The 72,089-nt window shown below is 42.2% G+C and overlaps 1 long non-coding RNA gene and 1 pseudogene across 2 annotated transcripts; one reads left to right on the top strand and one right to left on the bottom strand.

The window, feature by feature from the left end:
- The first annotated feature begins 565 nt into the window (after positions 1-565).
- LOC307167137 (mycocerosic acid synthase-like polyketide synthase) lies at positions 566-57,345 on the top strand (annotated as a pseudogene). The gene is made up of 8 exons: positions 566-623; positions 714-867; positions 1,124-1,284; positions 1,461-1,667; positions 44,706-44,887; positions 44,991-46,101; positions 46,572-48,050; positions 54,350-57,345. The product of its transcript is annotated as a mycocerosic acid synthase-like polyketide synthase (transcript).
- LOC307167138 lies at positions 49,136-50,853 on the bottom strand. Its single transcript, XR_013822740.1, has 3 exons — positions 50,791-50,853; positions 50,167-50,276; positions 49,136-49,392 (listed from the first exon to the last, which is right to left on the bottom strand). It is a non-coding gene; the product is annotated as an uncharacterized lncRNA (long non-coding RNA).
- Positions 57,346-72,089: the final 14,744 nt, after the last annotated feature.

Below are 72,089 nucleotides of genomic sequence, written 5' to 3' on the forward strand. Positions count from 1 at the left end.
CGACCTCAGGGGGTTAACTAAGTAATCAAAGTCAAAACTACAATAGCCTATTTACAGATGAAACTGACCTGCACTTGAAATACTGAACAGGTCAGTAGTTTAGCCTCTCTGCTCCACCTGGGCACTTCTACTCCATTCTCAAGTCTCTGATCAAAACCTTTTGGTGGAGCGCGAGAGGCCATCGCATTGCCAAGTCAAGACTAACCCATTCATGATTTATTAGAGATTTATTTTGGAATTGCGAGCTGGAACAGAGAACACAGAGAGTTCATAGACAACCTCTGTGATCGTGTCAGAGTCAATAAAGATCACAGGTGATTTATAATCGGCCTCGTTGGCCGTATCAGAGCAGGCAGAAGGTTCAGGAGTGGTTGCCCTCATCTCAAGAGGATCAGTAGCAGTTGCGCCTCTTCGAGAGGAGCTGCAGACGCCATAAGATGACGGACGGAGATTTAAGTGTGTAGCTCTGTTTATTTTTTATATGGTTTCCTCAATGCCTAAATGTTTGCTTTTGCTGTCTACAGGTCATAAAATCAAATGTATCTGCAGACACGGCACGTGAAACATGATGGATGATGATGCTGAAATCGCTGTTGTTGGCATTGGATGCCACTTTCCTGGAGGTAACTGATAACTATTTACCATTTATTATTTCTTCATGTCATGATTTTGGCTTAAACTATATTTGGATTGTATGTTCTCATCTATTTTAGGAGAGGGACTTGAAAACTTCTGGCGAGTCCTTCTTCATGGAGAGAACTGTGCAATTCAGATACCAAACGACAGGTTTAATCTCTCTCAATGGTACGATCCAGATGAGAGTAAGGCAGGAAAGACATACACAACAAAGGCAGCACTTATTAATGGGTAAACCTTCAATTAATTTGCCCTCATAAAAGAAATCAAAGGGGTCATGCATTCTGTTTTTAATCATTATACTCCTTAATGTTCACTTATGTTTTTCAAGTTAAAAAATTGTGCAAATTTAAAAATACATGAAAGGCTAGTGGCTAGAATGCTCCATTTTGGGATGACACACTGAGCCCCATCTGTTTGGCCTCTCTTGGCATCAATTCACTCTCTAAAAGCAATAACCCAATTATTTACCTTTTATTATGTGCAGTTTGAATGATTTTGACAACAAGTTCTTCGGCATCACTGATTCTGAATTGACCAGTATGGACCCCCAGCACAAACTTTTGCTGCAGTGCACCTACAGGGCCCTAGAGGATGCTGGGATACCAATGGAAAAGGCCAGTGGAACGAAAACAGGAGTATTTTTGGGTAACATATGCTAAATAATTAATATATTCTTACTGTTAATGTCTAGGAGTAAATGTATGTGTGTGTTCAGTTATTAATCCCAGTGGATTTATATGTGCATCTATTTATAATTGCATGGTAAATGCCATAGGAGCAATCTGTGGTTAATGATTTGCTTGTGATTGCTTGATTTTCAGGCCTAATGAATAGGGACTTTGAGCTGGCCTCTGTGAGGATTAATCCAAAACACATCAACCACACCGCTGGCACTGGTGCCGCTATGAGCATAGCAGCCAACCGCATCTCATACATATTCAACCTCACTGGCCCCTCAGTGTCTATTGACTGTGCCTGTTCCTCATCCCTCGTCGCTCTTCACTTCGCTTGTCAAGCCATAAAACAAGGTAGTCTTCACAAACATGTACTGTGTGTAAAACTTGGGAATATATTTTCGCTCATTCTACTCTTAAGGAGATTGTTTACGTGTAATTTGTATGCACAGTACGTGCACACACTTTACATCCTCTCTGGACAAAATAAGCATCTTTTCATTTCGCAGATGCATTTATCCAAAGCAACAAATAAACCCGGAATATAACAATACTATTTGCGCTACTTGTATAATTGTTGGTTAATGTCTGCACTAGACCAGTGGCACTAACACTATTAAAATGTTATTTTATTCAAACAGTTTCTTTCTGTGTTATATTTCCATTTATAATTGCATCTATAAGATCAACCCTAACCCTTTAGTTTAAATCAATAGTGTGGGATATGAATAGCTAATATTCTACTAAAGTTTCATATGCAGCCTCACAAATGTATTCCCCGGCAAAACAGAGAGCAGCCAAAAATGTGAAATAACAGCAAAATAAATGTATGTTTGTATTTAAAGTCTGTGAGCTTAATGAAAGTTTGCCCTCAATGTCTGTGAGTTTAAAGAGTGGTTTGTTTTTGACTGGATTCAGGGCTGAGTTCATATTAATGTATAATTAATAGACACAGACCTATACCTCGTCTTGCGTTGATGGAGTTTAGTTACGAACATAATGCTGTCAAGATTTTTTATGTTAGTAGTATTCTTGTTACCATGTTTGTTTCTTGTGTCTGAGGATACGTTTACATGACAATGATGTACTAAAAAACGCTGTGTTCTGCTGCATTGGCGATGTTACTTTGTAAAGAAATGCTACACGCCTATAGACTGAACACGTAATGCGCATTTGCATGAAGTCACCGTTTCACACAAATTCGTGTTTTTGTAGTTTACACTGAAACAATAACAAAAATGTACAATTTGAAACCCGTTTTCAAAAGTTTGCGTTTTCATCCCCCCAAAACACCCTTGTCATGTAAATGAAGGGCCAAAACGCCTGACACTGTTTTCATTTAAAAACTGTTTATGTAAACGGCCTCTCAGTTCAGTTTAAGCAGAGTTCACATTGTACGATTTTCAAAGTGGTCAGATCACTGTTCTTTTCACACTGCATGACTATCTGGGGTTGCATTCTGTTGCTGCTGTGTGCACACTGCACGATGGATCGGCAACAGGGGGGTTCATATTGCATGACTTCACAATAGGAAGAATCGCAGACAACTCTGTCTCATCTGCAAACTACGTTTCACAAAAAACACGCAAGAAGGAATAAGAAGATAACACAAGAACTGAAATTGTTAATTAAATGATAGCCCGTGTGGTAGATTTTTCCCTAAAACCTAACTATCTGGGGCGTCTCCAATCGACACCCAATTGATCTTATTACCTGGGGCGTCTCCAATCGACACCCAATACCTTTTTCTGGGGTGTCTTCAGTCGACAACTGGCCGAGTCTCTTACTCTAACTTCTTTGCTTCCCTAACTTACTTGCTGCGCAGCATAAATGACAGACAAACTTCAGCAAATGTCCTTTAAATGCTTTAATCACAGCCGGGAGTTCTCGAGCAGTTCTCAGAGAATCTCAGCCACATAGAATAATGCATCAGGTTTTATAGGATAAAAGCATGAAACACATAAAAACAAAATCATCGTGCCTAACTCATGACTTTAACATTGTCACCTTCTATTAATATGATTGGTTCCATTGGTGAAGCAAGCCCTCCTTCCCGCTGCCCTGTATCTTCCTTTCTCATTGGCTGTTGTCAGGGGATCTGAACAGAGGACTCAATCACTGAGATAAAGTGAACAGAGTTTATTAGAATCGTGGGAAATACGACCTGCAAGGTTTGTGACACAAGTGCTCAAATGGTAAGGTGAAGTGAGGGATCTCCAGAGCTGTCCGTAATGCTCATTGGACACACAGGCTGAGAACACCACCTCTGAAGCAGCGCCCACCTTGGACGGGGAACGAGAGAGAGAGAGAGAACAGCCAGGAAATGATCAGCTGTCACTCCTCGTCTAAGTGTCCTGGGAACAGTGGCGAACAAGGTAAGACATAAAACTTAACCAGCACAGATCCACATGAGACAAAACCTTTAACGATCTACTGACAACCAGGGGCAGACGCAGCAGAGAATATAAAGGAAAATGGAACAAGCGACTGATACGCTTCTTTTCCCTGTCTGCATCGCTGAATCGCTGATCGATTGCTCCTGTCTGCCTCGCTGCCTGCTGTGAGTGTGTTTGTGTGCTTCGGTGCGGTAAGCTCCGTCTTAGCCTTATATTTCTTTGTTTTGAACCATCATTTTACTACTATTTCTAGTTGTTTATACTACTACATTTTACCCAACATCTCAGATTAACCTGACATCGCTAGCTTCTGTTATTAGTACTTCTAGCACAACAGGCTAGTAATTCGCTAGCCTGTTAACGCGCCACCCGTGCGCTCAGCTATTTTATTTATTTATTTTTCTCTCGCGCGTCCGCGCCTTTGAGTTCATAAAAAGCTCAGGTGAGTAAGAATCAGTCAACAAACACGGTGAGTAATGTCTTGTCCTGTTATTGTCACTTGCACTTCATGTCACATGTTTAGTATAGCCTTCTCTGTCGACAATATAGGATTTATATGTGATAAATGTAAGGAGACAGTTAGGTTGACAGAGAAGATTTCAGAATTAGAAACACGCATCCAAACTTTAATTGAGGATAGTAAGAGTGCTAGTGTTTTAGATGTTTTGGATGCGCATAGAATAGTGAACACTTTACATGGCGTGGTTCCGGCTGAAGTAGAGCCTGTGCAGCCGGGCAAATGGGTGACAGTGAGGGATCGCTCTAGTCGCGGATCTAAAAACCACTCTTCCGTTCCGATTACCATAACAAATCGATTTGCCCCGCTCAGTGAAACACCCACTGAGAATGATTGTGCCCTAATTATTGGCGATTCTATCACACGGAACGTGAAAATAGAGACACCAGCCACCATAGTCACATGTTTGCCGGGAGCCAGAGCGCCTGACATCAAAGCAAATTTAAAAGTGCTGGCTAATGCTAATCGTAAATTCTCTAAGATCATTATTCATGTCGGCACTAATGATGTTCGACTCCGCCAGTCGGAGATCACCAAAATTAATATTAAAGAGGTGTGTGAACTTGCAAGTACGATGTCAAGGACTGTAATTTGCTCTGGCCCCCTTCCTGTTCGCAGGAGTGATGAGATAGTTAGTAGATTGTGTTCGCTTAACGGTTGGCTGTCTAGGTGGTGTCCGCTTAATAATATAGAATTCATAGACAATTGGAAAAGTTTTTGGGGCAAACCTGACCTGTTGAAAAGAGATGGTATTCATCCCTCCTGGGATGGTGCTGCTCTTCTCTCTAGTAATATGGCTCATAGTCTTAGAGCTCAAACATGACAATCTGGGGCTCAGGTCAGGAAGCAGACAGACTGGCTAAACCAACCGTCTGCTAGCGGCCTCGCGTCACCAAGGTCAGATAAATCCTATCACATAGAGCCTCTTTCACCTAGCTATCATCATATAGAGACTGTGTCTGTTCCCCGAATTAGGAAATCCAAAAAACGTTTAAACCCATCTAAGGTTAAAAATTTAATTGATGTTCAACAAATAAAAAACAGCTATATTACAGATGAGCAAATGCTAAAGCTTGGGTTGCTGAATATTCGATCGCTTACTTCAAAAGCACTCGTTGTTAACGATATGATTTCAGATAATAACCTAGATGTGCTGTGTTTGACAGAAACCTGGCTAAAACCAAACGATTACATTACTTTAAATGAATCAACCCCGCAAGATTACTGTTATAAACATGAGCCTCGTCTGAAACGCAAAGGGGGTGGTGTTGCTGTAATTTATAGTAATAGTTTCAAAACCACTAAGAAATCAAGTTTTAAATATAATTCTTTTGAAGCATTGGTGCTTAATGTAAAAATATATAGTGTAAACGATAAATCACGTTTGAGATTTGTGCTGGCTACTGTATACAGGCCACCAGGGCACCATACAGATTTTATCAAAGAATTTGCGGACTTTCTATCAGAATTAATATTGACTGCAGATAAAGTACTAATTGTTGGTGATTTTAATATACACATCGATAATGAAAAAGATGCATTGGGATTGGCATTTAAAGACATTGTAAATTCAATTGGAGTTAGACAACACGTGTCAGGACCTACTCATTGTCGTAATCATACTCTAGATCTAATATTATCACACGGAATAAATGTGGATGCCGTTGAAATTCTGCAGCAGAGCGATGACATCTCAGATCATTACCTAGTCTCGTGTAATTTCCATTTAGCCAAGGCTACAAAGCCGACTCCGTGTTACAAATATGTGAGACCTATCACTTCTGCTACTAAAGATTGCTTTATTAATAATCTTCCTAATCAGTTTCATCATCTCAGCATCTCAGATAGCTTAGAAGAACTAGATATTACAACAGAAACGTTTAACTCTCTCTTTTCCAGCACTTTAGACACAGTTGCTCCGTTGCGCTTAAAGAAGATTAAAGAAAATAGTCCAACGCCGTGGTACAACGAGCACACTCGGGCCCTTAACCTGTTAAGCTGCAACCCCACTTTTGAAAAATCCCCAGAAATGACATACCCAAACTGAAACAGATACAGTTCATGAACCCTTTGTACTAAAAGCACAAGTATGATCTCATTTGAAAGCTGACACCTGGCAGTTTATTGTAAATGTAGAATTAATTATTGTCATAATGACAAAAATTGTTATAAATAGCTTCAAAGTTTTGTAAAGTTATTAGAAATTAATTTTAATGAAACATCCTCATGAAAATAAAATTGAAGTTGGCACTGGAGCAATCTAGAAATGCACTACAGCTAAAGCCACATGTCTAAACATTTTATGTTTAAAATCTGAAGATAATAAGTCCAAAACTCTGTATTTAGTTACATGTTTTTCAAGACCATGTCAAATTACTTTATTTTGATTTGACGCTAAGATGCTTCTGATGTTTATTGCCATCTTCTAACCATCTATCCAGTATATTGTCTCTATTGTTTTGTGGTGCAAACGATCCCCATTCAGTCTCAGTCTCCCCCTGCACACATTCACACCTCTCCAGCCTGGTTATGGCTCGAAATATGCATTTCTTTTGTCTGCATTATAGTTACTAACGACTGGCTATTCACATGCTATTCATAGGGTTTCAGTCCCTAATTTCTTTTCTCAAAGTTCACCTCACATTTTAAATAAAGAATAAAGAACATTCTTGAATAAAGAAACTTTCAGTAAGCATTCAAAAAATCATAAAAGTATAACTTCTAGGTTGCAGGTGCACCTAGGGCTAGCTAGCATGTTAGCTTAGCACACCATCAATACACGACAATTTATGAGATTAAAACCATGTTTGTGCTCCAAACTTACTTTAAAACGCAAGATGAGTGTTTTAAATAATCTTCTGTGATCTAATTTGGCTTCAGATAAAAAAATCAGACAGATAATATACTATTGTATACTGTTCTGCACAATGATAGTCTATATAGATTAGCATTACATTATAAATATAATCTATTATTATGAAAATACCTGGCATGTCTTGAAAAACACAGGTAACTCAAATATCATTGCAATCATGTTTATTATCTTCAAAACATCTGTATCTGCATTTTACAGCGCGAACTCTGTAGCTTTGTGTGTATCAGTGACGTCCTGGAATGTCAATGATCATGGCTCTTCTTCATGTTCTATATGGACAATTATTGTGCATATAGCGCCCTCAGGCTGTTGGTATGGATTGAAAACACAGTATCAGAGTATGCAAGCGCTCATAATGATTACATCGACGCATTTGGTATAAATTCAATAAATATTATTCCTGTCTATAGAAATATGATGTGAATCTATGAGAATATATCAATATTTCTCCAAATCTGCACATTTTTGAGCTAAAGCCCTGAGGGACGTTGTTTTGTGTATCGCTGTCATGACGACAGCACGGGAGTTTTTTATGAATGGGAGCGGCTGACGCGCATAATTCATATTAAAGGTATCGACTAATTTTTTCATTTCATAACTCCTGACACAAATTAAGAAATAACTGTCGCTATAAGTTTCTCAGAATACAATAGTGGTCAAATACTGAAACTTGAGTCTTATATCTTTTTAATGATGTATAGTTTGTCGAAGTATAACATTAAATCTGATAGTAACTTTGAGCTATATATATAAAAAAAACGCTTCAGTGCGCCGACGCACTGGTGAGGCTTAACAGGTTAAGAGAGCAGCCAGAAAAATGGAGCGCAACTGGAAGAAAACAAAACTAGAGGTATTTCGCATTTCATGGAAAGAGAGCTCAATTACTTACAGAGAGGCTTTAAAAGCTGCTAGATCTGCTTATTTTTCAACCCTATTAGAAGAAAATAAACATAATCCTAGGTATTTATTTGAAACGGTGGCTAAACTAACGAAAAATAAAGCTTCAAGCACCGAAGTTTCCAAGCAACACAGCAGTAATGACTTTATGAACTTCTTCACTTATAAGATTGATAATATCAGGGACAAAATTATAACTATGCAACCGTCTACTACAGTATCGCATCAGGCAGTGCATTGTAGCCTCCCTGAGGAAAAATTTGATTCATTTGTTGCTATAGGAGAGGAAGAATTTACTAAACTCATTAAATCATCTAAATCTACAACATGTATGTTAGACCCTATACCGACTAAGCTACTGAAAGAAATACTTCCAGAGGTCATAGATCCTCTTCTTAATATCATTAATTCGTCTTTGTCTCTAGGATACGTACCAAAAAACTTTAAGCTGGCTATGATTAAACCGCTTGTTAAAAAAACGCAACTTGATCCTTCAGAATTAGTCAATTACAGGCCGATCTCGAATCTACCTTTTCTGTCAAAGATATTAGAAAAGGCAGTATCCTCACAACTGTGTTCCTTTCTTGAAAGAAATGATATCTGCGAGGATTTCCAGTCAGGATTTAGACCGTACCATAGTACCGAAACAGCTCTCGTTAGAGTCACAAATGATTTGCTCTTACCATCCGATCGTGGTTGTATCTCGCTGTTAGTGTTACTCGATCTTAGTGCTGCATTTGACACCATCGACCACAACGTTCTTTTAAATAAATTAGAACATTATGTTGGCATTACGGGAAATGCACTAGCATGGTTTAAATCATACTTATCTGACCGTTATCAATTTGTAGCAGTAAATGATGAGATGTCTCATCGATCACAAGTTCAGTATGGCGTACCACAAGGCTCAGTACTAGGACCGCTGCTGTTCACTCTGTACATGCTACCCTTAGGAGATATCATTAGGAAACATGGCATTAGCTTTCACTGTTATGCCGATGATACTCAGCTCTATATTTCTTCAAAACCTAACGAAACTTATCAATTCACAAAATTAACGGAATGCATAGCGGATATAAAAAATTGGATGACTTGTAATTTCCTACTTCTGAATTCTGAAAAAACAGAGTTTCTAATTATTGGACAAAAAACTTCCTCACGTAATAATCTAGAATACTGTCTAACACTTGATGGCTGCTCTGTTAAAGGTCCCATGACATGCTACTTTTTGTAGGCTTTAATATAGGCCTTAGTGGTCCCTAGTACTGTATCTGAAATCTCTTTTCAAAAATTCAGCCTTGGTGCAGAATTATAGCCACTACAAGCCAGTCCCAGAATGAGCTTCCTTCAGACAGGCCGTTTCGGTGTCTGTAGCTTTAAATGCTAATGAGGAGGAGAAAGGCGGCGCAAGGTGGAGGGTGGGTGTGGCCTTGACCATCTTGCGCAACGGTACCGGTCCGTGCATGTTTACGTTGGATATAGCAATGGCACGAAGACACGCAGTCGTTCAAGCATTTCAGTTTGACCCAGAATCTGATCCGGATGGAGAAGCAACAACTCAGCGGTTCCAGCAGGACGTTTCCGAATGGTTAGTTTAAAATATTATGTCTGGATACGGTACTTTATTCGGATGGTTTACAGTTATTATCATGTAGCTAACGCTAACCTACTGTTGCCTTTTCATGAGAGATCTGTAACATATGTAATTTATCTTATTACAATTACATCATCAAGCTCTGCGATCTTGAAATGCGGATATCGCGCGCGCCGTATAACCAACAGGAAAACGGTTATCCAAATAACAAAGAAGTGTACAACACTCGCGTTACAGTGTGTGTATTCACACACATAAACTGCATAGCTGCATAGCTAATGTGACAGCCACATTCTACGTGTAACAGTCTAGGCAACCATAAACAGTAAAGCAACATATATATCATTAGTTGACTTACTTGTCCGAGGTGTGTAGCTGAGCCAAAGAGAGTGATCCAGACTTTAGTTTCAGACGTTCAGCAAGCCCAGCTCTGTATTAACCCTTCGGTGTTCATTTGTACATCCAATTATTGAGCAATTGTTATGCTTCGCTCGCTCAAAAGCCATGATATCTCTCGTGGACTAACTAAAATCGCGCGCGCGCGTTCCTACTTCCTAGCTCATTTTCTCATGGGCGGAAAATATTCTCTGGGCGGGCAAAGCAGAGACAGGGGAGGTAACATTCCTCCTTGTAACGTCACAAGGAGGAGATTCAAGATCAGCGCGATTGAGCTTCCATTTTCTCAAAGGCAGAGAAAGATAGCAAAAGCTCGATTTACACCGATTGAAATTTCTAGAAACTTGGGGACCATATACAGGCTAGGGGAACTCATATTAATGTTAAAAAACCTCAGAAAGTGAAAATTTCATGTCATGGGACCTTTAAGTCTTCGTCGTCGGTTAGGAACCTGGGTGTGCTCTTTGATACCAATCTTTCATTTGAAAGTCACGTGTCTAGTATCTGTAAAACTGCATTTTTCCATCTTAAAAATATATCTAAATTACGCCATATGCTCTCATTGACAAATGCGGAACAATTGGTTCATGCGTTCATGACCTCAAGGCTAGATTACTGTAATGCTCTACTGGGTGGTTGCCCTGCACGCTTAATAAACAAACTACAGCTGGTTCAAAACGCAGCAGCTCGAGTTCTTACCAGAACCAGGAAGTATGACCATATTAGCCCAGTTCTGTCAAAACTGCATTGGCTCCCTATTAAACATTGCATCAATTTTAAAATATTGCTGATTACTTACAAAGCACTGAATGGTTTAGCTCCGCAGTACTTGAGCGAGCTCTTAACGCATTATAGTCCGTCACATCTATTACGATCTCAAAATTCCGGCCAGTTGATAATACCTAGAATATCAAAATCGACTGCTGGCGGTAGATCCTTTTCCTATTTAGCACCAAAACTCTGGAACAGTCTTCCTACCATTGTCCGGGAAGCAGACACACTCTGTCAGTTCAAAGCCAGATTAAAGACACATCTCTTTGACCTAGCTTTCACATAATACATTATAGACTTCTATAATTTAATGTTAGGCTGCATATAGTAGGTCAGCCGGAACCGGGAACACTTCCCAAAAATCCTGATGTACTCGTTACATCATGAGAAGAATGGCATCTACGCTAATTTTAGTGTCTGTGTTTATCCCGAGGTTTTCCTGCAGCCTGCCGGATCCAGGCCGTATCCAGATCTGACGAAGGACCTTCGCCTGGACCGATGACAACGCAGTGCTGAAGTGCCAACTAGTCTCTCCCTATGGAGGATCCCACTACCACTCTACAGATAAGGCGTTGTCGGGAAAATTCGTCTCGCGGTCCTACCCCAAAGCAACAAATAAAATAAAATTCCTTATCAAAATTTATAAGGAAAGACAAGTATTTTGTTTAGGCTTGGCTTGTAGGGAATTCCAAACCTGCGTATATTCAAACGCACATAACTATAGAACCCATTCTAAATGCGCATGTGAATGCCATCAGTGTTTCTCACGGGTTCGCGTTTAAAGTCTGTGTAGAGAGAATGGTGTCGTCTTAGCGGCCCCTAATTTAATAACAAATGATCATTGCGACGGAAGCAAATCAATTAAAACTAACTTTAGATGGAAATAACTTAACTCTGCTGTAAAGCCGAAACAATCTCTGTTGCCTTAAATTATACGCTTATCTCTGTAAAGCTGCTTTGAGACAATCTACATTGTTAAAAGCGCTATATAAATGAAGATGACTTGACTTGACTTGACTTGACTGCTGTGGGAAATCCGCTTGTGATCTGTGCGCAGCTGTGCAGAATCAGCACTGATTGCCCAGGTCACAAGATGCAGAAAAAGATAGGACAAACACAGACAACTGGGGGAAGTCTATGATGCACCCTGAACCGTGACAGTACCTGGTGGATATTCTTAAACTGGGGGGTTAATTTTAGATGAACCGACACCGGACTGAGCACCTTAGTGATTGGAAATGGTCCAATAAATTTGGGTCCCAGTTTACGTGAGAGAAGTCTGAGGGGAATGTCCTGGGAAGACAACCAGACCTTCTGACGACACACATAAAGTGGGGGCTTAGTATGGTGATGGCCCGCTGCCGCCTTATTCCTGTCACCAGTCCGAGTGAAGGCTTCTCTGGCGATCCTCCATGTACGGAGGCATCTCTGAATGAACGCATGTGCAGATGGAACAATGGCGTCGGATTCCTGGGAGGGGATTAAGGGTGGCTGGTAGCCTAAACAACACTGGAAGGGAGACAAACCCATAGACAAGACCAAGAGGGAGTTATGTGCGTACTCGATCGTGGTTAATCTGGAACTCCAAAACGACAGTTTAACAGATGCCACACAGAGCAAGACCCTCTCCAGATCCTGGCTGGCACGTTCGGCCTGACCGTTAGTCTGCAGGTGATACCTAGAGGAGAGACTCGCAGTTGCCCCTAGCTGTCGACAGAACTCTGTCCAAAACTTAGACACAAATTGGGGACACCATCAGAGACCACGTTCATCGGGAGACAATGAATGCAGAAAATGTGGTCTAAGACAACAGTCGCTGTCTCCCTCATAAAGGTAATTTGGGGAGGGGAACAAAATGAGCCGCCTTTGAGAACCTTTCCACCACAGTGAGGAATACCTTGTTGCCACTAGACCGAGGTAGGCCGGTAAAGAAGTCCAAAGCTATGTGTGACCAGGGTCTCGAAGGGACAGACAGCAGCTGGTGTAGCCCTGCCGGGGATCGATTGGAGCCCTTGCCCGCAGCACAAACTGGACAGACCGACGCAAACTGACGAGCATCCGCTCCATGGACGGCCACCAAAACCGCTGCTTGATTAAACTGATTAAAATATGAGTCGTTCCTGGATGGCAAGCTAGTTCAGATTAGTGACCCCACTGTTGGACGTTAATTCGGAATGATTCCAGCACAAACAACAGGCTCTCAGGCCACCCCGCGGGAACCGTGACGTTGCGCAGCGCAGTGCGGACTCTGGACTCCACTCCCCAGGTGACCACCGCTACCACCTGACTGGGAGGCAGAATGGTCACAGGGAGGGTGGGTTTAGCCTCAGCTTACCACCCGGGCGATAGGAGATGTAATGTTGAAACGACTAAAAAACAGTGCCCAGCGAGCCTGTCGAGAATTTGGTCGTTTAGCGGTGCCAATGTACTATAAGTTCTTATGATCGGTCCAAACGATAAAGGGGACCTCCGCTCCATCTAACCAGTGATGCCACTCCTCCAGTGCCAACTTAACAGCCAGTAACTCCCTATTCCCAATGTCGTAATTCCGTTCTGAAGGTGTTAAACAATAAGAAGGATCGGGAGTAGCAAGGATGGGAGCTGAAATAAAGCAACTCTTTAAGGTTGTAAACGCATCCTGAGCCTGCGGCGACCAACAGAAACATCTATGAGTGGAGCTGAGATCAGTTACAGGAAGGGCGACCTGACTAAAACCTTTTATGAACCACTTGTAAAAATTGGCGAACCCCAGAAATCACTGGACCGTTCTATGACTATCCAGGGTGGGCCAATCTGCAACTGCCTTTACTTTAGCGGGATCCATCCGGATACCTTTAGGTGAGAGAGCAAATCCCAGGAACGGAACCGTGCATGAAACTTGCACTTCTCCTAAAAGGCTTTCTCTTTTAGAAAGCCTAAAAGGCATGAGCAAATATTCAAAGTGCCTTGTGGGAGGTGTTAAAGGCGGTCTTCCATTCATCCCCCTCCCTAATTCGAACTAGGTGATAAGCCTTGCGGAGGTCCAACTTTGTAAAGATGGGCACACCCTCCAAAAGTTCAAAGGCCGATGACATCAACGGCAAATGCCATTCAATCCCTGATAAACTATACAGGGGCGCAGCAATCCATCCTTCTTCTCCACAAAGAAGATCCCTGCCCCAGCCGGAGAGATCTGCAGGCGCGGGTGTCACGGTGTGACAAAAATTAGAGAAAAGACTAAAGTCCTTGTGAATGCAGTGTTGTTGTGGAGACCTCCAGTGGACACCCGTCTCTACTGCACTGCGAATCTGTTGCCATGGCAGCAAGGCCAATTGCCCGATTGACAGCAGGTGTGGAGTAATTACAGAGAGTGTTGTGAGAGGGACACGTATTCAGATGGGGCTTTAAAAATAGAGAGGAAGCAGACTGTCGTGTGGTTCTCCTCCCGTGAGAGACTGTGTTTGTCGCCGGGCTGTTTTGTATTTGAGGCTGGGCTGTGAAGCGGGCGAAGATTGAAGCTGAGAAGTGGAAAGAAGAGAGTGAAGTATTTATCAACGAAAACCCAAGGAATATCGTCAGCAGTGGGGAAGACGTAAAGTGATGAGTATCGGATTCGTTGTTTATATGCACTAACACTGAAGTGGTGTTGAGAGTTTGGAAAGTGTGTGGCACGAGTGAACTAGTACACCGAGTGAATTGTTGATCTGTCTCCAACTTTTGTCCGCTCCTCGCTAATGTGACGATCGCTGCACCCGTTTTCTGCTGTCTCTGGAGAGAAGTTGAGCCCTTGCGAGAGACGAGAGTCGATCTGGTGGGAGAAAGACCGGTGGTTGAGTGCTGGCCCGAATGCATGGTGTGCGAGTGGAATGCAGTGCCTGAAGTGACGATTCACACGGTTTGTGTTATGGAGTGAAGTTCATCGTGTGGAGAAGTAATAGTAGTCTGCTGTGCACTCTCTCCTTACAGTCTTTCACTCGCCGTCTCCAAGGAAGGTTTTGATATATCAAGCGCCCAACTTACCATTTTGAGATAGCCCGGCTCTGTTAATGCTGAATGTTTTATATGCTGTTGAACTGTTAAACCCTGCTACATTGTTACAGTGTACAGCCGAGGTGGAGTGTCTCGCTCAAAGTGTCCTCCCCGCCTGGTGGTCTTTATACGCCCCATCGAAAGCTTCTGCCCTGTTCAGAAAGAGAGAAGGTATCACTGTTGAGCGCTTGTATACCGCTGAACCGTTGAACTCTGTTGTATTGTTGCAGTACACAGCCGAAGGGGAGCGTCTCGCTCAAAGTGTTCTTCTGCCTGGTGGCCCTCCATGCCTACGTTGCAAGCCGCTGCCCCTGTTGAGAAGGAAAAGGAATAGCTGCGGCACGTGCCTCGATCGAAGTGTCTTCCTGTTGTCCAAGGTTCCCTCACGTCTCGGCTAAAGGCCCCCGTTCTAACTGGTTTGGCATAAAGGACACTTACCGGGATATACTTACCTGTTTCCCCTCCTGGCCCGGTCCGCTCGCCACCTGTGTCCCTGTGCTTCGTCCGAGTCTGAGGCAACCGCTCCCTGGGTACTTACCTCTGGGGCAGCATTCGGGACTTGTTCCACTCCCGCCCATGAGTACTTACCTGGTTCCAGTCCGAATGGGGTCCGTATAACCACGACTTCCTCTTGAGTCCTGTAAAGAGTACTTACCCAGTGACCTACCTAGACGGTGTGAGTTTCCTCCTGATCCCTCTCCAACGAGCTGCAGTGCCGCCACGATCGTTCTTCCCTCTACGGTCCAGGGGGCCATCAAATTCCCTCTGGTGACAAGAAAGAAGATTTTAATTAGGATTCTTCAAATTACTGCTCTTAACTTAATAAAGAAAACTGTTATTCCTTTATTCCCTTGTCTGTCTGGTCCTTGACACGTTCCTCGAGGTGGTACCCGGTCTCCAGGGGTGGGTGCAGTCTGGCTTGGCCCACCCCGACCTGTGACATGGGTCTTTCATGCAAAGACTCTCCTCATATTAATGCATAATGATGCATTTAAAAGTTAATGGCCAAACGGATCTTTATAAAAGTCCACATTGTTATTACAGATGAAATATAACATTAAATAAATATATACTTTTTATCAGGTTAAACTTTGATTAGTCACTCAAACCTTGATCTAAACTTCTCACCTTGGCATATCCGCCATGTTTTGTAGGTTTTTTTTTAACACTTTTTACTCGTGTTTGTAGTTCCTCCTTCAAAGCGCAATGGGTTGTGGGCAATATTAGCCGTTATAGTGAGCATGGATCCAAACTTCGAAAATCCACCGGAAATAGTAGACCATCCGGGGACTTCTGGCACACTCTTTTAAACAGAGTATAAGTGTGTCTTGGGACAGCGGATTGCGCGTTGGTCTCGTGAAGAATTGTTCTATATTTAGTGTTATATCGCTAGTAAAGGTACAATAGGACTGCGTTATTTGTGGAACGTGCTTTACCACGGTAAAAAGCATGAATATCTATTAGCTGCAAAGTACATCACAGCAGGGTTACATTCAAAGCTACATTTAAGATTACACTAAAAACTTTGTTGTAATTTAACACATATTTAATTAATTAAAATTATATGTATTTTTTTACCATCATTCATTAAAAAAAGAGTTCCCTTTCGAGAACGGTCACTTCGTATTGCATAGCTATACACAGTGGGGAAACTCCTCAAGAATATTGAAGCCTATATTTAAAACGCAGTGCAGCTGCACAGCAAGTACCATCAGAGCAACTAGCTCACTGATTGGCTGTGGTGCAACACACGATCCAATGAGACCCGAGCGCGTCAGAGCCCGCCAGAATGGATGTGGCTTATAGCTATAAAAGCCCACCGTTTCTCCATAAAATCAGATTTAATCTCCTTCAGCGACCTTCATGTCTCTGCCTCTTCGAAACCTCGCCGTCGAATCAAGCCCTTCAGCTGGAACGACCATTTCTCAGCGGACTAGCGCCTATACACTATATCCTTTTCTGACGCTGTGTGCTCGCTGTTGTGACACTCAGTTTGATATATAAAAGAGCAAATGTTCAGTGAGCGCGAGCGTTGTTCCAAATGCCTCACTCTCCCTGCACCTCATGCAGATCCCTTCTGCACGAGATGGACGGGCACTCGGAGTGCGCCTCATGCCTGGGACTCACCCACGTGGAAGCTGCACTCTCAGCCAGTGGCTGTTCTTATTGCGAAAGCATGCGAAAGCTCCATTGTGAAAGCTATCTCCACGCTGCAATCGCAGTTAGCTCTCTTTAAGCAAGACAGCGATAGCGCTCTCCCATCTCTTCCTTTCCCCGCCCTCCTTGTGCTGCTGAAGAAGAAGCGCCGCAGCCAACGGCAGCCCGAGTGCATGGATGTTAGCGAGCCCACGCCGGCCACGTCCCCGCATACCTCGTTTCCTCCATCGTAATCCCCTTCGCTGGTCCTGTTTACACAGGCGGACCAGCGCCCCTCCCAGTGAGTGCCAGGTCTCGTCTCCTTCGACAGATCGGACGAGGGAGAACAAGACGACAGCCTCTCCATTACTGTGTCTGAAGAAGAGTGGTCGGCCTCGGTGGACCCCGCCCCTCTCTCCCAGTCGAGTGCTTCTGTGACTGGGACCAATTCGGACTCGGAGATGCTTCGCATTCTGGCCGTGGCAGACCTACCAAGCGCCTCCCAAGAGCCGGCTGGATGGATGGTCTCTGCCCGGGCGTCAGCAGGCCCCCCGTCACAAACCAGCGGGCCTCTTCCCGGAAGTCCATGCTGAGCTCACGAAGTTGTGGCACGCCCCCTATTCAGCGTGCACAAGTTCTTCTGCTTCCGTGACGCTCTCCTCTGTTGACGGTGTCACAGAAAAAGGATATGAGAAGCTGCCGGCGTCGCGGCCGGACCACCCTCAAAGAGAGCTCGCCTGAATCTCCCAGCTCCCTGTTCAGCTCAGGCGGCTGGAGATTTTCCTGCTGTTGTCAAGGGGCCCGTTGCACTGCACGTGCCCCTGCAAACAAACACTGTTTTTACAGTGATCCAAATAGAGCACAAAAAGAGTATATTTCAAGCACACAACACCCGGGTAACCGGTCCTTTTTCTCTAGGCGGCCCATCCCCAGTTGTCTCTCAACCTCTATCCAATCGGGCTGAGGCCTAGCAAGCCAGCCCCAATGTAAATATGTGCACAAAACACAACACACGGGTTTCAGGTTCCCCATGTTAGGCAGCCCACCACCATTTGTCATTCAACCCCTAGCCACACGGGCCCAGGACTGGCAGGCCATCCCCGAAGTGTCCAGTTGGTTTTTCAACACTATAAAGTGAGGCTACTCGCTCCAGTTCGCTCGCAGACCCCCACGCTTTCAGGCAGTCATCGTGACTTTGGTGAGAAGTGACATGGCTCACGTGCTTCGCACCGAGTTGATAAGCTTGCTAGCAAAAGGGGCCATAGAGAAAGTTCCCCTTGCACTAAGCCAGTCGGGGTTTTACAGTCGTTATTTCCTTGTGCCTAAGAAGGACAGCAGCACCAGGCCCATTTTAGATCTCAGACATCTGAACAAAGCCCTCATGAGACGGCCATTTTTGAATGCTAACTACCAAACAAATCCTTGCGTAAGTTCGCCCGGGGGATTGGTTTTTCACAGTGGATCTGAAATACGCATATTTTCATATACAAATTACACCTCGCCACAGGCCATTCTTGGGATTCGCCTTCGAGGGGCAGGCGTATAAATACACTGTCCTACCGTTCGGCCTGTCTCTAGCACTCCATACATTTACGAAGTGCATCGACGCAGCACTCTCTCCCCTGAGACAGCGGGGAGTACACGTACTGAACTATCTCGACGGCTAGCTCATTCTAGCTCAGTCGTGACCGAGTTACTGACTCACAGGTCCTGGCTCCTGGGGCATTTGGAATGCCGAGGGCTCAGGATCAATGTCTCAAAAAGCATACTGTCACCCAGCCAGAACATCACCTTTCTGGGTACAGTTATCGACTCAACGCGGATTAGAGCCCAGCTCACGCCCGAGCGCGCTCTCTCTATCCAGCGGCTGGTAGCGTCTTTCAGGGCGGGTGCTCACTCACCCCTCAGGAAATTTCAGAGAGCTCTGGGCCTCATGGTTGCAGCATCATCAGTACTCCAATTGGGTTTACTACATATGCGCCTCTTACAACATTGGCTCAAAAACCATGTGCCGGCCCATGCATGGCGCTCAGGGTGCCTGCTCATCAAAGTCAACCACTTCTACATAAGAGCCCTGGGTCCTTGGAAGGCTCCAAACTGGTACCAGTCCGGAGTGAAAATGGCCCCCAGAAGGAAGGTGATATTCATTGATGCCTCCAACCTAGGTTGGGGTGCACTGTGCAAGAGCAAGCCCGTCTCTGGCCTCTGGTTGGGCCAGAGAAGGAGTTACACATCAACTGCCTCGAAATGAGAGTGGTCTGTTTAACTCTCAAAAGCGTTTCTGCCAGACCTGAGAGGACACCACTTCTTAGTCCGAATGGACAACATGTCGGTGATGTCCTACATAAATGGCCTCAAGTCAGGCAACCTGTATGGCATGGCCAGAAACCTCCTCCTTTGGGCACAAGCCAATCCGCTCTCTCTGAGGAATGCCCATGTTCCGGGCATCCAAAATCTGGGGGATTTCCCCTGGGGAATGGTCCCCCCGGGGAATGGTCTCTCAACCCTCAGACGGTCCGTCTGATCTGGAGTGTGTTCAGGAGAGTGGAGTTCGACCTCTTTGCTTCAGAGAACAACACTGTGGGCCTGTGGGCCTGTCAAACCTGTGGGCCTTCCATGTGTGGCCCCTCAACGGGTATCCTGGGACCCTCCCAGAGTGAGTCTTAGACACTATTACTGAACCCCCCTGGGCCCCCTTCTGTGCCAGCTTGGGACCTCTCCAAGGTCCTTGGAGTCCTGAAGGGTCCTCCATTCAAGCCACTTCATTCGGCTGACCTAAAGCCTCTTTTGCTGAAAACTGCCCTTCTGTTGGCCTTGGCATCAGTTAAGCGAGTAAGAGATTTGCGACGGGGAGGTTAATTTACTGGAGGTTAAGGTCCAGTCAGAGATCTCAAAATCTACCTGGAGCATTCTGTGCCATTCAGGCAGTCAGAACAGCTCTTTGTGTGCTTCGGTGGCCGCACCAAAGGCTTACAGGTCACAAACCAGAGATTATCCAGATGGATATTGGACACCATCTCTCTTTGGGTCAGGAATGCCCCATAGGCATTTGATCCCATTCCACAAGGGAAATGGCCTCTTCGTGGGCCTGGTCAAGTGGTGTACCAATTGAAGACATATGTGCAGCGGCCGGGTGGTCCTCGCCCACCACGTTTGTCAGATTTTATAATCTGGAGGTACCCTGCTTGCAAGCTCGGATTCTCTCCGTTTAACGAGACTGACCTGATTGTAGTCTGGCCTTTTTTGTCTTACACATTTTACTATCATAAGCACATCTTGTCCTTTAAGTAAGTGTTCATATGGTGCGTGTGGGGCCCCAGAGGCTCCTGCTCGCATATTATGTCATAAGGCCCCGACTCTTTGTGACCCTTTGTGTTTTCACTTTTGGGAACTTTTATTAGTGGCTCATGTTGTACTGTGAATCTCGGGCTTATGCCCTTAGGCTCCAGTTCACGGCTGAGTCAGTTGCTATAGTGCGTCATTTTACATTGCGTCCCCACTGCGTATAGCTATGCAATACCTGTTCCCTACTCTCAGGGAACCAAAGTTACGTTAGTAGCTGAGTACGTTATATCATCATCATTAGTAGCTGAGTACGTTATATCATCATCATTAGGCACAAAGCAGTTGACACAACACTTCATGTTTTATTTGAATTAAACAACATATAATTTAACAATATTTATAATTAAATTGTTAATTTTGTCTTTATTCATTATAATGCATAATATCAGCGTCATATCTTATGCATAAATGCAGTTATAATAGTCATTACAATTCAAGTCTCATTATCATAACTGGTAAAAACTGAAAGCCAAAGAAAACAAACATCTGTATTTTTTACTTTTTTAGACAATATACATCATCACTCAAAATTACTATTAAATACTATGGTAATTCCGTAATGAGTCCTGCCTGTGGCGACATTCCCTTCTCTGCCTTATAAAATAACCTTTTTATCATAGTAAAATCTACATATGGTTCCCAACAAAACTATTGTTTAGCGTAAAATATGTTGAAGATTAGCAAACATGCTGTCGATTACTTGAATGATAAGGTGTTTCCTCACAAAAGCAGTTTATTCAGTGTAGTGAAGCCTCTTCTCCATTGACATCCATTCATAAAAAAATGGCCTCTGCTCTCCTTTGAATCATAAACTTCAGAAATGACTCTGTGCAAAGTTTTTTTGAATCACTGTTTAACTTACTGGATAGTTAGATGCCAGAGAAATCTAATAAGGTCAGTACAAATAAAATTTGTTGGAACCATTTTTTTCCAACTTTAAATGTCGCTCTGGGCATTTAGTGTGTACAACATACAGTATTGGCCCTAAATGTAAGCAGGATCGGACGATAGCTGATCATAGGATTAAGATTTACATTGACATTTAATCATTTATCAGATGCTTTTATCCAAAGCGACTTAGAAGAAATAGAAGCAGTTAAACTAACAATAGGACAACAATATGTAAGTGATGTGACCATTCCCAGTTTTGTCCAACGCAGTACACATTTTTTTTTTTTTAAATAAAAAAAAAACATTTTATTTAAGTATTGCCGAAAAAGATTGCCGAATTGCTGAAAATGGCTACGGACTCAGCAGCTCTGGTTGAGTTAGGCAGGTCATTGAAAGTGATTTTGTGCCTCTTTGAGATGATGGACAACGAGGCGACGTTCACTTGCAGAGCGCAAGTTTCTGGATGGCACGTAAGTCTGAAGTAATGAGTTTAAGTAAAAGGGAGCAGAGCCAGTGGTTGTTCTGTAGGCAAACATCAGTGCCTTGAATTTGATGTGAGCGGCTGTTGGCAACCAGTGCAATTTAGTGAGGAGAGGAGTACTGTGCGTCTCTTCGCCTCGTTAAAGACCACTCTAGCTGCAGCATTCTGGATCAGTTGCAGAGGTTTGACAGTGATGCTGGAAGACCTGCCAATAGAAAATTAAAATAGCCCACTCTGGATAGAACAAGCACTTGGACAAGGAGTTGTGTAGCTTCGATAGGAAGGGCCTGATCCTCCTAATGTTGTATAAGGCACATCTGCAGGACTGGGCAGTTCTAGAAATGTGGTCTGTGAAGTTCAACTGATCATCAAACGCAACTCCAAAGTTCCTGGCTGACCTTGATGGAGTTATGGATGATGAACCTAGCTGAATGGAGAAAACAGTTTTGTAAGCAAACTGTAACTGGATCTGCATAATGTAAGATACCATTACTGCATACCAGAGAGCAAAATTGTAGCAGTATTATAGTAATCTGCAACTAAGTGTGATTAGTCTATTATAGCACATATCTGATTTGTGTCTGGCCCACAAAGAAAAAGGCATTTGAAAAAAAAAAATTGTTTGCATTTCTTATCTACTTATGTCGCTAGTAACCACAATCAATGTCTTTTTTTTTCAACACATCCCATAATTTAAAAATATTGGCCTCTACCAAATGGTTGAGATGGCACCTAAAGGTAAAAGAAATTGTATACACATTTTCATGTGAACTATGAAAATATGAACTATAATACTAATTTATTTAAAACATAATCAAAATAAAATATTTTTGTATATTGAATCTTCTTTTTCCCAGGGAAAGCAAGAACTGATAAGAATGTAAATGTGTACCTTGAAATGCAATGTAAGTCACTTTGGATAAAAGCGTCTGCCAAATGCATAAATGTAAATATAAATGTTCTTTATTTATTGAAGCATGCCATTAAATACTTCAGGTTTTCATTTTAACACAGGAAATTATGTTTTCTTGTTTTTTAACAATAAACAAAAATAAATAACACAAATAACTAAAAGTAACAAAACCAAAGACATTAAAATTCTTTCTGCATTCAAAAACTAAATAAAAAAAATAAAAATAAAAAAAAGTAAAAGATAGTAATATAATGGCATTTTAGGCTTTTATGTTTCAATAAACACACCGTCAAGTGTGGTAGAGCAACAGGATTTCTTTTTTCTTTGCCCATCATAATTTATGATCAAAAACCTTTTCTAATCTTGACAAAACACATATTGTCAGAATGGTCGTTCCATATTTTGTGACAGAAGTGATATTTGGACAGAAATGTATTAATTTGTTACGGCAGAATGCATACAATTAAATTCAATGGAATGTATGTCACCCGGTGGCTATTTTTGGTATTATGCCTAAACAAAATCTCATGGGAACTTCAATTTTTGTGATATCAGCTTCAGATTTGGAACACAACTTGGTTAGATATATGGCTTTGATTTTATAGTAATTTTATAGTAAAAACTATTTTAGAAAATATATATTTTATATAAAAGAAAAAATATTAAGTACATATTTGATTTACTGTAAATGTAAACTTCCATTATGTTTACATACTTTCATTTTTTGAGGGGTTTTCACTTCAGCAATAATCTGCTGAGTGTTTTCTTTAAAACAAGACCAAACTTAGGTCTATCATAGGTCTAAGCATTCTTGAATTAGAATCAAGTTTTAATAGTGCATTTTAATGTCCATTCTTAAAAAATGGGGTGACAGTTAACCATTATGTGACAAATCAACCGTTTGGTTGAGCATGTTTTTGAAAAATTATTAAAAACATACTTAAGTTTTTTCATGGCACCAAGTAACATAATTTTGTAAAGTTAGGGCTCGTACAGTGTAATATGTCAAAAAAATCTGCTTACCTTGCAAAATTTCACCAAAAACAGTTCACATGGCAGGAGTGATTTTTTTGTTTTGTTTCTGAAATCCATGTTTGAGGAAGTGTTGTGACAAGTACTGTTGATTGACACTGTGACATCTAGTGGATTTGTTTTGGCATAACATACCTCAACCAGATGGTAGAGATGGCTCAATCAGCTTGAGTTAAGTTAGGTACTCCTCTCAATAAAATATAGTGACTCAAAATGTGCAATCATTTGGTCGAGCAGCACCTTTGATTACACTAATATATAGCTTTTGTAATGTCTGGCTGTCTGTGTTCCACTCAACAGGAGACTGTGAAATGGCCTTGTTTGGGGGTGTGAGCTGTATTTTGGAGCCACATGTTTTTGTTGCTCTCTCCAAGGCAAAAATGATCTCCTCTGATGGCACCAGTAAACCCTTCAGCAGCCAAGCAGACGGATATGGGAGAGGTGAAGGCTGTGGGATTGTTCTCCTAAAGCCTCTGATAAAAGTAAACAATAAGATTGTCTCACATAAACACATCACTATAACAACAATGCACCTTATGATAAAGTACTATAACCAAGTAACAGAATTAGTCTATGTTTTGACAGGCTCTCGAGGACCATGATCATATTTGGGGCACAATCAGCAAAACTGCAGTAAATCAGGATGGCCACAGCGTTAGCCCAATCACCAAACCATCCATGGTACAGCAGGAGGAGCTGCTTAGACAAATCTACTCAACAGAGACTGACCTGACTAGTGTCCAGTACATTGAGGCTCATGGGACTGGAACTCCGGTTGGAGATCCAATAGAGGCAGGTAGCATCTCAAAAGTCATTGCCAAAGCAAGACCTCAAAAGTCAGGGCCACTCATCATTGGTTCTGTTAAAGGCAATATTGGACACACAGAATCTGCTGCAGGTGTTGCAGGGCTCATAAAGGTTGTTTTGATGATGCAGCACGAAACCATAGTGCCATCACTGTTTTACTCAGTGGAAAACTCCAGCATAGACATTGAATCTCTCAATATCAAAATCCCCACCACTGCAGAAAAATGGATACGTGACCGCAGAGCAGGGAGGTGTGCAGGAATCAATAACTTTGGGTTTGGTGGAACAAATGCACATGCAGTTGTCAGACAATATGTTCAGTCAAAAAAGCCAAGAGCTCAGCAGATCAGCAAATCCCATCAGTATTTTGTAGTCTCTGCAGCCTCTGAAAAATCCATGAAAAATATAATTGAAAAAATGGCAGAACAGATCAGTGCAGGGAAAATATCAGATCTACAGTCTTTACTGTATACATCTGCATGCAGAAGAAGTCACTTGAAACACAAGTACAGGAAAGTATTTCAAACATCATCATTGGCAGATCTGCAAGGGAAACTTACTGCTGCTGGGGAGAAAAAGCTTGTACCGTCAAAGACAGACTCCAAGCTAGTTTTTGTGTTTTGTGGCAATGGTGTTACATATCAGGGTATGTGCAAGCAGCTCCTAAAACAAGAGCCAGTTTTCAGAGAGGAAATTGTGAAGATTGAAACTCTGTTGCAAAGCTATAGAAAATTGAATCTGATCGAGATGCTGGAAAGTGAATCTGAGAAAAGTACAGACCCGTCTGATCCTAAGATTGTCCAGCCTCTTCTGTTTGCTATTCAGGTTGCTGTTGTCAAACTCCTGAAACACTGGGGCATCAGTCCTGATGCTGTTTTGGGGCACTCTTGTTACGAACTGCTCGGAGACACCAAACGTAAGATCCACACGCAGCTTTATTGTGGGTAATCCAGAGGCGTAATCCAGTGTACAGGCAAAAGGTCAAAACACAGGTAGGCAGTCCAAACAAACCAACAAAGAAACAAACAAAACAGGCAGGGACCAGAGGCAAAAGAGTAATCCAGGGAACAGGGCAAGAAATCCAAATAAACCAAAAGACAAGAAACCAGGGAAAACGCTCGGAATTGCAGTGTAACACTTAAACAAGACTTCGCGGTGAGTGAATGAATGAACATGGTATAAATAGACTGAGACTAACAGGATGATGAGACACAGGTGAATGCAATCAGTGAATGAGGTACAGGTGAATGTGAACAGTGATAAGTGATGATGAGTCCGGGCAGTGAGTTATGGGAAATGTAGTTTGTGAGTGATAGTCTTATGTGGAGTGCCCTCTGATGGCTCTCAAGGGCACTCCAGCTGGTGACCGTTACAACTCTATTGGAGAAGTCGCTGCAGCTCATTGTTCTGGTTTGCTGTCACTTGAAGATGCAGTGAAAGTCATCCACTACCGCAGTTCTCTACAAAGCACTGTGACAGGAGGGAAGATGCTGGTAGTCAGTAATATGGCTGTTTCTGAAGTCTTGAAAATTATTCAATCTTATTCAGGAAAGGTTTGTCTAGCTGCTTATAACAGTCCTCTGTCCTGCACCCTCTCAGGAGATGCAGATGACATTGACAGGCTGCAACATAATTTCAGTAACTCAGCCAGTGGAAAAGATTTGTTCCTTCGCATTTTAGATGTACCTGCAGCATACCACAGTCACAAGATGGATCCTATTTTATCCAAAGTGGAACAGAGTATAGGCTCATTACAGGCACATCATTTGGAGACAGAATTGTTCTCAACAGTGACAGGTGTTAGTTTGTGTTCCTCAGATTTTATTACTGGTGAATATTGGGCAAAGAATATCAGAGAGCCAGTTGAATTCGAACAAGCTGTAAAGTCTGCAGCTAAAAACAAAAGGAGTGTGATATTTGTTGAAATTGGTCCAAGAAGATCTTTGCAAAGGTACATCACTGAGACTCTGTGAAATGACTTCACTGTGATTCCCTCAGTGCAGCCTGATAAAGATCACGAGACCATGCTTACTGTTGTTTCCAAACTGTTTGAGCTTGGGGTAAAAGTGGACTGGGAAATGTTCTACAAAGGTTTTGAGGCTGAACCAGTTCCCTATCCACGATACCAGTTTGATGATGTGAAGAGAGATATCTTTGCTTCACATTTGCAGTTGATCAGTCCCACTGGCAACCATCCAGTAGTTACACAAATGGGTACAGACAGTTCAGTATTCAGCTGTGATTTATCCTCTGAATCAGTGGCCTTTCTGCAGCACCACAAGCACAGTGGGGTTGCCATCATTCCCGGGGCATTTTATGCAGAGTTGGGTTTGGCAACTTACATGGCATATGCAAAACCTAAGATTCCACTAAGTTCTCTGCAGCTCAGCATAACATTCCAGAATCCATTCGTTTTCACCCAGAATGCCCCAGATATAAAAGTACAGCTGGATCCATCTGACCAGGCTGATAACACATGTAACTTCAAAGTACACTCTACTTCTGCAGTCTATGCGTTTGGCACAGTAGAAGCAAAACCAGGTAGAAGTCCAGAAGAACAGTTCATTTCATTAGACTGTATTTCCAAAAGATGCACATCCCACATGACTAATGAAGAACTATACAAGCATCTAAGTCAAGTAGGATTTGAGTATGGGTCTGTCTTCATAAATAATGCAGATGTTTATTGTGGGGAAGAATACAGAGAGGCTATATCTATTGTGAAGATCCCAAAGGAATTACTGCCTCAATTACATGACTATCACCTTCACCCTGTGGTCTTGGATTATTTCATGCAAATTGTTCCTGTAACTATAGGGCATGACCTATCAGCAAGACCTCAATTTCCTGCACAAATAGAAAGCCTGACTGTTTTTGAACCATTGCAAGAGGAGATGGTTGTTTATCTGAGAGCAGTACATGTGGGAGAAGATGATTTTGACATTTGTGGCTGCTTAGCCAACAAACAGGGTAGGGTGTTAGTTGAACTCCGGCATGTGAAGATCAGATTGCTAGGAAGTCGTTCCCAAGTAGTCAAGGAGTACTTCTACCATAACAATTTCAGTATCATCTCTGAAGTTGCCAGATTTGATACACCAATTAAGGCATTGGTCTTTTCTGACCAGGTAGGAATTTCTGAAGCTTTGCAACAGTACTTGGACCCAACATCTAGATATGTGTCTTCTTCAAACAGTAACACACTGTTAGAATGCAGAGTGGAACTTTTTTTGTCAAAACTGAAAATTTCAAGTGTAAAGAAAAACTTCCAGGAAATGTTGTTCATGTGGAGTGATGCAGACCTATCCACTCTCGAATCAGAGAAGGTCTTGGACAGTATGGCAGGGTGTTGTGAGATTTTCAGAAAGATTGTTGGATATCTCAAGGCACTTAATTACCCAGGTGATATCCGAGTAATAACCTATAGGTGCTCTGAGACCTTAGTGGAGCACATAAACCCTGGGTTTGTTCTGTCAGGCATGATAAGAGCATGTGCAGCTGAGTTGCCAGAACTTTCCTTCCAGCTGATTGACATGAGCTCTGCCACTTCTGAAGACATCGAAGCTTTGGTTCAGGTCCTCAGGTCTTACCCCTGTCACAAATATCCAGAGCTAGTAGTGAAGGAGGGCAAAATTCTCAAACCTGAAATCACCCACACACCTCTGCCAACCATGGCAATCTCTTCAAGAAACATCCACATGTTGCAAAATGAAGACTTCATTCAATCATGTTTATTATCTTCAAAACATCTGTATCTGCATTTTACAGCGCGAACTCTGTAGCTTTGTGTGTATCAGTGACGTCCTGGAATGTCACATGATCATGGCTCTTCTTCATGTTCTATATGGACAATTATTGTGCATATAGCGCCCTCAGGCTGTTGGTATGGATTGAAAACACAGTATCAGAGTATGCAAGCGCTCATAATGATTACATCGACGCATTTGGTATAAATTCAATAAATATTATTCCTGTCTATAGAAATATGATGTGAATCTATGAGAATATATCAATATTTCTCCAAATCTGCACATTTTTGAGCTAAAGCCCTGAGGGACGTTGTTTTGTGTATCGCTGTCATGACGACAGCACGGGAGTTTTTTATGAATGGGAGCGGCTGACGCGCATAATTCATATTAAAGGTATCGACTAATTTTTTCATTTCATAACTCCTGACACAAATTAAGAAATAACTGTCGCTATAAGTTTCTCAGAATACAATAGTGGTCAAATACTGAAACTTGAGTCTTATATCTTTTTAATGATGTATAGTTTGTCGAAGTATAACATTAAATCTGATAGTAACTTTGAGCTATATATATAAAAAAAACGCTTCAGTGCGCCGACGCACTGGTGAGGCTTAACAGGTTAAGAGAGCAGCCAGAAAAATGGAGCGCAACTGGAAGAAAACAAAACTAGAGGTATTTCGCATTTCATGGAAAGAGAGCTCAATTACTTACAGAGAGGCTTTAAAAGCTGCTAGATCTGCTTATTTTTCAACCCTATTAGAAGAAAATAAACATAATCCTAGGTATTTATTTGAAACGGTGGCTAAACTAACGAAAAATAAAGCTTCAAGCACCGAAGTTTCCAAGCAACACAGCAGTAATGACTTTATGAACTTCTTCACTTATAAGATTGATAATATCAGGGACAAAATTATAACTATGCAACCGTCTACTACAGTATCGCATCAGGCAGTGCATTGTAGCCTCCCTGAGGAAAAATTTGATTCATTTGTTGCTATAGGAGAGGAAGAATTTACTAAACTCATTAAATCATCTAAATCTACAACATGTATGTTAGACCCTATACCGACTAAGCTACTGAAAGAAATACTTCCAGAGGTCATAGATCCTCTTCTTAATATCATTAATTCGTCTTTGTCTCTAGGATACGTACCAAAAAACTTTAAGCTGGCTATGATTAAACCGCTTGTTAAAAAAACGCAACTTGATCCTTCAGAATTAGTCAATTACAGGCCGATCTCGAATCTACCTTTTCTGTCAAAGATATTAGAAAAGGCAGTATCCTCACAACTGTGTTCCTTTCTTGAAAGAAATGATATCTGCGAGGATTTCCAGTCAGGATTTAGACCGTACCATAGTACCGAAACAGCTCTCGTTAGAGTCACAAATGATTTGCTCTTACCATCCGATCGTGGTTGTATCTCGCTGTTAGTGTTACTCGATCTTAGTGCTGCATTTGACACCATCGACCACAACGTTCTTTTAAATAAATTAGAACATTATGTTGGCATTACGGGAAATGCACTAGCATGGTTTAAATCATACTTATCTGACCGTTATCAATTTGTAGCAGTAAATGATGAGATGTCTCATCGATCACAAGTTCAGTATGGCGTACCACAAGGCTCAGTACTAGGACCGCTGCTGTTCACTCTGTACATGCTACCCTTAGGAGATATCATTAGGAAACATGGCATTAGCTTTCACTGTTATGCCGATGATACTCAGCTCTATATTTCTTCAAAACCTAACGAAACTTATCAATTCACAAAATTAACGGAATGCATAGCGGATATAAAAAATTGGATGACTTGTAATTTCCTACTTCTGAATTCTGAAAAAACAGAGTTTCTAATTATTGGACAAAAAACTTCCTCACGTAATAATCTAGAATACTGTCTAACACTTGATGGCTGCTCTGTTAAAGGTCCCATGACATGCTACTTTTTGTAGGCTTTAATATAGGCCTTAGTGGTCCCTAGTACTGTATCTGAAATCTCTTTTCAAAAATTCAGCCTTGGTGCAGAATTATAGCCACTACAAGCCAGTCCCAGAATGAGCTTCCTTCAGACAGGCCGTTTCGGTGTCTGTAGCTTTAAATGCTAATGAGGAGGAGAAAGGCGGCGCAAGGTGGAGGGTGGGTGTGGCCTTGACCATCTTGCGCAACGGTACCGGTCCGTGCATGTTTACGTTGGATATAGCAATGGCACGAAGACACGCAGTCGTTCAAGCATTTCAGTTTGACCCAGAATCTGATCCGGATGGAGAAGCAACAACTCAGCGGTTCCAGCAGGACGTTTCCGAATGGTTAGTTTAAAATATTATGTCTGGATACGGTACTTTATTCGGATGGTTTACAGTTATTATCATGTAGCTAACGCTAACCTACTGTTGCCTTTTCATGAGAGATCTGTAACATATGTAATTTATCTTATTACAATTACATCATCAAGCTCTGCGATCTTGAAATGCGGATATCGCGCGCGCCGTATAACCAACAGGAAAACGGTTATCCAAATAACAAAGAAGTGTACAACACTCGCGTTACAGTGTGTGTATTCACACACATAAACTGCATAGCTGCATAGCTAATGTGACAGCCACATTCTACGTGTAACAGTCTAGGCAACCATAAACAGTAAAGCAACATATATATCATTAGTTGACTTACTTGTCCGAGGTGTGTAGCTGAGCCAAAGAGAGTGATCCAGACTTTAGTTTCAGACGTTCAGCAAGCCCAGCTCTGTATTAACCCTTCGGTGTTCATTTGTACATCCAATTATTGAGCAATTGTTATGCTTCGCTCGCTCAAAAGCCATGATATCTCTCGTGGACTAACTAAAATCGCGCGCGCGCGTTCCTACTTCCTAGCTCATTTTCTCATGGGCGGAAAATATTCTCTGGGCGGGCAAAGCAGAGACAGGGGAGGTAACATTCCTCCTTGTAACGTCACAAGGAGGAGATTCAAGATCAGCGCGATTGAGCTTCCATTTTCTCAAAGGCAGAGAAAGATAGCAAAAGCTCGATTTACACCGATTGAAATTTCTAGAAACTTGGGGACCATATACAGGCTAGGGGAACTCATATTAATGTTAAAAAACCTCAGAAAGTGAAAATTTCATGTCATGGGACCTTTAAGTCTTCGTCGTCGGTTAGGAACCTGGGTGTGCTCTTTGATACCAATCTTTCATTTGAAAGTCACGTGTCTAGTATCTGTAAAACTGCATTTTTCCATCTTAAAAATATATCTAAATTACGCCATATGCTCTCATTGACAAATGCGGAACAATTGGTTCATGCGTTCATGACCTCAAGGCTAGATTACTGTAATGCTCTACTGGGTGGTTGCCCTGCACGCTTAATAAACAAACTACAGCTGGTTCAAAACGCAGCAGCTCGAGTTCTTACCAGAACCAGGAAGTATGACCATATTAGCCCAGTTCTGTCAAAACTGCATTGGCTCCCTATTAAACATTGCATCAATTTTAAAATATTGCTGATTACTTACAAAGCACTGAATGGTTTAGCTCCGCAGTACTTGAGCGAGCTCTTAACGCATTATAGTCCGTCACATCTATTACGATCTCAAAATTCCGGCCAGTTGATAATACCTAGAATATCAAAATCGACTGCTGGCGGTAGATCCTTTTCCTATTTAGCACCAAAACTCTGGAACAGTCTTCCTACCATTGTCCGGGAAGCAGACACACTCTGTCAGTTCAAAGCCAGATTAAAGACACATCTCTTTGACCTAGCTTTCACATAATACATTATAGACTTCTATAATTTAATGTTAGGCTGCATATAGTAGGTCAGCCGGAACCGGGAACACTTCCCAAAAATCCTGATGTACTCGTTACATCATGAGAAGAATGGCATCTACGCTAATTTTAGTGTCTGTGTTTATCCCGAGGTTTTCCTGCAGCCTGCCGGATCCAGGCCGTATCCAGATCTGACGAAGGACCTTCGCCTGGACCGATGACAACGCAGTGCTGAAGTGCCAACTAGTCTCTCCCTATGGAGGATCCCACTACCACTCTACAGATAAGGCGTTGTCGGGAAAATTCGTCTCGCGGTCCTACCCCAAAGCAACAAATAAAATAAAATTCCTTATCAAAATTTATAAGGAAAGACAAGTATTTTGTTTAGGCTTGGCTTGTAGGGAATTCCAAACCTGCGTATATTCAAACGCACATAACTATAGAACCCATTCTAAATGCGCATGTGAATGCCATCAGTGTTTCTCACGGGTTCGCGTTTAAAGTCTGTGTAGAGAGAATGGTGTCGTCTTAGCGGCCCCTAATTTAATAACAAATGATCATTGCGACGGAAGCAAATCAATTAAAACTAACTTTAGATGGAAATAACTTAACTCTGCTGTAAAGCCGAAACAATCTCTGTTGCCTTAAATTATACGCTTATCTCTGTAAAGCTGCTTTGAGACAATCTACATTGTTAAAAGCGCTATATAAATGAAGATGACTTGACTTGACTTGACTTGACTGCTGTGGGAAATCCGCTTGTGATCTGTGCGCAGCTGTGCAGAATCAGCACTGATTGCCCAGGTCACAAGATGCAGAAAAAGATAGGACAAACACAGACAACTGGGGGAAGTCTATGATGCACCCTGAACCGTGACAGTACCTGGTGGATATTCTTAAACTGGGGGGTTAATTTTAGATGAACCGACACCGGACTGAGCACCTTAGTGATTGGAAATGGTCCAATAAATTTGGGTCCCAGTTTACGTGAGAGAAGTCTGAGGGGAATGTCCTGGGAAGACAACCAGACCTTCTGACGACACACATAAAGTGGGGGCTTAGTATGGTGATGGCCCGCTGCCGCCTTATTCCTGTCACCAGTCCGAGTGAAGGCTTCTCTGGCGATCCTCCATGTACGGAGGCATCTCTGAATGAACGCATGTGCAGATGGAACAATGGCGTCGGATTCCTGGGAGGGGATTAAGGGTGGCTGGTAGCCTAAACAACACTGGAAGGGAGACAAACCCATAGACAAGACCAAGAGGGAGTTATGTGCGTACTCGATCGTGGTTAATCTGGAACTCCAAAACGACAGTTTAACAGATGCCACACAGAGCAAGACCCTCTCCAGATCCTGGCTGGCACGTTCGGCCTGACCGTTAGTCTGCAGGTGATACCTAGAGGAGAGACTCGCAGTTGCCCCTAGCTGTCGACAGAACTCTGTCCAAAACTTAGACACAAATTGGGGACACCATCAGAGACCACGTTCATCGGGAGACAATGAATGCAGAAAATGTGGTCTAAGACAACAGTCGCTGTCTCCCTCATAAAGGTAATTTGGGGAGGGGAACAAAATGAGCCGCCTTTGAGAACCTTTCCACCACAGTGAGGAATACCTTGTTGCCACTAGACCGAGGTAGGCCGGTAAAGAAGTCCAAAGCTATGTGTGACCAGGGTCTCGAAGGGACAGACAGCAGCTGGTGTAGCCCTGCCGGGGATCGATTGGAGCCCTTGCCCGCAGCACAAACTGGACAGACCGACGCAAACTGACGAGCATCCGCTCCATGGACGGCCACCAAAACCGCTGCTTGATTAAACTGATTAAAATATGAGTCGTTCCTGGATGGCAAGCTAGTTCAGATTAGTGACCCCACTGTTGGACGTTAATTCGGAATGATTCCAGCACAAACAACAGGCTCTCAGGCCACCCCGCGGGAACCGTGACGTTGCGCAGCGCAGTGCGGACTCTGGACTCCACTCCCCAGGTGACCACCGCTACCACCTGACTGGGAGGCAGAATGGTCACAGGGAGGGTGGGTTTAGCCTCAGCTTACCACCCGGGCGATAGGAGATGTAATGTTGAAACGACTAAAAAACAGTGCCCAGCGAGCCTGTCGAGAATTTGGTCGTTTAGCGGTGCCAATGTACTATAAGTTCTTATGATCGGTCCAAACGATAAAGGGGACCTCCGCTCCATCTAACCAGTGATGCCACTCCTCCAGTGCCAACTTAACAGCCAGTAACTCCCTATTCCCAATGTCGTAATTCCGTTCTGAAGGTGTTAAACAATAAGAAGGATCGGGAGTAGCAAGGATGGGAGCTGAAATAAAGCAACTCTTTAAGGTTGTAAACGCATCCTGAGCCTGCGGCGACCAACAGAAACATCTATGAGTGGAGCTGAGATCAGTTACAGGAAGGGCGACCTGACTAAAACCTTTTATGAACCACTTGTAAAAATTGGCGAACCCCAGAAATCACTGGACCGTTCTATGACTATCCAGGGTGGGCCAATCTGCAACTGCCTTTACTTTAGCGGGATCCATCCGGATACCTTTAGGTGAGAGAGCAAATCCCAGGAACGGAACCGTGCATGAAACTTGCACTTCTCCTAAAAGGCTTTCTCTTTTAGAAAGCCTAAAAGGCATGAGCAAATATTCAAAGTGCCTTGTGGGAGGTGTTAAAGGCGGTCTTCCATTCATCCCCCTCCCTAATTCGAACTAGGTGATAAGCCTTGCGGAGGTCCAACTTTGTAAAGATGGGCACACCCTCCAAAAGTTCAAAGGCCGATGACATCAACGGCAAATGCCATTCAATCCCTGATAAACTATACAGGGGCGCAGCAATCCATCCTTCTTCTCCACAAAGAAGATCCCTGCCCCAGCCGGAGAGATCTGCAGGCGCGGGTGTCACGGTGTGACAAAAATTAGAGAAAAGACTAAAGTCCTTGTGAATGCAGTGTTGTTGTGGAGACCTCCAGTGGACACCCGTCTCTACTGCACTGCGAATCTGTTGCCATGGCAGCAAGGCCAATTGCCCGATTGACAGCAGGTGTGGAGTAATTACAGAGAGTGTTGTGAGAGGGACACGTATTCAGATGGGGCTTTAAAAATAGAGAGGAAGCAGACTGTCGTGTGGTTCTCCTCCCGTGAGAGACTGTGTTTGTCGCCGGGCTGTTTTGTATTTGAGGCTGGGCTGTGAAGCGGGCGAAGATTGAAGCTGAGAAGTGGAAAGAAGAGAGTGAAGTATTTATCAACGAAAACCCAAGGAATATCGTCAGCAGTGGGGAAGACGTAAAGTGATGAGTATCGGATTCGTTGTTTATATGCACTAACACTGAAGTGGTGTTGAGAGTTTGGAAAGTGTGTGGCACGAGTGAACTAGTACACCGAGTGAATTGTTGATCTGTCTCCAACTTTTGTCCGCTCCTCGCTAATGTGACGATCGCTGCACCCGTTTTCTGCTGTCTCTGGAGAGAAGTTGAGCCCTTGCGAGAGACGAGAGTCGATCTGGTGGGAGAAAGACCGGTGGTTGAGTGCTGGCCCGAATGCATGGTGTGCGAGTGGAATGCAGTGCCTGAAGTGACGATTCACACGGTTTGTGTTATGGAGTGAAGTTCATCGTGTGGAGAAGTAATAGTAGTCTGCTGTGCACTCTCTCCTTACAGTCTTTCACTCGCCGTCTCCAAGGAAGGTTTTGATATATCAAGCGCCCAACTTACCATTTTGAGATAGCCCGGCTCTGTTAATGCTGAATGTTTTATATGCTGTTGAACTGTTAAACCCTGCTACATTGTTACAGTGTACAGCCGAGGTGGAGTGTCTCGCTCAAAGTGTCCTCCCCGCCTGGTGGTCTTTATACGCCCCATCGAAAGCTTCTGCCCTGTTCAGAAAGAGAGAAGGTATCACTGTTGAGCGCTTGTATACCGCTGAACCGTTGAACTCTGTTGTATTGTTGCAGTACACAGCCGAAGGGGAGCGTCTCGCTCAAAGTGTTCTTCTGCCTGGTGGCCCTCCATGCCTACGTTGCAAGCCGCTGCCCCTGTTGAGAAGGAAAAGGAATAGCTGCGGCACGTGCCTCGATCGAAGTGTCTTCCTGTTGTCCAAGGTTCCCTCACGTCTCGGCTAAAGGCCCCCGTTCTAACTGGTTTGGCATAAAGGACACTTACCGGGATATACTTACCTGTTTCCCCTCCTGGCCCGGTCCGCTCGCCACCTGTGTCCCTGTGCTTCGTCCGAGTCTGAGGCAACCGCTCCCTGGGTACTTACCTCTGGGGCAGCATTCGGGACTTGTTCCACTCCCGCCCATGAGTACTTACCTGGTTCCAGTCCGAATGGGGTCCGTATAACCACGACTTCCTCTTGAGTCCTGTAAAGAGTACTTACCCAGTGACCTACCTAGACGGTGTGAGTTTCCTCCTGATCCCTCTCCAACGAGCTGCAGTGCCGCCACGATCGTTCTTCCCTCTACGGTCCAGGGGGCCATCAAATTCCCTCTGGTGACAAGAAAGAAGATTTTAATTAGGATTCTTCAAATTACTGCTCTTAACTTAATAAAGAAAACTGTTATTCCTTTATTCCCTTGTCTGTCTGGTCCTTGACACGTTCCTCGAGGTGGTACCCGGTCTCCAGGGGTGGGTGCAGTCTGGCTTGGCCCACCCCGACCTGTGACATGGGTCTTTCATGCAAAGACTCTCCTCATATTAATGCATAATGATGCATTTAAAAGTTAATGGCCAAACGGATCTTTATAAAAGTCCACATTGTTATTACAGATGAAATATAACATTAAATAAATATATACTTTTTATCAGGTTAAACTTTGATTAGTCACTCAAACCTTGATCTAAACTTCTCACCTTGGCATATCCGCCATGTTTTGTAGGTTTTTTTTTAACACTTTTTACTCGTGTTTGTAGTTCCTCCTTCAAAGCGCAATGGGTTGTGGGCAATATTAGCCGTTATAGTGAGCATGGATCCAAACTTCGAAAATCCACCGGAAATAGTAGACCATCCGGGGACTTCTGGCACACTCTTTTAAACAGAGTATAAGTGTGTCTTGGGACAGCGGATTGCGCGTTGGTCTCGTGAAGAATTGTTCTATATTTAGTGTTATATCGCTAGTAAAGGTACAATAGGACTGCGTTATTTGTGGAACGTGCTTTACCACGGTAAAAAGCATGAATATCTATTAGCTGCAAAGTACATCACAGCAGGGTTACATTCAAAGCTACATTTAAGATTACACTAAAAACTTTGTTGTAATTTAACACATATTTAATTAATTAAAATTATATGTATTTTTTTACCATCATTCATTAAAAAAAGAGTTCCCTTTCGAGAACGGTCACTTCGTATTGCATAGCTATACACAGTGGGGAAACTCCTCAAGAATATTGAAGCCTATATTTAAAACGCAGTGCAGCTGCACAGCAAGTACCATCAGAGCAACTAGCTCACTGATTGGCTGTGGTGCAACACACGATCCAATGAGACCCGAGCGCGTCAGAGCCCGCCAGAATGGATGTGGCTTATAGCTATAAAAGCCCACCGTTTCTCCATAAAATCAGATTTAATCTCCTTCAGCGACCTTCATGTCTCTGCCTCTTCGAAACCTCGCCGTCGAATCAAGCCCTTCAGCTGGAACGACCATTTCTCAGCGGACTAGCGCCTATACACTATATCCTTTTCTGACGCTGTGTGCTCGCTGTTGTGACACTCAGTTTGATATATAAAAGAGCAAATGTTCAGTGAGCGCGAGCGTTGTTCCAAATGCCTCACTCTCCCTGCACCTCATGCGGATCCCTTCTGCACGAGATGGACGGGCACTCGGAGTGCGCCTCATGCCTGGGACTCACCCACGCGGAAGCTGCACTCTCAGCCAGTGGCTGTTCTTATTGCGAAAGCATGCGAAAGCTCCATTGTGAAAGCTATCTCCACGCTGCAATCGCAGTTAGCTCTCTTTAAGCAAGACAGCGATAGCGCTCTCCCATCTCTTCCTTTCCCCGCCCTCCTTGTGCTGCTGAAGAAGAAGCGCCGCAGCCAACGGCAGCCCGAGTGCATGGATGTTAGCGAGCCCACGCCGGCCACGTCCCCGCATACCTCGTTTCCTCCATCGTAATCCCCTTCGCTGGTCCTGTTTACACAGGCGGACCAGCGCCCCTCCCAGTGAGTGCCAGGTCTCGTCTCCTTCGACAGATCGGACGAGGGAGAACAAGACGACAGCCTCTCCATTACTGTGTCTGAAGAAGAGTGGTCGGCCTCGGTGGACCCCGCCCCTCTCTCCCAGTCGAGTGCTTCTGTGACTGGGACCAATTCGGACTCGGAGATGCTTCGCATTCTGGCCGTGGCAGACCTACCAAGCGCCTCCCAAGAGCCGGCTGGATGGATGGTCTCTGCCCGGGCGTCAGCAGGCCCCCCGTCACAAACCAGCGGGCCTCTTCCCGGAAGTCCATGCTGAGCTCACGAAGTTGTGGCACGCCCCCTATTCAGCGTGCACAAGTTCTTCTGCTTCCGTGACGCTCTCCTCTGTTGACGGTGTCACAGAAAAAGGATATGAGAAGCTGCCGGCGTCGCGGCCGGACCACCCTCAAAGAGAGCTCGCCTGAATCTCCCAGCTCCCTGTTCAGCTCAGGCGGCTGGAGATTTTCCTGCTGTTGTCAAGGGGCCCGTTGCACTGCACGTGCCCCTGCAAACAAACACTGTTTTTACAGTGATCCAAATAGAGCACAAAAAGAGTATATTTCAAGCACACAACACCCGGGTAACCGGTCCTTTTTCTCTAGGCGGCCCATCCCCAGTTGTCTCTCAACCTCTATCCAATCGGGCTGAGGCCTAGCAAGCCAGCCCCAATGTAAATATGTGCACAAAACACAACACACGGGTTTCAGGTTCCCCATGTTAGGCAGCCCACCACCATTTGTCATTCAACCCCTAGCCACACGGGCCCAGGACTGGCAGGCCATCCCCGAAGTGTCCAGTTGGTTTTTCAACACTATAAAGTGAGGCTACTCGCTCCAGTTCGCTCGCAGACCCCCACGCTTTCAGGCAGTCATCGTGACTTTGGTGAGAAGTGACATGGCTCACGTGCTTCGCACCGAGTTGATAAGCTTGCTAGCAAAAGGGGCCATAGAGAAAGTTCCCCTTGCACTAAGCCAGTCGGGGTTTTACAGTCGTTATTTCCTTGTGCCTAAGAAGGACAGCAGCACCAGGCCCATTTTAGATCTCAGACATCTGAACAAAGCCCTCATGAGACGGCCATTTTTGAATGCTAACTACCAAACAAATCCTTGCGTAAGTTCGCCCGGGGGATTGGTTTTTCACAGTGGATCTGAAATACGCATATTTTCATATACAAATTACACCTCGCCACAGGCCATTCTTGGGATTCGCCTTCGAGGGGCAGGCGTATAAATACACTGTCCTACCGTTCGGCCTGTCTCTAGCACTCCATACATTTACGAAGTGCATCGACGCAGCACTCTCTCCCCTGAGACAGCGGGGAGTACACGTACTGAACTATCTCGACGGCTAGCTCATTCTAGCTCAGTCGTGACCGAGTTACTGACTCACAGGTCCTGGCTCCTGGGGCATTTGGAATGCCGAGGGCTCAGGATCAATGTCTCAAAAAGCATACTGTCACCCAGCCAGAACATCACCTTTCTGGGTACAGTTATCGACTCAACGCGGATTAGAGCCCAGCTCACGCCCGAGCGCGCTCTCTCTATCCAGCGGCTGGTAGCGTCTTTCAGGGCGGGTGCTCACTCACCCCTCAGGAAATTTCAGAGAGCTCTGGGCCTCATGGTTGCAGCATCATCAGTACTCCAATTGGGTTTACTACATATGCGCCTCTTACAACATTGGCTCAAAAACCATGTGCCGGCCCATGCATGGCGCTCAGGGTGCCTGCTCATCAAAGTCAACCACTTCTACATAAGAGCCCTGGGTCCTTGGAAGGCTCCAAACTGGTACCAGTCCGGAGTGAAAATGGCCCCCAGAAGGAAGGTGATATTCATTGATGCCTCCAACCTAGGTTGGGGTGCACTGTGCAAGAGCAAGCCCGTCTCTGGCCTCTGGTTGGGCCAGAGAAGGAGTTACACATCAACTGCCTCGAAATGAGAGTGGTCTGTTTAACTCTCAAAAGCGTTTCTGCCAGACCTGAGAGGACACCACTTCTTAGTCCGAATGGACAACATGTCGGTGATGTCCTACATAAATGGCCTCAAGTCAGGCAACCTGTATGGCATGGCCAGAAACCTCCTCCTTTGGGCACAAGCCAATCCGCTCTCTCTGAGGAATGCCCATGTTCCGGGCATCCAAAATCTGGGGGATTTCCCCTGGGGAATGGTCCCCCCGGGGAATGGTCTCTCAACCCTCAGACGGTCCGTCTGATCTGGAGTGTGTTCAGGAGAGTGGAGTTCGACCTCTTTGCTTCAGAGAACAACACTGTGGGCCTGTGGGCCTGTCAAACCTGTGGGCCTTCCATGTGTGGCCCCTCAACGGGTATCCTGGGACCCTCCCAGAGTGAGTCTTAGACACTATTACTGAACCCCCCTGGGCCCCCTTCTGTGCCAGCTTGGGACCTCTCCAAGGTCCTTGGAGTCCTGAAGGGTCCTCCATTCAAGCCACTTCATTCGGCTGACCTAAAGCCTCTTTTGCTGAAAACTGCCCTTCTGTTGGCCTTGGCATCAGTTAAGCGAGTAAGAGATTTGCGACGGGGAGGTTAATTTACTGGAGGTTAAGGTCCAGTCAGAGATCTCAAAATCTACCTGGAGCATTCTGTGCCATTCAGGCAGTCAGAACAGCTCTTTGTGTGCTTCGGTGGCCGCACCAAAGGCTTACAGGTCACAAACCAGAGATTATCCAGATGGATATTGGACACCATCTCTCTTTGGGTCAGGAATGCCCCATAGGCATTTGATCCCATTCCACAAGGGAAATGGCCTCTTCGTGGGCCTGGTCAAGTGGTGTACCAATTGAAGACATATGTGCAGCGGCCGGGTGGTCCTCGCCCACCACGTTTGTCAGATTTTATAATCTGGAGGTACCCTGCTTGCAAGCTCGGATTCTCTCCGTTTAACGAGACTGACCTGATTGTAGTCTGGCCTTTTTTGTCTTACACATTTTACTATCATAAGCACATCTTGTCCTTTAAGTAAGTGTTCATATGGTGCGTGTGGGGCCCCAGAGGCTCCTGCTCGCATATTATGTCATAAGGCCCCGACTCTTTGTGACCCTTTGTGTTTTCACTTTTGGGAACTTTTATTAGTGGCTCATGTTGTACTGTGAATCTCGGGCTTATGCCCTTAGGCTCCAGTTCACGGCTGAGTCAGTTGCTATAGTGCGTCATTTTACATTGCGTCCCCACTGCGTATAGCTATGCAATACCTGTTCCCTACTCTCAGGGAACCAAAGTTACGTTAGTAGCTGAGTACGTTATATCATCATCATTAGTAGCTGAGTACGTTATATCATCATCATTAGGCACAAAGCAGTTGACACAACACTTCATGTTTTATTTGAATTAAACAACATATAATTTAACAATATTTATAATTAAATTGTTAATTTTGTCTTTATTCATTATAATGCATAATATCAGCGTCATATCTTATGCATAAATGCAGTTATAATAGTCATTACAATTCAAGTCTCATTATCATAACTGGTAAAAACTGAAAGCCAAAGAAAACAAACATCTGTATTTTTTACTTTTTTAGACAATATACATCATCACTCAAAATTACTATTAAATACTATGGTAATTCCGTAATGAGTCCTGCCTGTGGCGACATTCCCTTCTCTGCCTTATAAAATAACCTTTTTATCATAGTAAAATCTACATATGGTTCCCAACAAAACTATTGTTTAGCGTAAAATATGTTGAAGATTAGCAAACATGCTGTCGATTACTTGAATGATAAGGTGTTTCCTCACAAAAGCAGTTTATTCAGTGTAGTGAAGCCTCTTCTCCATTGACATCCATTCATAAAAAAATGGCCTCTGCTCTCCTTTGAATCATAAACTTCAGAAATGACTCTGTGCAAAGTTTTTTTGAATCACTGTTTAACTTACTGGATAGTTAGATGCCAGAGAAATCTAATAAGGTCAGTACAAATAAAATTTGTTGGAACCATTTTTTTCCAACTTTAAATGTCGCTCTGGGCATTTAGTGTGTACAACATACAGTATTGGCCCTAAATGTAAGCAGGATCGGACGATAGCTGATCATAGGATTAAGATTTACATTGACATTTAATCATTTATCAGATGCTTTTATCCAAAGCGACTTAGAAGAAATAGAAGCAGTTAAACTAACAATAGGACAACAATATGTAAGTGATGTGACCATTCCCAGTTTTGTCCAACGCAGTACACATTTTTTTTTTTTTAAATAAAAAAAAAAACATTTTATTTAAGTATTGCCGAAAAAGATTGCCGAATTGCTGAAAATGGCTACGGACTCAGCAGCTCTGGTTGAGTTAGGCAGGTCATTGAAAGTGATTTTGTGCCTCTTTGAGATGATGGACAACGAGGCGACGTTCACTTGCAGAGCGCAAGTTTCTGGATGGCACGTAAGTCTGAAGTAATGAGTTTAAGTAAAAGGGAGCAGAGCCAGTGGTTGTTCTGTAGGCAAACATCAGTGCCTTGAATTTGATGTGAGCGGCTGTTGGCAACCAGTGCAATTTAGTGAGGAGAGGAGTACTGTGCGTCTCTTCGCCTCGTTAAAGACCACTCTAGCTGCAGCATTCTGGATCAGTTGCAGAGGTTTGACAGTGATGCTGGAAGACCTGCCAATAGAAAATTAAAATAGCCCACTCTGGATAGAACAAGCACTTGGACAAGGAGTTGTGTAGCTTCGATAGGAAGGGCCTGATCCTCCTAATGTTGTATAAGGCACATCTGCAGGACTGGGCAGTTCTAGAAATGTGGTCTGTGAAGTTCAACTGATCATCAAACGCAACTCCAAAGTTCCTGGCTGACCTTGATGGAGTTATGGATGATGAACCTAGCTGAATGGAGAAAACAGTTTTGTAAGCAAACTGTAACTGGATCTGCATAATGTAAGATACCATTACTGCATACCAGAGAGCAAAATTGTAGCAGTATTATAGTAATCTGCAACTAAGTGTGATTAGTCTATTATAGCACATATCTGATTTGTGTCTGGCCCACAAAGAAAAAGGCATTTGAAAAAAAAAAATTGTTTGCATTTCTTATCTACTTATGTCGCTAGTAACCACAATCAATGTCTTTTTTTTTCAACACATCCCATAATTTAAAAATATTGGCCTCTACCAAATGGTTGAGATGGCACCTAAAGGTAAAAGAAATTGTATACACATTTTCATGTGAACTATGAAAATATGAACTATAATACTAATTTATTTAAAACATAATCAAAATAAAATATTTTTGTATATTGAATCTTCTTTTTCCCAGGGAAAGCAAGAACTGATAAGAATGTAAATGTGTACCTTGAAATGCAATGTAAGTCACTTTGGATAAAAGCGTCTGCCAAATGCATAAATGTAAATATAAATGTTCTTTATTTATTGAAGCATGCCATTAAATACTTCAGGTTTTCATTTTAACACAGGAAATTATGTTTTCTTGTTTTTTAACAATAAACAAAAATAAATAACACAAATAACTAAAAGTAACAAAACCAAAGACATTAAAATTCTTTCTGCATTCAAAAACTAAATAAAAAAAATAAAAATAAAAAAAAGTAAAAGATAGTAATATAATGGCATTTTAGGCTTTTATGTTTCAATAAACACACCGTCAAGTGTGGTAGAGCAACAGGATTTCTTTTTTCTTTGCCCATCATAATTTATGATCAAAAACCTTTTCTAATCTTGACAAAACACATATTGTCAGAATGGTCGTTCCATATTTTGTGACAGAAGTGATATTTGGACAGAAATGTATTAATTTGTTACGGCAGAATGCATACAATTAAATTCAATGGAATGTATGTCACCCGGTGGCTATTTTTGGTATTATGCCTAAACAAAATCTCATGGGAACTTCAATTTTTGTGATATCAGCTTCAGATTTGGAACACAACTTGGTTAGATATATGGTTTTGATTTTATAGTAATTTTATAGTAAAAACTATTTTAGAAAATATATATTTTATATAAAAGAAAAAATATTAAGTACATATTTGATTTACTGTAAATGTAAACTTCCATTATGTTTACATACTTTCATTTTTTGAGGGGTTTTCACTTCAGCAATAATCTGCTGAGTGTTTTCTTTAAAACAAGACCAAACTTAGGTCTATCATAGGTCTAAGCATTCTTGAATTAGAATCAAGTTTTAATAGTGCATTTTAATGTCCATTCTTAAAAAATGGGGTGACAGTTAACCATTATGTGACAAATCAACCGTTTGGTTGAGCATGTTTTTGAAAAATTATTAAAAACATACTTAAGTTTTTTCATGGCACCAAGTAACATAATTTTGTAAAGTTAGGGCTCGTACAGTGTAATATGTCAAAAAAATCTGCTTACCTTGCAAAATTTCACCAAAAACAGTTCACATGGCAGGAGTGATTTTTTTGTTTTGTTTCTGAAATCCATGTTTGAGGAAGTGTTGTGACAAGTACTGTTGATTGACACTGTGACATCTAGTGGATTTGTTTTGGCATAACATACCTCAACCAGATGGTAGAGATGGCTCAATCAGCTTGAGTTAAGTTAGGTACTCCTCTCAATAAAATATAGTGACTCAAAATGTGCAATCATTTGGTCGAGCAGCACCTTTGATTACACTAATATATAGCTTTTGTAATGTCTGGCTGTCTGTGTTCCACTCAACAGGAGACTGTGAAATGGCCTTGTTTGGGGGTGTGAGCTGTATTTTGGAGCCACATGTTTTTGTTGCTCTCTCCAAGGCAAAAATGATCTCCTCTGATGGCACCAGTAAACCCTTCAGCAGCCAAGCAGACGGATATGGGAGAGGTGAAGGCTGTGGGATTGTTCTCCTAAAGCCTCTGATAAAAGTAAACAATAAGATTGTCTCACATAAACACATCACTATAACAACAATGCACCTTATGATAAAGTACTATAACCAAGTAACAGAATTAGTCTATGTTTTGACAGGCTCTCGAGGACCATGATCATATTTGGGGCACAATCAGCAAAACTGCAGTAAATCAGGATGGCCACAGCGTTAGCCCAATCACCAAACCATCCATGGTACAGCAGGAGGAGCTGCTTAGACAAATCTACTCAACAGAGACTGACCTGACTAGTGTCCAGTACATTGAGGCTCATGGGACTGGAACTCCGGTTGGAGATCCAATAGAGGCAGGTAGCATCTCAAAAGTCATTGCCAAAGCAAGACCTCAAAAGTCAGGGCCACTCATCATTGGTTCTGTTAAAGGCAATATTGGACACACAGAATCTGCTGCAGGTGTTGCAGGGCTCATAAAGGTTGTTTTGATGATGCAGCACGAAACCATAGTGCCATCACTGTTTTACTCAGTGGAAAACTCCAGCATAGACATTGAATCTCTCAATATCAAAATCCCCACCACTGCAGAAAAATGGATACGTGACCGCAGAGCAGGGAGGTGTGCAGGAATCAATAACTTTGGGTTTGGTGGAACAAATGCACATGCAGTTGTCAGACAATATGTTCAGTCAAAAAAGCCAAGAGCTCAGCAGATCAGCAAATCCCATCAGTATTTTGTAGTCTCTGCAGCCTCTGAAAAATCCATGAAAAATATAATTGAAAAAATGGCAGAACAGATCAGTGCAGGGAAAATATCAGATCTACAGTCTTTACTGTATACATCTGCATGCAGAAGAAGTCACTTGAAACACAAGTACAGGAAAGTATTTCAAACATCATCATTGGCAGATCTGCAAGGGAAACTTACTGCTGCTGGGGAGAAAAAGCTTGTACCGTCAAAGACAGACTCCAAGCTAGTTTTTGTGTTTTGTGGCAATGGTGTTACATATCAGGGTATGTGCAAGCAGCTCCTAAAACAAGAGCCAGTTTTCAGAGAGGAAATTGTGAAGATTGAAACTCTGTTGCAAAGCTATAGAAAATTGAATCTGATCGAGATGCTGGAAAGTGAATCTGAGAAAAGTACAGACCCGTCTGATCCTAAGATTGTCCAGCCTCTTCTGTTTGCTATTCAGGTTGCTGTTGTCAAACTCCTGAAACACTGGGGCATCAGTCCTGATGCTGTTTTGGGGCACTCTTGTTACGAACTGCTCGGAGACACCAAACGTAAGATCCACACGCAGCTTTATTGTGGGTAATCCAGAGGCGTAATCCAGTGTACAGGCAAAAGGTCAAAACACAGGTAGGCAGTCCAAACAAACCAACAAAGAAACAAACAAAACAGGCAGGGACCAGAGGCAAAAGAGTAATCCAGGGAACAGGGCAAGAAATCCAAATAAACCAAAAGACAAGAAACCAGGGAAAACGCTCGGAATTGCAGTGTAACACTTAAACAAGACTTCGCGGTGAGTGAATGAATGAACATGGTATAAATAGACTGAGACTAACAGGATGATGAGACACAGGTGAATGCAATCAGTGAATGAGGTACAGGTGAATGTGAACAGTGATAAGTGATGATGAGTCCGGGCAGTGAGTTATGGGAAATGTAGTTTGTGAGTGATAGTCTTATGTGGAGTGCCCTCTGATGGCTCTCAAGGGCACTCCAGCTGGTGACCGTTACAACTCTATTGGAGAAGTCGCTGCAGCTCATTGTTCTGGTTTGCTGTCACTTGAAGATGCAGTGAAAGTCATCCACTACCGCAGTTCTCTACAAAGCACTGTGACAGGAGGGAAGATGCTGGTAGTCAGTAATATGGCTGTTTCTGAAGTCTTGAAAATTATTCAATCTTATTCAGGAAAGGTTTGTCTAGCTGCTTATAACAGTCCTCTGTCCTGCACCCTCTCAGGAGATGCAGATGACATTGACAGGCTGCAACATAATTTCAGTAACTCAGCCAGTGGAAAAGATTTGTTCCTTCGCATTTTAGATGTACCTGCAGCATACCACAGTCACAAGATGGATCCTATTTTATCCAAAGTGGAACAGAGTATAGGCTCATTACAGGCACATCATTTGGAGACAGAATTGTTCTCAACAGTGACAGGTGTTAGTTTGTGTTCTTCAGATTTTATTACTGGTGAATATTGGGCAAAGAATATCAGAGAGCCAGTTGAATTCGAACAAGCTGTAAAGTCTGCAGCTAAAAACAAAAGGAGTGTGATATTTGTTGAAATTGGTCCAAGAAGATCTTTGCAAAGGTACATCACTGAGACTCTGTGAAATGACTTCACTGTGATTCCCTCAGTGCAGCCTGATAAAGATCACGAGACCATGCTTACTGTTGTTTCCAAACTGTTTGAGCTTGGGGTAAAAGTGGACTGGGAAATGTTCTACAAAGGTTTTGAGGCTGAACCAGTTCCCTATCCACGATACCAGTTTGATGATGTGAAGAGAGATATCTTTGCTTCACATTTGCAGTTGATCAGTCCCACTGGCAACCATCCAGTAGTTACACAAATGGGTACAGACAGTTCAGTATTCAGCTGTGATTTATCCTCTGAATCAGTGGCCTTTCTGCAGCACCACAAGCACAGTGGGGTTGCCATCATTCCCGGGGCATTTTATGCAGAGTTGGGTTTGGCAACTTACATGGCATATGCAAAACCTAAGATTCCACTAAGTTCTCTGCAGCTCAGCATAACATTCCAGAATCCATTCGTTTTCACCCAGAATGCCCCAGATATAAAAGTACAGCTGGATCCATCTGACCAGGCTGATAACACATGTAACTTCAAAGTACACTCTACTTCTGCAGTCTATGCGTTTGGCACAGTAGAAGCAAAACCAGGTAGAAGTCCAGAAGAACAGTTCATTTCATTAGACTGTATTTCCAAAAGATGCACATCCCACATGACTAATGAAGAACTATACAAGCATCTAAGTCAAGTAGGATTTGAGTATGGGTCTGTCTTCATAAATAATGCAGATGTTTATTGTGGGGAAGAATACAGAGAGGCTATATCTATTGTGAAGATCCCAAAGGAATTACTGCCTCAATTACATGACTATCACCTTCACCCTGTGGTCTTGGATTATTTCATGCAAATTGTTCCTGTAACTATAGGGCCCCAGCCAACACACCCATGTGGGGCCCAAACGGGCTGCAAATGGGCTGATATCCGGGGCCCACCTGGGCTACCCAACTGGGAACCCAGCTAATTTTGGCCGCGGTTTCCGTGGTGGTCCCACATGTGTTAGCCCAGATAGGTTGATGATGGGCTCTTGATGGGCTCCATATCGGGCCCATATGGGTAACCTAGGTAGCACCCATTTAGGGCCTACAGGAGTCTGCACACATGGGTTGATGATGGGCTCTTGATGGGCTCCATATCGGGCCCATATGGGTAACCTAGGTAGCACCCATTTAGGGCCTACAGGAGTCTGCACACATGGGTTGATGATGGGCTCTTGATGGGCTCCATATCGGGCCCACATGGGTAACCTAGGTAGCACCCATTTAGGGCCTACAGGAGTCTGCACACATGGGTTGATGATGGGCTCTTGATGGGCTCCATATCGGGCCCATATGGGTAACCTAGGTAGCACCCATTTAGGGCCTACAGGAGTCTGCACACATGGGTTGATGATGGGCTCTTGATGGGCTCCATATCGGGCCCATGTGGGTAACCTAGGTAGCACCCATTTAGGGCATACAGGAGTCTGCCCAGATGGGTTGATGATGGGCTCTTGATGGGCTCCATATCTGGCCCATATGGGTAACCTAGGTAGCACCCATTTAGGGCCTACAGGAGTCTGCACACATGGGTTGATGATGGGCTCTTGATGGGCTCCATATCTGGCCCATATGGGTAACCTAGGTAGCACCCATTTAGGGCCTACAGGAGTCTGCACACATGGGTTGATGATGGGCTCTTGATGGGCTCCATATCGGGCCCATGTGGGTAACCTAGGTAGCACCCATTTAGGGCATACAGGAGTCTGCCCAGATGGGTTGATGATGGGCTCTTGATGGGCTCCATATATGGCCCATATGGGTAACCTAGGTAGCACCCATTTAGGGCCTACAGGAATCTGCCCAGATGGGTTGATGATGGGACCCAGATAGGTCTTATCTAGGGCTCTTATGGGCCACAACGGGTATATATATGGGCTACCATATTTGTCTGTTTGGGTTACCTTATTTTACAGTAAACCCCTAAATACAATCATTACATGTAATCCACTAAACTATACTAAAATGTTAAAGGTATTCAATGAACAGAAACCAGTAGTTCACTTTTAAAGTTACTTTATTAAGCAAGTACAAGTATCACAAAACAAGAAAAGAAAAAAGTAATATATATATATATATATATATATATATATATGCACACGTTATATATGCATATCTGAAAAATTAACCATTTCACAAACAAAACAATAACCGTGCAGCTTCTCACTCCTCTGTTGTCGCTCTCCCAACGGCCCTTTGAAAAGAGAAAATAAATCAGTCAACCATTATGCCACTTTTTTAATTCCTTTTCACAGTTCAATCAGATGTGTCAGGTTAGCCTTTTGGTGCCCCACATCAAGTGTATCTAGATAAGGGGTTTGCAAACCTGTCCTGGAACACCCCCTGCACTGCACATATTGGAAGCACAAAATGTACATTTTGACCAACTTTTACCACTTTGAAGTAATTTCTAAAAAATAATTAGTGTTGAAGATCATTAAACCGTTATGCTGCCTCATAAGTCTGTCTGAAATCAGAATGGTTACTGCTCAAATAAATAAAAACTAAACTAAATCGGTTTTGTGAGGCACCTTAGTGTGTAAACGCTGCCTGCTAAGTCGTTGCCTGATAGGGCAGCGAGGCAATGAGTCAGCTGCCTAAGTTTTCAGATGCAGACTTTGTACGTTTCCCTCATCTAATATACCGGATTCATCACATTAGCTCATTTATAGAAACTGCAAGATCTGAAGTGGGTGTGCAGTACTGAGGGTTCCCAGGACAAGTTAGAAAACCAAATATTTGCCCATCATTCATCCAACTCAAATATTGCTTATCACTTGACATGTAAGTAGTAGCAACTTTACAAAGTCTACTCGCTCTAATGTTATGTTACAGAACATATTTCTCCTGTTTTACAACATTTGCACTGGCTCCTAGTTCAATTTTAAAAACTAAACAAGTTGGCTCCTTTATATCTTCTTCATATACACTTCCTCCACTACATCCTAAGATCGGCTTCTGCACTTACACTTGTTCTTCCACGCACTCGGACAACTTCCATGGGGTCACAAGCTTTTGGTTGTGCTGCTCCTGATGCCATCACTTCCTCTTCACTTCTTGCCTGCTGTCTGTACTATCCTGTATAAATAAAAGCAAGAAAAACTCAATACAAAATAAGTCATGTACAAGATTTTCACTTTACAGTTCAATTAGTCGGGTAGAAAACAAAGTATACAACACTATCCATTCTAAAACACATTTTATGTATTCACACAAGCAATTCTTCAGAGCCCCAACATGGAATTGTAAAAAAATTAATATTACTCCCATGTGTCAGTTACGATTACTATAATGATAAGGTCATGATTTCATCTTTAAAACAGATGAAGAAATCAACAAATTGTGGTGTTGAGCTGAGAGGGTTGTGGTCTGTTGCTCTTTGAATTAGGCCTATATCTTTCAATGCAGGTTTATATTGTTTCAACAATTTGCCTGACCCCTGGGGGCTCCGTATATTTCTGATAATATTTGTGGAGAAACATTACACGGTTTTAATTCAGAATCCTAACCATACATTGTAGGCTACTAATTAAAAGTAATTTATTAAATCAAGTAAAATAAAAAATAACACAAAAGGCCAATGAATCTGTACCAGAAGTGATAGTGCAATGTAGCAGCTAAAGAATAATCCTCCACCAAATTGCCAGTAATCAGCTGGTCCTTGGCGAATCTGAAGAGGGGGAAAGAAGAAATTATTCAATGAAAAGTCCTTAAAAAGCAGTATTTTCTTATATCATTCCTTCAAACAATCTTAAATTTAAAAAAAAAAAAAACGTTTGCCATTATAACATTCACACTACATGAACTGAGTAATGTCAAGGGCTGGGTAAAAAATATTGATTTCTCGATTTTATTTGATTCTCATTTTTACGAAACAATATCAATTCTTAAATCCCAAGAATCGATTAGTCAACCTGTTTTCAGTTGATGAATGAATGGAACATTGTAGCGTGCATCCCATCCAATAAATCCAGCCCTAGTAATGTCATCTTTGAGACTGTTAGTTGTTACATGATGATTAAAAATGTAAACATAAACTTTAAGCATGGCAATCCCATCAGAAATGTGTATCATTGCAAGGGAAGCACACACACACAAAAAAAAAAAAAAAAAAAAAAATGTAAACAAATATATTTCCAATACTGTTATCAGTGTTTGAAGAGGTTATGTAAACATACTTCTAACGAATAAATGACTGTTTTATCACTTTACTCATTCCAACGCTTTTTTACCTCTCATGCGTTTTTAAACTAACGTTAGCTGACATTAAACACACAACGTTACCAACAACAAAACACAGCAATGTCAGATGGTACTAAATTACATTGAAATACGTGCTTATATTGCTACAGCAGTACAAAAACACACACAGAGATAACTTATTGAACGTATAAGGTTGCATTAAGCCTATGACTGTTAACGTTTCTCATGTCCATAAACGTTAACGTTAATTTAACTGACTGCTATAAGGACTGAAAAATGTTTTCTTACCTGATATCGCCAGTATTTTTACAGACCACGTACGAACCCTTCCTCTGTTCACATTCCAGCTTTTGTTCTTCATTGATATCAACTTAAATTCGCTCAAAATTTAAGAATTCAACAGGCAGATATAAAATAATCCAGGTCTGACCGAGTAGGCTAATCAATGCAAGCAGCAGCTCAGCTGCTGCTCAGTGCGCGCCTATTTTAAATTTGAAAATACGTCCGTTACTCTCGGTCGGTGACTGAGCCGCGCAGAGCCGCGCACATTCTCATTGGACAGTTTCCTGGAAGACAGACAGATTAACCAATCATGCTCAAAGTAAAACGGCGAAACAACCAATAACAATAGTTTAATAGCAGTTAACATAGCGGTGTATTGAGTTTTATTTGCAGTCTGTATTATTATTTAATTAATTAGTCAAATGACATGACAGTGTATGAATATAAATGTAATAATGCAATGTAAACGGTTAGGCAAGCAGACAAAATTGTAAATTCAAACAAAATCACATAAGGCAAAAGGTTTGAAACTATTATTGTTAATAATGATAATTATATTTTAACATATACTGAAGAGCTGTTATATCAAAAAAATTATGAAATGCTAATTGTCACCATAATGTTGAAAGGCAGATATTTCTGCTGTATGTTGTTTCAACGTACAGATCTTGTAAAAATGTCAACGCTGATTTAGAAGTGTTTTAAATCTTTTACTTTTTTCTTTTCTTGTTTTGTGATACTTGTATTTGCTTAATAAAGTAACTTTAAAAGTGAACTACTGGTTTCTGTTCATTGAATACCTTTAACATTTTAGTATAGTTTAGTGGATTACATGTAATGATTGCATTTAGGGGTTTACTGTAAAATAAGGTAACCCAAACAGACAAATATGGTAGCCCATATATATACCCGTTGTGGCCCATAAGAGCCCTAGATAAGACCTATATGGGTCCCATCATCAACCCATGTGGGCAGATTCCTGTAGGCCCTAAATGGGTGCTACCTAGGTTACCCACATGGGCCCGATATGGAGCCCATCAAGAGCCCATCATCAACCCATCTGGGCAGACTCCTGTAGGCCCTAAATGGGTGCTACCTAGGTTACCCACATGGGCCCGATATGGAGCCCATCAAGAGCCCATCATCAACCCATCTGGGCTAACACATGTGGGGCCACCACGGAAACCGCGGCCAAAATTAGCTGGGTTCCCAGTTGGGTAGCCCATGTGGGCCCCGGATATCAGCCCATTTGCAGCCCGTTTGGGCCCCACATGGGTGTGTTAGCTGGGGCAAGCTCTGTCCAGATTGTCCTCTGGTGTCTGCGGATGAATCCACGTTGAGCTGGGAAACGTGATGTAAATGTTTGCGCGTGAATCCGTGGCCAACAAAACCAAAATTAGCTGGGTTCCCAGTTGGGTAGCCCAGGTGAGCCCCGGATATCAGCCCATTTGCAGCCCGTTTGGGCCCCACATGTGTTGGCTGGGGATCTTGTAAAAATGTCAACGTTGATTTAGAATGGTTTATGTTAATCTTTTTCAACAACAAACTGACATTATTTCAACCATATTTCAACGTTGAAGGTCGGTCATGTGCTGGCTGGGTATGTAGCCTACTCATTTCCCATTAGTGAACTGACTAGGTCTCACATAGGGAGCCCATCTGGGTTTGCCCATGTTGGACCTACTTAGTTGACCCAAGTGGGCCCCAGATAAGAAGCCCCTTTTGAGCCCATGTCCATCTGTACCCCTGTAGCCCATTTGTAACCCATATGGGCCCCAGATAAGAAGCCCCTTTTGAGCCCATGTCCATCTGTACCCCTGTAGCCCATTTGTAACCCATATGGGCCCCAGATAAGAAGCCCCTTTTGATCCCATGTCCATCTGTACCCCTGTAGCCCATTTGTAACCCATATGGGCCCCAGATAAGAAGCCCCTTTTGATCCCATGTCCATCTGTACCCCTGTAGCCCATTTGTAACCCATATGGGCCCCAGATAAGAAGCCCCTTTTGAGCCCATGTCCATCTGTACCCCTGTAGCCCATTTGTAACCCATATGGGCCCCAGATAAGAAGCCCATTTTGAGCCCATGTCCACTCTGTACCCCTGTAGCCCATTTGTAACCCATATGGGCCCCAGATAAGAAGCCCCTTTTGATCCCATGTCCATCTGTACCCCTGTAGCCCATTTGTAACCCATATGGGCCCCAGATAAGAAGCCCCTTTTGAGCCCATGTCCATCTGTACCCCTGTAGCCCATTTGTAACCCATATGGGCCCCAGATAAGAAGCCCCTTTTGATCCCATGTCCATCTGTACCCCTGTAGCCCATTTGTAACCCATATGGGCCCCAGATAAGAAGCCCCTTTTGATCCCATGTCCATCTGTACCCCTGTAGCCCATTTGTAACCCATATGGGCCCCAGATAAGAAGCCCCTTTTGAGCCCATGTCCATCTGTACCCCTGTAGCCCATTTGTAACCCATATGGGCCCCAGATAAGAAGCCCCTTTTGAGCCCATGTCCACTCTGTACCCCTGTAGCCCATTTGTAACCCATATGGGCCCCAGATAAGAAGCCCATTTTGAGCCCATGCCCACTCTGTACCCCTGTCGCCCATTTGTAACCCATATGGGCCCCACATAAACGTGTTGGCTGGGGCATGACCTATCAGCAAGACCTCAATTTCCTGCACAAATAGAAAGCCTGACTGTTTTTGAACCATTGCAAGAGGAGATGGTTGTTTATCTGAGAGCAGTACATGTGGGAGAAGATGATTTTGACATTTGTGGCTGCTTAGCCAACAAACAGGGTAGGGTGTTAGTTGAACTCCGGCATGTGAAGATCAGATTGCTAGGAAGTCGTTCCCAAGTAGTCAAGGAGTACTTCTACCATAACAATTTCAGTATCATCTCTGAAGTTGCCAGATTTGATACACCAATTAAGGCATTGGTCTTTTCTGACCAGGTAGGAATTTCTGAAGCTTTGCAACAGTACTTGGACCCAACATCTAGATATGTGTCTTCTTCAAACAGTAACACACTGTTAGAATGCAGAGTGGAACTTTTTTTGTCAAAACTGAAAATTTCAAGTGTAAAGAAAAACTTCCAGGAAATGTTGTTCATGTGGAGTGATGCAGACCTATCCACTCTCGAATCAGAGAAGGTCTTGGACAGTATGGCAGGGTGTTGTGAGATTTTCAGAAAGATTGTTGGATATCTCAAGGCACTTAATTACCCAGGTGATATCCGAGTAATAACCTATAGGTGCTCTGAGACCTTAGTGGAGCACATAAACCCTGGGTTTGTTCTGTCAGGCATGATAAGAGCATGTGCAGCTGAGTTGCCAGAACTTTCCTTCCAGCTGATTGACATGAGCTCTGCCACTTCTGAAGACATCGAAGCTTTGGTTCAGGTCCTCAGGTCTTACCCCTGTCACAAATATCCAGAGCTAGTAGTGAAGGAGGGCAAAATTCTCAAACCTGAAATCATCCACACACCTTTGCCAACCATGGCAATCTCTTCAAGAAACATCCACATGTTGCAAAATGAAGACTTCATTTTGCAAACATCTGACCCATATATAATGACAAATCTCTCAGCAACAAATATGGATAATCATACTGAACTGAATCAAGGAAAACACATTGAGCTTCACCTCAGTAAAATCTGTGTTCATTCATCAGATTACTTTCCAGTCAGCATTTCTGACCTGAATTATGGCCAGACATTGTATTGGAACAAGCACACAACTGAAAACCATAAGCTCTTAGCCCTTGACTTTAGTGGCACTGTCACATCTGTGGGTAAAGATGTCAGCAAATTTAAAGTTGGTGATCATGTTGTGTCTTGTTACCCTGTGGCTGCCACATCTAAAGTAATTCTTCCAGCAGCTGTTTGCTGCAAATCAAAAAGGGTTTCATTCCTGAATGACGTGCCTTGTGTCTCCTTTATGGTACTGGCTTGGGAGATCTTGCATGAGGCTTTACCCAAGGCTAAACAGCAAAGGAAACTGGGTATTTTCTCCACTGTTCCTGACTCAGCTTTGATGATTGTCTTAATTGCAATTGCAAACAGATCCGGTTGGAATGTCAGAGTGAGCACACAGGCTGATCAGCTGTCTTGTGATTTTAGTGAGGTTGTGGGAGCTGTTCTTCTACCTCCTTATAATGTAAAAACCGTTGAAATAGCAAGCAGTGTTAGAGGCATCAAAGACATTGTGTTTGTCTGTGACAACCAGGCAGATTTCCCATTGAACTTAAAAACATTCAGTACAAATGAGGAGGTCTACTTCCATGTCCTTTTCATGTCGCAAATAATGCAGAAAGGGTCTCTGCAGACACAAATGCCACAAATCTACCGTTGGCTGAAATCCTTGGATTTGGACAGAAAGTTATTGTCTTTAGACGCAACAGCTGTTCAAAGAGTGAAATCTCAAGACAACATTGATCTTATGTCTGTAAAAGAATCTGAATCATACTTCAGATGCCAGATCCTACCCATTATAGTCCTGAATAGTGAAGCCAAAAACCAGCTGTCTGACATTCCAGTAATGCCCAAACACAGTCTATTCCAGAAAAATTCAGTCTATATTGTCACAGGTGGTTTAACTGGGTTGGGCTTTGAGACAGTAAAGTTCATTGCTCAGAAAGGAGGAGGGAACATTGCCATTCTGTCTAGGAGTAATCCAAACCCTCAGATGCAACAAGAGTTAAGTCAGGTCAGTAGCCATTGGGGTTCTGTCATTAAATCTCTGCCCTGTGATGTTTCAGTTTCTGAGCAAGTGGACCAGACAATTGTTAACATTGGAAAACTATTTCCATCCAGTCCCATCAAAGGGGTATTTCACAGTGCAGTTGTCCTGCATGATGGGCTGATTGAACGCCTTGACAAATCTCTTTATGAGAAAGTCATGAGGCCAAAAGTAAATGGAGTGATTAACCTTCACCGTGCTACCATACAGTGCAATCTGGATTACTTTGTGTGTTATTCCTCCATCGCTGCCTTCATTGGCAATGCCTCACAAACTAATTATGCTGCGGCTAATACATTCATGGACACTTTCTGTCAGTATCGCAGAAACATTGGGCTTTCTGGACAGTCCATTAATTGGGGGGCTTTGAATCTTGGCCTTCTTCTGAACAAAGTCCATTTCCAAAGATTTCTGGAGGCAAAGGGAATCATGCTTTTGGAGATTCCAGAAATCCATGAAAGTCTTGAGCAGTGCCTCTTGATCAACAAACCTCAACAGGTTGTATGCAGATTCAATTTTAAAAACAGCTGGAAAAACATCCTCAGTCAGAACAAATCACTGAATGTACGCTTGTTCAAAATAGCACAGGAAGCCATCATTAAAGCTGGAGTGGTCATATCTAGAACTGAACAACCCATGACATCATCCTCACCACGTGATTATCTGAGGTTCATGATTAGTGAAACGACTGGTGTTGAGATGGACGAGCTGAATGATGATGTTCATCTTTTCGATTTAGGTATTGATTCAATGTTAGCCATGACTCTGCAGAATGTTCTCTTCAATGATAGAGGTGTGAATGTCTCTCTAGTGACTCTGCTGGATCCAAATAGCACACTGGAAACTCTCACTAAAATCCTGGAGAACTGTGTTGACGAATATCAGAGTGAAGATGAGAGCAATTCCACATACTTATAATGGTGATTTGTATTTCTCCACAGCAGTCCTTTTGAAGCCTCAAAACAAATAATATTGTTTTAGGAAATTCATGAACTTTTGAAGTGAAATGGGTGTATAGTATGTTTTGTACTACTGTACTTGATTAAACAATCCACCTTTCTGAATAAGGTATTTAGCAGATTTTCCAATATTACAACTACATTTCACCAAACGCTGTTGTTTCTGGGTGGCATATTTCAGGATTCCTGCATCCTCTGTATCAACAGTAGGCCTGCATATCATTATGATAAATTAGGTTATGCAGAAAATTCTGACTGTGGACTTAACATTGTTCATCTTTGTTTTACACTATAAAAATTGATAACCTGAAATTGTTACTGTAAGGAGCTATTTTTATCTGATTCAATCCAAAATAATTTGTTTTGCTCGTATATACCGGTATATTTTTTGTTTTTGTTAGGTTGATTCAGTGATGTTAAATAATATATTTGACTTGAATTAATTTAGATAGATTTTGCAGTGTAATTTATGTTTTGTTCATCAGGTCACACTAGGTATAAATGAGAAACAAATTTCTTCTAGAGAGGTTTCTGTGTCTATTTTACTGTACTTGAAACCTTACCTGTTTGTGTGGCACATACTGACATGCTTGTTCTTTTTTCAGCATATTGAGACAATCTATTATTCTGACTAAAGAAATCATGATGAAGGCATTTTTAAGTTTGGTCTGAGGTAACAACAAAGACTAAATTAAGTTGTATGAAAATTATTTTCAATTAATGAAGATATCTAATAGTATCAGTAAAAGTTGTTTTATTTCCAAAAGGCATTATTGTTTGTATTCTGAACAATTTTTAAAATATTAATAATGGTATGCTTGCACTTCCTGCATAGTTTTAGGCTTTCTGGGGTAATTAGTAGCATCATGTTCATATTTTACAAAGAAAATGTTGAAATAAAATGAGATGTCAATATGGTATGATCCTTTATCAGTAAGACTTCAATGAAAGCAGTAAGGAATGTCATAGAAATTTGCCTATTTCAACTTTGCAAGATATATTTGAGGAAGAGGTGGTTTTGCCCGATAGGCCTTTCATAAGATGAATGATAAAATAAAGAACAGTAAAGTATATGTATCCAACAACCCTGTTACTCAAATCTCTGCAAAATAAAGAAACAAAATGAAAAAAGTCGGTAAGACTTTCTATGAAGCTTGTATTTATAATGCATTATACGGGTACTCTTAATGCATTACAATATTATATATTGCCTTATAACAATCTTTGAATATGTTGTATCATCTGATATATAATAACAAGAATTACAATACATTATAGTACTTGCCTATTTGTGGTTATAACTTTTAAGAGTACAATGCATATTACACCAGATGAAGGGGGGGGGGGGGTGACACACATGCATTATATTGCATTGCATATAATGTGTGCTAATAACGAATCACTTATTCTAAAAAGAATATCAAGTTTAAGTTAGACGAACCCGACATATTGGGCTGTGTTAACAGTAAAACATCCGTCATTTAACGAATTTTAAAAACACGGATGGATAATACTAAATAAATAAAACTTAGCCCATCAATTTTCATTTTACAATTATCTTCTCTATCTGTGCACGCGCGTCCGTGCTTGTGAGAGAGAGCTCGCGCAGCACTGATACTACGATTGTTTTTAATCCATAAGTAACTAACGCGCTAGTTTTCATACAAAATAAATATGTAACATAATTAGGTACTTTAGTTATTATTAACACAATAACGTAACACATGAAGGCTACGTTTCTCAACACTGCGAATGAATAAATAAATGCCTGTTTCTCCAGACTCGCGCTTAAAGGGGTCATATAATGGTACATGCACTTTTACAAGTTGATTGTACTGAAATGTGTGTTGGCAGTGCCTGTACACAACCATCATATAATGATAAAAATCCATCCAGTGGTCTTTTTTTAATCTCCTTATATGTTTTCCCCCATCTCAAATCGAGGCGTCTGACCGTGTGACGTCACACGGTCGGACGCCCCTCCCACGATTGTTAACTGACAGCGTCGTTTCAACACAGACCCGCCCTGAGCGAGCTGTCATCATAGTCCGCCATTGTTGATACTGGAGCTCTGTCTATGAGCAGAATGGCGTCTAAGCGATTGTGGTGTTCTGTTCTTGGGTGTAATAAGGAACACATCCTTAACGTTTAGAGGTTCTCTATTGAGATCGCTGATCGATTGCTCCTGTCTGCCTCGCTGCCTGCTGTGAGTGTGTTTGTTAGCTTCGGTGCTGTAAGCTCCGTCTTAGCCTTGTATTTCTTTGTTTTGAACCATCATTTACTACCATTTCTAGTTGTTTATACTACTACATTTTACCCAACATCTCAGATTAAACTGACATCGCTAGCTTCTGTTATTAGTACTACTAGCACAAAACGCTAGTAATTCGCTAGCCTGTTAACGCGCCACCCGTGCGCTCAGCTATTTTTATTTATTTATTTTTCTCTCGCGCGTCCGCGCCTTTGAGTTCATAAAAGCTCAGGTGAGTAAGAATCAGTCAACAAACACGGTGAGTAATGTCTTGTCCTGTTATTGTCACCTGCACTTCATGTCACATGTTTAGCATAGCCTTCTCTGTCGACAATATAGGATTTATATGTGATAAATGTAAGGAGACAGTTAGGTTGACAGAGAAGATTTCAGAATTAGAAACACGCATCCAAACTTTAATTGAGGATAGTAAGAGTGCTAGTGCTTTAGATGTTTTGTATGCGCATAGCATAGTGAACTCTTTACATGAGTCGGTTCCGGCTGAAGTAGAGCCCGTGCAGCCGGGCAAATGGGTGACAGTGAGGGATCGCTCTAGTCGCGGATCTAAAAACCACTCTTCCGTTCCGATTACCATAACAAATCGATTTGCCCCGCTCAGTGAAACACCCACTGAGAATGATTGTGCCCTAATTATTGGCGATTCTATTACACGGAACGTGAAAATAGAGACACCAACCACCATAGTCACATGTTTGCCGGGAGCCAGAGCGCCTGACATCAAAGCAAATTTAAAAGTGCTGGCTAATGCTAATCGTAAATTCTCTGAGATCATTATTCATGTCGGCACTAATGATGTTCGACTCCGCCAGTCGGAGATCACCAAAATTAATATTAAAGAGGTGTGTGAACTTGCAAGTACGATGTCAAGGACTGTAATTTGCTCTGGCCCCCTTCCTGTTCGCTGGAGTGATGAGATAGTTAGTAGATTGTGTTCGCTTAACGGTTGGCTGTCTCGGTGGTGTCCGCAACATAATATAGAATTCATAGACAATTGGAAAAGTTTTTGGGGCAAACCTGACCTGTTGAAAAGAGATGGTATTCATCCCTCCTGGGATGGTGCTGCTCTTCTCTCTAGTAATATGGCACATAGTCTTAGAGCTCAAACATGACAATCTGGGGCTCAGGTCAGGAAGCAGACAGACTGGCTAAACCGACCGTCTGCTAGCGGCCTCGCGTCACCAAGGTCAGATAAATCCCATCACATAGAGCCTCTTTCACCTAGCTATCATCATATAGAGACTGTGTCTGTTCCCCGAACTTGGAAATCCAAAAAACGTTTTAACCCATCTAAGGTTAAAAATTTAATTGATGTTCAACAAATAAAAAACAGCTATAATACAGATGAGCAAATGCTAAAGCTTGGGTTGCTGAATATTCGATCGCTTACTTCAAAAGCACTCATTGTTAATGATATGATTTCAGATAATAACCTAGATGTGCTGTGTTTGACAGAAACCTGGCTAAAACCAAACGATTACATTACTTTAAATGAATCAACCCCGCAAGATTACTGTTATAAACATGAGCCTCGTCTGAAACGCAAAGGGGGTGGTGTTGCTGTAATTTATAGTAATAGTTTCAAAACCACTAAGAAATCAAGTTTCAAATATAATTCTTTTGAAGCATTGGTGCTTAATGTAAAAATATATAGTATAAACGATAAATCACGTTTGAGATTTGTGCTGGCTCCTGTATACAGGCCACCAGGGCACCATACAGACTTTATCAAAGAATTTGCGGACTTTCTATCAGAATTAATATTGACTGCAGATAAAGTACTAATTGTTGGTGATTTTAATATACACATCGATAATGAAAAAGATGCATTGGGATTGGCATTTAAAGACATTGTAAATTCAATTGGAGTTAGACAACACGTGTCAGGACCTACTCATCGTCGTAATCATACTCTAGATCTAATATTATCACATGGAATAGATGTTGATGCCGTTGAAATTCTGCAGCAGAGCGATGACATCTCAGATCATTATCTAGTCTCGTGTAATTTGCACTTAGCCAAGGCTGCAAAGCCAACTCCATGTTTCAAATATGTGAGACCTATCACTTCTGCTACTAAAGATTGCTTTTTCTCTTTGGCTCTCAACGAAGGCGGTCGCATTTTCTTCCCCTCCTCCCCTGCTTTGCTGCTCTCGTCTCGTCTACTGTCTTGTATGTACTGACAGTATGTATGTAGACTCTCTCTACACTGCTCTACAAACTAAGAAATTATGGATTTGATCAACTGGTCTCTCAACGCAATTGACACCATCTTCTCGACGAGAAGCTTGGGTTCGGGGGAACCTAACTGCCCTGCCGGAACGTTCGCAGCTGGCTACACGATGGACGCGTGGGAGAGGTGGCGGGTCGTGTGTCTGGCGGCTCTTTCCGTGGAGGACATTGAAGATATCTACCTATTCGGAACCATGATAACAGGTTTTCTGCTGTTTGGATTAGGCATTGCCCTGGGTTATCGAGGAATTAAGAAGACGGTGACAGCTGTCCAAAACCCCACAAGGCTGCCCGTGATGATTGAAGCAGTGGGCAGAGCTGTCAGCACTCAGACTGTGAATATGAACCACTATATGGATAACATCATGGAGAAGCTCACAGCTTTGGAAAGGAAAGTGGATCGTCTCGAAGACCAAGATGGACCAGGAGCTGTGTAAATTGGAATGCGGCTACTCGTCCAGAGACCAAACAACCCCAATCTTATCTGCTTTCAGCCCCCCTCTATCAGCAGTGGCCTTGGCCGAGGCCTGCTGTTGGAACAACAATCTCCTCCGGAAGAGCACTGCAGCAAGACGCTCTTGCGTTCCTTCCCCCACTCTCCACTGACACCTGCTGATTGTTGACTCTGTCTGGGACCTGACCAAGGTTGTCTCCATGGCAACTGCTGTGTATCGCTATGACATCCTGCGGACTGAGGCACCTAGATTAGGATGCCAGGCGTAGCGACTCTCCAGGCCTACACATACACAAACTCTTACATATATACAGATATGCAATCACCCCCCCCCACCCCCAATCCCTCGCCTTCGACGCTTTGTACCACCAGTCTGACAGGCGGGTCTGTGACCAGCGCCGAGAATGGCTGCAGGACTGGATGGCTGCTTGCCTGTGCTGGGTTACCTCCATTCCCCACTCCCCTCCCCTGTTGCAAGTCTTGTGTGTTCATGTTGTGTACTGATTATGTGCAAATGTTGCTGAGGTGTTTTTTACTGTTCCCAAACTGTACTCCTTACAGGAGCTTAGTCTGGGGGTTGCCTTTTTTTCTCCTCACCTCTCCTCATGTTATGCTGTATTTTTTTTCCTCAATGCTCTGTCTTCCTGTCCTGTCTACCCCCTTGTCATATTGTATGTATGTTTTGTATGGACAGGTTGATGGCTAATTTCGCTGGTACTTGTGACTAGTGACAATAAAGCTACTACTTTATTAATAATCTTCCTGATCAGTTTCATCATCTCAGCATCCCAGATAGCTTAGAAGAACTCGATATTGCAACAGAAACTTTTAACTCTCTCTTTTCCAGCACTTTAGACACAGTTGCTCCGTTGCACTTAAAGAAGATTAAAGAAAATAGTCCAACGCCGTGGTACAACGAGCACACTCAGGCCCTTAAGAGAGCAGCCAGAAAAATGGAGCGCAACTGGAAGAAAACAAAACTAGAGGTATTTCGCATTTCATGGAAGGAGAGCTCAATTACTTACAGAGAGGCTTTAAAAGCTGCTAGATCTGCTTATTTTTCAACCCTATTAGAAGAAAATAAACATAATCCTAGGTATTTATTTGAAACGGTGGCTAAACTAACAAAAAATAAAGCTTCAAGCCCAGAAGTTTCCAAGCAACACAGCAGTAATGATTTTATGAACTTCTTCACTTATAAGATTGATAATATCAGGGACAAAATTATAACTATGCAACCGTCTACTACAGTATCACATCAGGCAGTGCATTGTAGCCTCCCTGAGGAAAAATTTGATTCATTCGTTGCTATAGGAGAGGAAGAATTGACTAAACTCATTAAATCATCTAAATCGACAACATGTATGTTAGACCCTATACCAACTAAGCTACTGAAAGAGATGCTTCCAGAGGTCCTAGATCCTCTTCTTAATATCATTAATTCATCTTTGTCTCTAGGATACGTACCAAAAAACTTTAAGCTGGCTATGATTAAACCGCTTGTTAAAAAAACGCAACTTGATCCTACAGAATTAGTCAATTATAGGCCGATCTCGAATCTACCTTTTCTGTCAAAGATATTAGAAAAGGCAGTATCCTCACAACTGTGTTCCTTTCTTGAAAGAAATGATATCTGCGAGGATTTCCAGTCAGGATTTAGACCGTACCATAGTACCGAGACTGCTCTCGTTAGAGTAACAAATGATTTGCTCTTATCATCCGATCGTGGTTGTATCTCGCTATTAGTGTTACTCGATCTTAGTGCTGCATTTGACACCATTGACCACAACGTTCTTTTAAATAGATTAGAACATTATGTTGGCATTACGGGAAATGTACTAGCATGGTTTAAATCATACTTATCTGACCGTTATCAGTTTGTAGCAGTAAATGATGAGATGTCTCATCGATCACAAGTTCAGTATGGCGTACCACAAGGCTCAGTACTAGGACCGCTGCTGTTCACTCTGTACATGCTACCATTAGGAGATATCATTAGGAAACATGGAATTAGCTTTCACTGTTATGCTGACGATACTCAGCTGTATATTTCTTCAAAACCTAACGAAACTTATCAATTCATAAAATTAACGGAATGCATAGCAGATATAAAAAATTGGATGACTCGTAATTTCCTACTTCTAAATTCTGAAAAAACAGAGTTTCTAATTATTGGACAAAAAACTTCCTCACGTAATAACCTAGAATACTGTCTAACACTTGATGGCTGCTCTGTTAAGTCTTCGTCGTCGGTTAGGAACCTGGGTGTGCTCTTTGATACCAATCTTTCATTTGAAAGTCACGTGTCTAGTATCTGTAAAACTGCATTTTTCCATCTTAAAAATATATCTAAATTACGCCATATGCTCTCATTGACAAATGCGGAACAATTAGTTCATGCGTTCATGAACTCAAGGCTAGATTATTGTAATGCTCTACTGGGTGGTTGCCCTGCACGTTTAATAAACAAACTACAGCTGGTTCAAAACGCAGCAGCTCGAGTTCTTACCAGAACCAGGAAGTATGACCATATTAGCCCGGTTCTGTCAAAACTGCATTGGCTCCCTATTAAACATCGCATAAATTTTAAAATATTGCTGATTACTTACAAAGCACTAAATGGTTTAGCTCCGCAGTACTTGAGCGAGCTCTTAACGCATTATAGTCCTTCACGTCTATTGCGATCTCAAAATTCCGGCCAGTTGATAATACCTAGAATATCAAAATCGACTGCTGGCGGTAGATCCTTCTCCTATTTAGCACCAAAACTCTGGAACAGTCTTCCTACCATTGTCCGGGAAGCAGACACACTCTGTCAGTTCAAAGCCAGATTAAAGACACATCTCTTTGACCTAGCATTCACATAATACATTATAGACTTCTATAATTTAATGTTAGGCTGCATAGATTAGGTCAGCCGGAACCGGGAACACTTCCCATAAATCCTGATGTACTCGTTACATCATGAGAAGAATGGCATCTACGCTAATTTTAGTGTCTGTGTTTATCCCGAGGTTTTCCTGCAGCCTGCCGGATCCAGGCCGTATCCAGATCTGACGAAGGACCTTCGCCTGGACCTGATGACAACGCAATGCTGAAGTGCCAACTAGTCTCTCCCTATGGAGGATCCCTCTACCACTCTACAGATAAGGCGTTGTCGGGAAATTCGTTTCGCGTTCCTACCCCAAAGCAACAAAATAAAATAAAATTCTTTATCAAAATTTATAAGGAAAGACAAGTACTTTGTTTAGGCTTGGCTTGTAGGGAATTCCAAACCTGCGTATTTTCAAATGCACATAACTATAGAACCCATTCTAAATGCGCATGTGAACGCCATCAGCGTTTCTCACAGGTTCGCGTTTAAAGTCTGTGTAGAGGGAATGGTGTCGTCTTAGCGGCCCCTAATTTAATAACAAATGATCGTTGCGACGGAAGCAAATCAATCAAAACTAACTTTAGATGGAAAATAACTTAACTCTGCTATAAAGCCAAAACAATCTCTGTTACCTTAAATTATACGCTTATCTCTGTGAAGCTGCTTTGAAACAATCTACGTTGTTAAAAGCGCTATATAAATGAAGATGACTTGACTTGACTTGACATCAGTCATTATGGTGTTCCTAAATCTGAACCGCTGAAGACGAAGTGGCTGAGTTTGTTTTCAAAGGGAATATTCCCCACGATCAACATCAATGCTTTCATGTTTGCGCAAATCATTTCACACCAGACTGCTTTACAAACGAGGGTCAGTATAAAGCTGGTTTTGCTAAGAAGCTGCTCCTGAAAAAAGGATCGGTACCAACTATTCGTGTTCCTGCTGCACCTCCAGAAGAAGTGAGTGTAACGTTTTATTAACCTTTATATTAATCTTTATATTAATCTTTGCAAATCGCTTGCACACTTCACGATGAATGCGGCTAAGGTTTACACTCGGGGTACATTACGGCATGTTTTCTATGTACAACGTTCTCAATATAATTCATAATCCCACGTTTATAATGAACAACACGTAACTGTTATTGTGTTATTACAAACTGGAGTTATATTTAAAAAAGTCCTGGCTCTTCCAAGCTTTACAATGACAGTGAATGGACGTTTCTGTTTTGAAATCCATCAAAGTGCATCCATCCATGATAAAAGTAATCAACATTGCTCTGGGGGGTTAATAAAAGCCTTCTGAAGAAAAATATCCATTTTTAAAACTTTATCTACCAAAATCGGCCAGCAGCCATATCACTATGCCCACTGAAGCTAAGCAGGGCTGAGCCTGGTCAGTATCTGGATGGGAGACTCCTGGCAAAGCCAGGTTGCTGCTGGAAGAGGTGTTAGTGAGGCCAGCAGGAGGCGCTCACCCTGTGGTCTTTGTGGGTCCTAATGCCTCAGTATAGTGACGGGGACACTATACTGTCAAAGAGCACCGTCCTTCGGATGAGAAGTTAAACAGAGGTCCTGACTCTCTGTGGTCACAAAAAATCCCAGGATATCTTTCGAAAGAGTAGGGGTGTAACCCCGGCATCCTGGCCAAATTTGCCTCTGTCCGTCATGGCCTCCTAATCATCCCCATATATATATATACGTTCTCAATATAATTCATAGTCCCATGTTTATAATGAACAACGCGTATCTGTTACTGTGTTATTACAAACTGGAGTTATATTTTAAAAAGTCCTGGCTCTTCCAAGCTTTACAATGACAGTGAATGGCCGTTTCTGTTTTGAAATCCGTCAAAGTGCATCCACTATGTATATATATATACTTATTCATGGGCGTAGGTTTAGGGGGGGACGCTAGGTACTAGTCCCAATCAATATTTTGAGATGACAAATTTGTCCCCACCAATATTTAGCAAGCTCCTTTGAACTGCTATTTGGATCTTTGCGCTGCTATTTGGATCGATTCCAACGGCCAAAACAACGACAGTACAAGAAACGCCGTAATTTGATTGGCGGCGGTGTATCTGACAGGCTACACGCGCGGGCCGGGACTACTTTTGTGCTTGCACTGGCAGCGAGCGGGTGGTGTGTGTGTGCGCGCGCGCGCGTGTGTCGACGACGCCGACGGTAAGTTACCAGGGCTGTCTCTCTGCCACATACAAAGGCCAGAGTAAAACATTTTAATATTCCGTTTTTTGCCACTTTTTGTACTTTGTAGATAGATCAGCTATGCCACCCAAGAAGAAGAAAGGGGACATACGAAGCTTTTTCATAAAGCAGAGTGTAAGTAGGCAAAATAATAGCCACACAAATAAACTAGCAGTAGTAGTGACTGACCAGGCTTTCAAATGCAGATTCTACTGTGGAAAATAGTATTGGTGATAGTATGTGTTACCCAGGATGTTGTTACAGTTAAACCTAGCAGCAGCAATCTTTCAACTAAGGTTAAGAGTATTGATTAGGCTGTGCAGCACAGCACTGATAGACTCATAGAAGTCGCGCTATCATGATAGAATGCTACGTTAGCAAGTCACTGAATGTTAATTAGCTGACCTTAACTTAGAATCTTGCAGTCAACATAAACAGTGGATCTGAGACATTTTTCATTTACATTCTATTTATGTAATGTATGTAATGTATTTGTGAGTGAGTGTAGCCTAAGAATTTAATATTTAAGAATAGAATATATCAATAGAATTTGATATAGAATAGTAGATACAATTTTAGTATAATGGAATACTGTAATCATGGATAATAATAATAATAGATAATAATAATGGATTTGTTGTGTTGAATGCATACTATGATACGTGTGTATTTTATTCATTTGTTCATTATTTAATAATTTATGTTAATAAAACGTTTGGTTGTTTAGCATTACACAGTCTCAGGTTTTTATTTTTATTTTTTGAGAGTGCATTTTTGAGATTATACAGTTATACTAGCTCTTTAGGGACAGTATACAGGATGGTGTATTGGGGTCAGGATACAATATAATGAGATGAAGTAGATTCACTTCTGTATTGTGATATTCTGTATTGCCAACAGTCTGAAATCGCCATTAAAGCACTGGTATCTTACAACAAAATAATTCCGGGGGGGGGGGGGGGATGTCCCCACCAAAGCTGAGGCCAAACCTACGCCCTTGAGTAGGCTTCATCACTCTGTCTCCTCTCCACCGGTAAGCTGGTGTGTGTTGGGCGTTCTGGCGCAATATGGCTGCCGTCGCATCACCCAGGTGGTGCTGCACATTGGTGGTGGTCAGGGACGGACTGACAATCTGTGCGTTCTGGAAAAGTCCAGAACGGCCGTCCAACCGAGGGCCGTCGGCACAAAAAAAAAAAAAAAAAGTCTAATAAAGCAATATGAACAGACAACAGCAGGGGCACTAATACGATCACTTATATGCTACGTGTAAAAAAACAACAACTGAGGAAGAAGAGTCGGCCTACTAGCCACTGTCAGAAAGTTTGTTTATAAGGCTTACCTATACTGCACTTTTAAATTTGCTTACATTATATTTGAATAGTTAAGTTATATAGCAGTGGTCAACGTGGTGCCTGTGAGTTGCCCGCTAAACACATATTAATAGCCCCAACTGGCCAATAGCGATCCACTGTAATTCGGGGCTCCAGACTTAGACTAAATGGTATCATTTTGCGACCTTTTTTCGTGCCGTTGCAGCTAAACATTTGCACTTTTGCCTCTACAAAATTACCCAACTTTCTTTGATTATACGCTGTAATTTGCGTTGCGTATGAGAAACATCAAATGGCAAACGCTCAAAAAGCGGAACAAAACTTGTTTGATCTGAGTAGCGCGGAGCATTCAGCTCGGCCCAAAAAACAGCGATCGCGGACAAAGCAGTGCGGGCTGATCTCAGTCACGCGAACATTACACAGAGCTGCACGATCCACTGAGAAGCATTTCAATTCAGCGCAGAATTCTCTATCTCTCTTATAAACCCACATGACTATGTGATTTAAGCTTGTTAAAAGCCAGATGAAACAGCGCTGATATAATATTCTCAACATATTGATGCACAAAAACAGGCGAAACATTGTTCCAAGAACAAACCAGTTAGAAGACATTCCAACTTATGAATTAACTGTAGTAAAACTGTAGCCTAGTAAAACAAACTTTTTGGCAGAAATGTGCCTGTAGCCTATATAATGCAGTAGGCCTAATGCTTTTGATTAGAAGTTATGGCAGTTTATTTATTTATTTTTGCATTTATAAATACTAAATGTTTGGTCTACTGTTTTTGATAACACATACAATAGGTTTATAGAAAAAAAAAAAAAAGATCAATAAATATTTTCATTATTTTTCAGGAATTGTTGATTTTTTATTTAAACGCTTGTAAGTCTGAAACAGAATATCAAGATATTTTATTATTTTGCATATGATGGTGAAAAGTAAAAAAGCACCACCATGTTATATGTATAATACATTTTTTTGAGTATACACACACTCGCACACAAAAAGGTTGGAGACCCCTGGTATATTGTAACTATATGTTTTAGAATTACAAGTTGTGTAATTTGGGGGTTCTGTTTTATTTATATTTTATGGCATTGCACATTTTTTGTTTTTATTTGAAGGCTGAGGCTTCATTAATAAACACAACCCCAAAATTATCATCATTGGTTCTGAGATGTTACTTGCTGTGAATACCTTGTCTGATAGGCTACAGTATGTGGAATATATCAGGACATCCTGGCTAGTGTCTGTCGCACACGGCTAGAAGCGAATGGCCGGATGATGGGCCTATTTGGGAGAAATTCCAGGGCTGGTTTTTAGCCCCAGTCCGTCTCTGGTGGTGGTTGAGGAGATTCCCCCCTTCTATGCAACGCGCTTTGAGTGCCGAGAAAAGTGCTATATAAATGTAATGAATTATTATTATTAAAATGACTAGCTTCCGGCAGACGGCCTACACAAGTCGACTTACGCCAAAAGAGTAACACTTGACAATGTGTGACGCAGGATGTATAAGTAGTGTAAGCTTTGGCGCTTCAAACAGACAGGGCTGGGCAAAAAACTCAAGCTCCTCTGACATTTCTCTTGAAGCTACTTCAGACCAACCCGTTTTAGATTTGCGTCGGGCGCAAGAGTCATTTATCCTGCCGGTATAATAGCAACAGCGCCCGAGATCCGCCCACAAAGTTACTTGCGTTTCGCGTTTCATACTTGTGTTTCAGATCGTTAAAATAGGGCCCATAATGTTTATCTCTAAATATATAGCAACTGACTCAACCCCATACACATTTTACTTACATCACTCCAGCATCCAGTTCCGCCATGCTGCTTACAGGCAGTATGTTGCTTGGCAGTGTGGGACTCCGGGCGCTGGACATAGGGTGGTGATTCCAAGCTGCGTTGTGTGGGCCATAAGGGACCGTTTCCCAGACCCTAATGGCCAGTACAGGGGATTTATTCCTAGACAGTTCTAGCTGCTCAAACATTGTAAATTGGGATATGTGCAATTATGTATATAGTTATTTTGTGTGACCAAAAAAAGTTTTTTTACTTTCTGAAATGTTCTCTGTCTAACTGATTACAAATTAAAATATAGCTGCAAGCAGCCATTATCGGGGCCAAGCGCAAAAAAAGACAACAAGACATGCCAACATGGCTGCAAGTGTCAGACCAACTGAAGCAAGGAGCAATTAAAGACATTTAAAGATTAATTTAGGCAAAATGGCTGAAAAATCATATACATTAACTAAAAATATGATTTAATGGATTATCAGTTTTGACCAATAGGTGGCGTAGTTACAAAATTAATGTAATGTGGTAATGAGTCTGGTGACAATGAGAAACCTTAAGACCAGTGGCATTATAATAGGCAGATTTATTCAAAAGTTTTGCTTCTGAGTTATCGACATTTATATGAAAAAACACGTAAAAAATGACTGACACCTGACTTTGATTGGATTTTACTACCCCTTACTTTCAATATTTTGACATTTTGACATTAGCATATGGCCAACAACCTAAGTTTCGTTTCGTATGGTCTAACAGTTACGAAGATATTGGCAAATGTTTTTTTAACACTAAATCAAAACACTACACAAACCGTAAGGCAAAACCTAGCATGTTTGGTATTGTTGAACTTGGCAAGGATTCAGGAACCTAATGCGATGACTCCCCTGAAGGTTAGCATTAGAGTTAGGGGAAATGAAAGCCATGTATTGTTTCTCTTTCGAGAAACAACCAGGTTATGCACTGGCCATTGCCCAACTGGCCGCTCCTCGAACACAAACATGAAAATGGACCAAAATAATGTCCAGAGAGATGTATAAAAATATAGGGCTAAATTGTCGTGGGCTGTGCCAATCTGGGCTTTATTACAAAAAAAAAAAAGGGTAGGTTTTAGTGCAGATGTGGTGAGGGGCATAAATACGAGATACCAACATCTAAATGGATGAAGGGAGACACTCAACGTCACAATGGACGAAGGAAAACACTATTAAGCTCTACTTCATCATGTCCCAGCAATGATGGAGGCTATTTGACCATTCGTCTGTATGGACGAAGAGAAAAATTTATAAAGCTCTGCTACATCACCCACACTCAAAATGATGGCGGCTATTCTCATTTTTACGGTCTGTGTCATTCAGGCAATGGTCAATTGAAGTCACTTTATCGCTCTGCGAATTGCTTCTCACAACAGGTTCAGAAAATAATTATTATTCATTTGATCTTTCCAATACTTGATTATGCTGATGCTATATACAGGAACAAATTCATTCAATCTTCAAATCTTCGCCCTATCTCTCTGTATTATGTAATAGTCTTTGCAGATTTGTGCT

The sequence above is a fragment of the Squalius cephalus genome (assembly GCF_949319135.1).
Source record: "Squalius cephalus genome assembly, chromosome: 11".
Lineage (NCBI taxonomy): Eukaryota > Metazoa > Chordata > Actinopteri > Cypriniformes > Leuciscidae > Squalius > Squalius cephalus.